At 40.8% G+C, this 54,660-nt stretch overlaps 2 protein-coding genes and 1 long non-coding RNA gene across 4 annotated transcripts; 2 read left to right on the top strand and 1 right to left on the bottom strand.

The window, feature by feature from the left end:
- Nucleotides 1-13,575: 13,575 nt before the first annotated feature.
- LOC102082978 (endothelin-3) lies at nt 13,576-30,147 on the top strand. Of its 2 annotated transcripts, none has more exons than XM_005452223.4 (4): nt 13,576-13,920; nt 14,567-14,804; nt 26,798-26,956; nt 29,263-30,147. In XM_005452223.4, the coding sequence occupies exons 1-3, from the start codon at nt 13,848-13,850 to the stop codon at nt 26,952-26,954; spliced, it is 468 nt and encodes a 155-aa protein (XP_005452280.1). In that variant the 5' UTR covers nt 13,576-13,847; the 3' UTR covers nt 26,955-26,956; nt 29,263-30,147. The 2 variants fall into 2 exon arrangements, with proteins under 2 accessions (XP_005452280.1, XP_005452279.1); XM_005452222.4 differs by having other exon boundaries at nt 13,580-13,920; nt 26,798-26,950.
- Nucleotides 30,148-38,504: 8,357 nt separating this feature from the next.
- Nucleotides 38,505-39,302, top strand: LOC112846949 (uncharacterized). The gene is made up of 2 exons (XR_003220175.1): nt 38,505-38,537; nt 39,162-39,302. It is a non-coding gene; the product is annotated as an uncharacterized LOC112846949 (long non-coding RNA).
- A 110-nt stretch (nt 39,303-39,412) lies between these two features.
- On the bottom strand, nt 39,413-42,995 carry LOC112846838 (uncharacterized). The gene is made up of 2 exons (XM_025907007.1): nt 41,338-42,995; nt 39,413-39,718 (listed from the first exon to the last, which is right to left on the bottom strand). Exons 1-2 carry the CDS (start codon nt 42,280-42,282, stop codon nt 39,599-39,601), a joined length of 1,065 nt encoding a protein of 354 aa, XP_025762792.1. The 5' UTR covers nt 42,283-42,995; the 3' UTR covers nt 39,413-39,598.
- Between the last annotated feature and the right edge of the window lie 11,665 nt (nt 42,996-54,660).

Here is a 54,660-nt window from a genome sequence, read left to right as displayed (position 1 = left end):
TTATGCTAAATGTCAACAAGATCCACCATTTTCATTCAATTAAGTTTCAGTTCAAATTTATTTGTACAGGGCCAAATCACAACGACAGTCATCTCACTTCACATTCATTGTCTATGTAAAAGGCAATCCAGGGTAGTCTTTAGCATTTAGGTTGTTCACTCCTCATTTGTATTAAGTTGGCTCCAGGCAATACAATTACAAATCACAGTGTGTTGGTATCAGTGAATGTTGAGTGCAATAATGTTGATACAGATGTTCCAGAAAGTGTTTCAGCTGCATGTCCAGCATGTGGTGCAAAGGGTGTTAGGGATAAATGAATTATCACTGTCGTCTTTTGGCTATCTTATTATTCCAGCTAGATACCTGTTTACATACACCCTGTATGTATTGATGGCTTCTCAGCATCTCCCTTGCCTTCTGGAGGAATTTGGCTGTGGCTGCCCTTTTTGCATGTTCGCCGTGGTCTAAGTAGCTTGGACAGAAAAGCATCTGGAATTCTTTAAGTTTCCTTGAAGACATTTCACCTCGAATCCGAGAAGCTTCTTCAGTTCTAAGAGCAATTGGTGGAGAGTCCCAGATTTTAAGCCCTATGGGAGTGTCCCCAAGTGAACCCATTGTGAAACCTAGCCCCACCCTATCATGTGACTTACTGAGGTCAAATGGCCCAGGATGTGAGTGGGTGCTAAGGCGCCTGGTGTTAAGATAGGGGGTCCATGACCCCCTTGGGGACACTCCCATAGGGCTCTTAGAACTGAAGAAGCTTCTCGGATGAGACGTGAAACGTCTTAAAGAAAACTTGAAGAAGTCCAGACACTTCTCTTACCAAGCTCCTTAGACTATGATGACCTGGATGACAGAGAACCTTCACAGACATGTTTGCCATGATTTCTATTGGTCTGTGGAATACTCAGGTACAGCTTTCCTGTATCTTGGCTATTCTACCTTCTGACATTCAGTCTACATCTTTCCTCTTTTTGTCCACACTTATCCAATCCAAATGACATGTCTATGTCCTTGCTGTAAATCTTGGTGAGGTGGATCAGTCAGTTGATGTGCTGCTTGTGCCTGGCATACAGCTTGATGTCCAGCATGTACGGGATGTGGCTGATGGTCAGTCCACTCCTGAATCTATATCTGTATCCACTGTTAGTGATGAACTGGTTCAGGGGGTTGATCCATATGCTGAACAGCAGTACAGACACTCCATCATGTGGGTATATTCTGCACTTGATGATGATTTGTGCAACTGTCTTGGAGTTGGCCTCTCTAGTGTTCCACAGTCCCACTGAGTTCCCAATGAATGTTATCAGTGCACTATTAGCCACGTCCAGTGTCAGGCACTCCAGCATCCATGTGTGGAGCATTGAGTTAAAGACTTTCTTCTAGTCAGTCCATGTGGTGCTCAGGTTGGTCTGCTAGTCTTAAAGTTCTGGTGTGCAGGTCTATCCACCAGTAGTTGGTACTTTGACTCTCTGGTGTTATTTCCAGTGCCCTTCTGAGCTATGCTTATGCACTCACCCATGTACGTACACACTTATGTTATGATGCCTGAGAGGAGCTTCCATGTTGTGCAGAGGAAGTTAATCTGCTCGTAGTTTGATGGTGTCTTGTGTTGATCCTGTGTGATCAGGATTGTTCTGGCCCATGTTACCCAGTCTGGATGAGTACTTGCTGTTATCAGCCCATTTATTCGTGCTGCCAGGTAAGTGCTGTTAGCGTGTTCAGCCAGAAGGTGTGGATCGTGTCAGATCCTAGTGCTGTCCAGCTCTTCACTGTATGTGTGCCTTTGTGATGTTAACTGGTTCTTGGCATTGCCATCTTGGCCATTGCTTGTCCAGTTATGGCCATTTTGTACTTACTCATCCAGGACCTCTCACTCACAACACTCTACTGCACCTCAGTTGGGTGGAACGTTCTCTATATGCATTCTTTATTTTTATACCCAAGTATTCCTGGGATTACTGCGGCAGTACCACTACAAGCTGGGTGGTTTGAGTGATACTGGGAATGGGGGTGGTATATCCAGAGAAGATCAATATCCAAACACTGCTGGGTCATAAAAATTGAAACTAGAAATTGCTGTAAATACTTAATACACTGGCTGCATACTAGACTAGCCCATGTGGACAACTGGATTTCCTGTAAGATAATTTTACAACAGTTGTGTGTGTACTTGACCATGGTAATTGTTTATGTACATGCTTCTCTGTCCAAATTTGAATAAACTTCGAAGGTTGAATAAATGTTATGAGCTACAGAATCAAAATTAATTGAAGCTATATTGCTGTATTTTATTAAATAATTAAAAAATCATGTGTATATATCTGCAGTCAAACTTTGACATGTTTTTAAATTTCTGAATGTGTTATAAGTTGTGGTCAGTTGACTGAAGTGGTTAAAATGAATAAATACATTTGGGTAGGCTGTGCTGAACAAAAGAACTCTTGGAACTGACCAGCACTTATGTTGTGCTTTTGTAGTCTAACTGATGACTCAAACTGCTGTCTTTGAGGGGTCAGTATGCATGAGGTCTCAGTGCCCTAAGGCTACGTCCACACGTATACGGGTATTTTTGAAAACGGAGATTTTCCGTTTCCGTTTAAAAAAAAAAAATCCCGTCCACACGTAAAGCCAAAAACTGAGTTTTCGAAAATATCCACCCTGGCAGGAGTTTTTTAAAAATCTCATTTTTCAGTGACTGAAAAAGTCGTTTACATGTGGACGAAAGGTGCAAACGCACAGAAAAATCTGCGTTTTCAAAAATACCCGGGTACGTGTGGACGTAGCCTAAGACTTAAGGACATAACCTAAGACTAAGATGGTATAGTGGCAATAACTCCTCATATTTTTCTCTCATTAAAAGGAAGAAGATCAAAAGGTCAAGAATGATTCCTTTAAAAACCCTTGGCCACCCGAGGAACACCTTCAGCATGTTTCCCAGACGCACTCAGGAATGTCTGAATACCCTCAGTTGAGCTCTCAGCAAGCTTTGAATACATCGACTAATCTCAATATACCTGCATGCAGCATTCAGACTACCCTTTTCACTTCTCCAAAACCCCCTCTGGAAATTAACCACTCGTATCACTTGCAACACAACTGGGAAAGCGGTGTCAGTCATAACCAACCAACACAGATCTTACCTGAATTAAATTCATGTCGACATATCGGTGCAGAAGCTCAGTTATCACAAACACAACATATTTTTTCAAGAACTGATCCCGCTATTCAACAAACTTTCTCAGTCCCAGACCAAAAGCAAACCAGCGTCAGTCTGACCATTCAACAAGGAAATAGCACTGCAGGTAACAGCAGCACAGCAATAAGCAGCTGTAAGAAGTTCAACTTAAAAGGTCACCAAAACTCTAATAAGTGAATGTCTGGAAAGACATCAACCATCAAGTTGGGTACATTAGGCCTGTGCAGACCTGCCAGGAGTACACAGAAGACACGAGCAGCAGTGACGATGAAGGAAAGCTTATCATTGAACTTTAACAGACAGTACAGCATACATACAGTCTATTATTTGAATTTTATTTGCTGTAGATATTTGTTCAGAGGTTAAGTTGCTCAGGAGGCAGAAGTAATGTCAGTGGCTGGGTTAACTCAGTGGTAGAGCTTTATTTAATTAAAAGTCACGATATTTCAATATGGGCCATACATTAAGGTAAAGTAATGCTACATTCATGTAATTTTGTACCACTCTCTTAATTTGACTGTCAGGAAGTTCAATCACAGTATCAGGCACATGGCGCAATAGAGCAGATTTGTGTTTAGCTTTGTTGTCACTTTATGAATACAGAGTAACAACTGAGATAGTCATCATGGATTAATGTGAAAACACTGACAGTCTAGAATAACTGGAGTTCTTCCTCCTCTTTCCCACTCTGCCAACAGCAGAAGACATGTAGGGACACGCTTGCAAGCCTACAATGCCATTAACAGGCCTTCAGGCTTGTTTGGAAATCTTACAATTGATATAAAAGTAGGGGAGTGTTCAAACAACAAACAAGACGAAGCTTCAAACTCTCTTCTTCACAGTAAGGCTTTCTTTTTGCACAGAGGGTGAACTCTGAGCTTCTGGCTTTTCCAGTACCAGCACTGGTTCATTACCAGCTCATAGTTCAGCTCAATCAAACTTGAGGTGCAGGTCATACTATAAGAGGTTATTCATTAGACTTGCGTGCATGTAATTGGTCCTTAATGTGTTTTGTTGCCTCAGCTTCAAACCATCCATATATGAATCCCCAAAGTGTCCATTGCACTCATGTTCACTTATATGACAATTTTTTCCTCACCTCAGACAGGTGAGCTATTAGAAACACTTTTTACAGTTAAATCAGCTCTTTTGTAGCATCTGCCCTCAATTTGAGCTCCTGAGCTCTGTCATAGCTGCTGGAACACTTTTTCAAGCTCAATGAAAGTCTGACATGTTTAAAGTCCAAAAATATTTCCTTAGTATCCTTAGTAGTTGGAACTGCCAATACACAACCTTGCACTTTCTTAACCACTTATCTGGTTCCTGATGGTGGGAAACTGGAGTCTGTGTGAGTTGTGATAGGCCAAGAGGTAGGGTAAACCCTGGAAAGGTCATCAGGCTATCACAGAACTAACACATAGACACCAGCATTCACATCCACACCTACAGCTAATTCAGAATTACCAGTTAACCCAAGATGCACATCTTTGGCCTGTCAGAGGAAGCCAGAGTGCCAGTCAAAGCATGCAAACTCCACATAGAAAGGCACCAGCTGGCCAGTGGATTTAATCCAGGACCTTCTTGTTGTGAGGCAACATTGTTAACCACTGCACCACTGTGCGACAATTATGACAATTGTTACATCATTGTTGTGCACGTGATCATTTCAACATCTATACAGACAGACAAATTAGTACCAATAACAAGACATTTTCTGATACAAGAAGTTGCTGTAGGTGGATACATTAATAACTAAAAACGCTTTTGCAAACAACATTAATCATTTATTATGTTGCAAGACTTCAAACCCAGGCTTAAGTACACCAAAACACCAAAGTTAATCCATCGGCTATTTAAAAGGCCTGTTCATTAAAATGACCATAACCATTTTGTCTGCCTCTCGGGGGTACACTGTACCAGTACAGTTGAACCTAGCGCTGTCATTGCTAATGCCACTCGATAGTTGAAAGTTATCAACTATCACTCAGTTTGTTTAACCCTACCACTGAGTTTTCTTCTGCCTCTGAGAAATGTTGTGCGACTTCCATTCTGCTCTCTCACACATGCACATATACACAAACATACTTTGCCATAATTAGTGTCTACCTTCCCACACTGACTCTCTCTGATAAATTGCACTTTGTAACTTTCCCAGACAACACCTGCTTGTGTGAATCATGTACACATGCTGCCAAGTATCCATTAAGTTGATCTCTGCTGTCAATCAGCTCACCCAGGTAAAACAGACATTGGCTGCAGGGCCATGACCCTTTTCCTAGTCTGGGTTTTGTAATGAGTCAGCATCTACAATAAGGCACCTGGGACAGGAAGTGTGCATGTGTGTAACATTTTTGTAGATAAATCTGCGCTCGACTGTACACTGACTTGCTTGTCACTCATCAGCCCGTTAATAATAAAGAACCCCTTTTGCACCTGACGGAGGGAACATTGTGTTCAGTCGTGTTTCCTATTTTATTTTGACACAAAGGAAAGCTATCCTTGTTCGTGTTTCAAGCGGATTTCTCAATGTGTTTTCATTTTCTAATTTTATATTCTTGTTTCATCTCCAGTTATTTGCATATTGTTTGATGATTTCAATTATTCGAACAAAAGTAAATGAAACTTTACCCCAAATACTTTTCCTGTTTTCACTGTGTGCTCTCTAGCCTGAGCTGGATCAGGCCAGTCATTTTTTTCTTTGTAATTATATCGGGCATATAACTGACACACACAGACACAAGTGTTAGCACATTGTTTTCAAATTAAATCTTCATGTATTAGCTTGTTAATTCATGTTAACAGTTGCTGGTTTATACATCCAGCATATCAGCAGTCTTCTTTCTTGGAAACTTCTAGTTCCAGAGGTAATAATGTAATGTCAGTCACTTTTATTTTTTCCCAATAAATCATGATTGTTCTATAATTCAAGTGTTGCAGACAGCTGTAAACACTTTGGTTCTTGGCAACTATCGCAGTCAGAAAAATGTGAAACAGCATGGTAGCAAATTAAACAAAAACTGTGATTCAAAACTGATCCACCATCCAAAGATGAACTGTTTAAAGATGCTGTGTTGTGCTTTTTGCATCTTCCCCGTCCCTCAGTTATGCAGCTATTTTGTTCATGTAAATGGTCCCCCTTATGAAAGATTGGTCAGGCTTTTTTTTTAATGCACAATCGGCACCAGCCATTTAAACACTAATGCTGATCCAGTAACGGCACAGATAGCACGTAGGACACTTTACCGATGGAGCTGCACAAGTAAACCTGTGTAAGAAGCAGGGTCACGAGCATAAAACATATTCTAACAAAACATCAACAGAAGCTGAAGCTTGCTTAAAGCAGTATGATCTCAGGGTGCATAAGGTGAGAAAGTTAACCTCATTAATTATATCTTAATTTTTAGTTATTGTTTAGTTACAGTCAACAAAGACACAGGGAATATTACACTGAACCACAATCAGTCATTTTCAGCTCCTCACTAATGTGAGTTGTCACACACCATCACAAACTCACCATAAATAATTTGTTAGAGCTGCTGCTTGTCAGTTGAGTCCTGAAATCTACCATGGACGTTCCTGCTTATCTACGACATCATTCAACACCCTAACCAGAAGGGCATACACTGTTCTATGGTCTGTAATGCATTCTCAGAGCTCTACTTTGAATTTCTTAAGTGCATTTAGGACTTCTGCAGTGGAAGATTGAAAAACAATTTAGCTAACAGGCTGTTAAGATGGCTGTTGACAGTTAAACTGTACAAACAAACAATAAATAAATATGATACATTTCAATAAATAATTTTAAAAAATCGTTTAGCTTGTTCATAGGAGTGTACCACTTAAAGTTGCTCATACGTCTTTAACTAAAAAAACAGACTGGCTACACATCTTGAAGGTGTGCTAATCATGCATTAACATTGCTGCTTTTGAAATGTGACATTTCATACTGCATAAAACTGCATGCAGTAATAATAATAGCAATTAAAACTACGAGCAGTAATTACAGGGGCCTTGCACCTTTCAACCCGTTGAGATGTGCTGCATTGGAAGTGTGATGGCGTCTAGGCCTGCTGCAGTTGAGGGAATATCCTGTTGGCATTGAGATGTCTTACATCCTGTTTTCTAATAAGACTGTTGGACAAATTAGTTCCTTATTACTTCCTCTAGGCCACGTCAAAGAAGACACAGTACTTATACATCATGTGGAATTGCTAATGAAATGTCATGTACATCGAATAATGTGTATCACCAAGTCACTACATGGGGCTGTGAGTGTGACCTGATAATGACGCATAGATTTTTCCAGACTTGGCCGCTAATCAACCATGTGATGTTTGGCACAGATTGGACAATGTACACTTATGATACACTTAAAGTTTGTGTATTAAAGTTTGGATTGATTTAGGGGTGTCATAACAACTGCAAATTGATGACAGATGTAATGCTTAAAAATGAACTTGTGTCAGTGTAAACAAAACAATACCGTAAATAACTGTGTAATTGTCCTTTTTGTGTGCTTTTATACAGTTAAAATAATATGTTAGTCTCACCACCTGCAGGTACTTGTGTTTTAATTTTAATTTGTTAAAAATGTAAATAAGCATTGTGATAATATCATTTTTACTTGAAGCACTTTCATCCATAAAAGTATTTGGGTCACACTCCAAGGGTGTGGACTAAGAACTCATTGTCTCCACCACACTGATCTGTAATTCATCTTTGAAATTGGCATAGTTGTGCTGACGCTGTGTTTACATTGTTGTGCTGATAAAAAATAAACCCAGATAGGAAACAATAGCTGAAGCTATGTTAGGACAAAGATGTTGTCAACCTAAATTTGATCAATCAACATGAACACTAATGTTAATCACTTTTACACTCTTGGTTATTAACCAGTCCCAGGTTTCATCAGTTTGTTAACACTGATCAGAAATTTATTTCACGTTGACCGTAATGATGATTTTTCAATGTCTTCTCTCTGCGATCTGTCTACAGACAGACCTATCTTCAAATTTAAGCTGCTTTTTGATCTCATCTGAATGTTGAAAGTTTGGTGACCTTGTGTTGTTATGTTGCTGATAAAAATCTGTCCACAGACATAACTGATAAACAGCTGCCAAAGCAAATACTTCCCCACACAGTATTTGTGCTTAGTCTGTTTCAAATTAGCATATTTGTCCATTAGAGTGCCTATACAGATACCAACACAGAGGGCTGTCAAGGTGTAATTAATGCCAGTGTACAAGCTGTGTCATGCCATGATTCTTATTAAGAGGCTAAATATCCAAACCTACATGACCCTGTGTGAAAAAGCGATTGCCCCCTAAAACCTAATAACTGGTTGGCGAGCCTTTGCAGCAACAACTCTACTCAAGTGTTTGCAATAACCTGCAATGAGTCTTTTACAGCACTGTGGAAGAATTTTGGCCCCTCATCTTTGCAAAATTGTTGGAATTCAGCCACATTGGAGGGGTTCGAACATGAACTGCCTTTTCGAGGTCATGCCACCGCATCTCAATCAATGACAATCACACAAAGAAACAGGAAATCAGGAAGGGGCGAACACTTTTTCACATCACTGTAGTATCTGACACACTGAGTGTTGTTCCAGACAAATAACCCCTAAGTTTGCATGGGCACCCAATGTATTATGATCCATAAAATTATTTATTTGTGTGTACCATTTTCCAGCTTTGTGTAAAGGAGAGTTTTTTGTCCATACATTCAGCAGAGAGACAACGGAGGGAGGAGTTTAGGGTGATGAAAGGCCCAAACGAATCAATGTTTTTTTCTTTTTTCTAACTATCTCATCAAAGGTCTTCCAATTGATCCCAGACTTTGATCTTTCTAAACCTAACCAGCTTTGTTATGTGCCTGAACGACACCAAGAGGCAATGCCACTATCTACGATGTTCTGTTTATTTCCATAAGGATTCTACTTGTTGATATTTTAGAAATGGGTTTTTTTTGTTTCTGCTGTAGTTATGTTGATTCCTTGTGTTTATTTTATTCTGCCAACCTTTTTGTTCTTGTAATTCTTACTCGGTGTAAGTTATTTCCATGTTATGTGACTTACTGTTTTGTTTTAGGAGTCCTTTGTCTCTTGTTTCTGTTTTCAGTTTTACTTCCTTCATCTTATTTCCATTGATTAGTCTAACCTGTACCTTGTTTTTCCCAGCTGCGTCTCAACCCCCTTATTGGCCCTCAGTGTATTTAAAGTTTTGTCTCTCCTGTGCTTTTCGCTGGTGTGCCTGTTTACCTGACTTGTGTGTTCCTGTTTTTATTGTTTCATGCTCTTCGCGTACTTCTTAGTTAGAGTTTAGTTTGTTGTGTTTAACTTCAAGCCCATCTGTGAGTCACACATTTGGTTCCTGTGTCTTGCTAGGATTATGAGAGAGTGTCCAATCCACAGGTCCAGTGCAGTCTGTGAAGCCTGAGCCAACGGGTCCTGTGTTACCAAAGCCAGTGTAGCCCTGAACTGTCCCTAAGTTTTGCTCTGGCCTAGGGCCAGCCCCCTCAGCTATTACTTGGCTTGGCCACCCAAACTGTCCTTCTGCTCTGTTTTACCCTTGGGCCAACCTCCTAAACTGTTTTACCTTCATTCCTGGAGTTTTTGCGTTTGTTTTTGCTTTGTGGGTGTAGGGGGATGTGGGGTGTTGGTGGAAGAAGGGGAAGGGAGAGAAGCACAAACATTGTATAATCAAGTGTTTGTGCTTCATTCAGAAAAAAGACATTATTATTATTATGAAACAGGAACTTTTGATTAAAATGTGTTCTCCTTGCAGATTCACAGCAATGTCTAGAGAAATACATGTTTAAGAGTGATATTCTGGATATATAGTATTCAATTAAAATGTGTTTTCTCTTGTTACTTCCAGTAACAAATCACGACAGCAGTCGCCTCAAGGAGCTTTATATTGTAAGGTAGACCCTACAATAATACATACAGAGAAAAATCCAACAATCATATGACCCCCTTTGAGCAAGCACTTTGGCGACAGTGGGAAGGAAAAACTCCCTTTTAACAGGAAGAAACCTCCGGCAGAACCAGGCTCAGGGAGGGGCGGGGCCATCTGCTGCAACCGATTGGGGAGAGTGAAGGAAGACGGGACAAAAGACATGCTGTGGAAGAGAGCCAGAGATTAGTAATAACAAATAATTCAATGCAGAGAGGTCTATTAACACAGAAGAAATACTCAATGCATCATGGGAATCCCCGGCAGCCTACGTCTATTGCAGCATAACTAAGGGAGGATTCAGGGTCACCTGGTCCAGCCCTAACTATATGCTTTAGCAAAAAGGAAAGTTTGAAGCCTAATCTTGAAAGTAGAGATAGTGTCTGTCTCCTGAATCCAAACTGGAAGCTGGTTCCACAGAAGAGGGGCCTGAAAACTGAAGGCTCTGCCTCCCATTCTACTTTTAAATACTCTAGGAACAACAAGTAAGCCTGCAGTGTGAGAGCGAAGTGCTCTAATAGGGTGATATGGTACTACAAGGTCATTAAGATAAGATGGGGCCTGATTATTTAAGACCTTGTATGTGAGGAGCAGGATTTTGAATTCAATTCTGGATTTAACAGGAAGCCAATGAAGGGAAGCCAAAACAGGAGAAATCTGCTCTCTCTTTCTAGTCCCTGTCAGGACTCTTGCTGCAGCATTTTGGATTAACTGAAGGCTTTTCAGGGAGTTTTTAGGACATCCTGATAATAAAGAATTACAGTAGTCCAGCCTGGAAGTAATAAATGCATGAACTTCTTCTTGAGGACTCTGAGGAAGAACCACCTTTCCTCAGACATCCTGGTGAACTTCTATCGCTGCACCATCGAGAGCATCCTGACCAACTGTATAACAGTCTGGTATGGGAACTGCTCCGCCTCGGACCGGAAGGCGTTGCAGAGGGTCGTGAAAACTGCCCAGCGCATCGCCGGAGCACCACTTCCTGCCATAAAAGACATCTACAGGAAGCGGTGTCTGAAAAGGGCTGGGAAAATCATCAGAGACCCCAGTCACCCATCACATGGACTCTTCACCCTCCTGCCCTCTGGGAGGCGCTACAGGAGCCTCCGGACTAAGACCACCAGGTACCGGAACAGCTTCTTCCCCACAGCTGTCAGACTCCTGAACTCTGCCTCCTGACATCTGACAGCCTCAGTAGAAATTATCCACACCCTCACTTATCTTAACTGCACTACTGTATAGCTCTGTGTAAATAATCATTCTGTACATACAATAATTTTTAACCTTACAACTGTTTACAACTTGCATAGTTCCCATTTCTGTATAACTGTATATCTCATATTTCTGTAAAGTTATTTATTTCATATTCTGTATAGTTTTTCATATTTATATCCTGTACATAGCTTGTACTCACTACAGCCTGTACATACCTATAGAATATTCACAACATACTTCATACCGTGTACATTATAACATACCACAATAGTCCCATTTCTGTAATATACTTGCATATCTATATTATTGCTAATATATATTGTAATATATCTATATCACTAAAGCACTTCTGGATGGATGCAAACTGCATTTCGTTGCCCTGTACCTGTGCATGTGCAATGACAATAAAGTTGAATTCTATTCTATTCTAACTAGTTTTTCAGCATCACTCTGAGACAGGATATTTCTAATTTTAGAGATGTTGCACAAATGGAAGAAAGCAGTCTTACATATTTGTTTAATATGTGCATTGAAGGACATGTCCTGGTCAAAAAGGACTCCAAGGTTCCTCACAGCATTACTGGAGGCCAAGGTAATGCCATCCAGAGTAAGAATCTTTTTAGGTATGGATGTTGTTTTCAGTGTTTTCAGTGGGAAAACGCTGAAAACACTACATCTAGAAGAACAGACTCAACCTTTGGAGATTTACTTACCTGGATGATTGAGAATGCATCAAGACATTATCAACAAAAATCAAAGATTAAAACTTGATGGTAACGTGTCTCATGAAAGCACCAGAAACATTAAAGTCATGTAAGACCCACGTTGATCTTCTGAATTGTGGTGAGATGTCACATCAATAACAGACTTCACTGCAATTCTATCATTCCTCACAGTGACTAAGTCCTGACTACTGCTTCACACCCTTAACAAATGGGAATAACTGTCAAATTATTCATTAACCATATTATTCATCATCCTGTGCTTATAGGCAGGATCTGACTGAGTAGGAAGACTCACTCAGAGTATTTAATGGCACACACTGAAAATTAAGTTTTGCTGACATCACTTACAAAACATCCACAGAGGAAGTGATTCAAGATGATGTGGTAACCAGAGACCATAAAAGGTCAATCACATTCAGCACCTGAGATTACCAGTGTGAGCAGAGGATACCGTTGACTGACGTGTAGTAGGGTAGTACAAGTCCAAGGAAGGATAATGATTTCACTTAGTGGGTGAGACGTGAGAGTGAGGTTGTAATGAAAAAAAGCCAGTAATCATGCTTGTAACAATTCAAACCTACAGCCTAACCATATCTTCTTTTCGTTGCTCCCTTTAGGGGTTGAAACAGCAGATCATTTGCCTCCATTTCACCCTAGCATCCCTTTCTATCATACCAACCCTCTGCGTGTTCTGTAGTGTATCATAGTTCGTTTTTTTTACCATCTTAGTTTGTTTATATTTTCTTAGTTGCTTCACTTGTCGAATATGAGCTCCACAAAGGTATGATATACTGATGCACTGCAGCTGCCGGAAACATATGGCCTGGAGAACCCTGTGAGGGAGTGCACCCTTGAAGAGATCCTGACCTCTGCCCTCATGCATCACGGAAAACCTTTACCCAGCACTTGGTGTTCTGCAGGCACAGCCCTGTCAAACCAGAACTGCAGGTAGAATAATAATTACTTTCAACATAAAAGCATAAAAACAACACAAACAAGAATACAAAATGCACATATGATTTCTTAACTATAATTAAGAAATTTACATAAATATATAAGGCCTGCATCAGATTAGCGACCTGTCCAGAGTGTTTCCCACCTCTTGCACTAAGGTAGCTAGGATAGGCCCTATCCCTAGCGTCCTCCTCGGTAACACCAACCCTCTGCATATCCTCCTTCACTGCATCCATGAACCTCCTCTGAGGTTTTCTTGTCCTCCTACAGCTCCAACGTCAACATCCTTTGTCCACTATTCTCCACCTTGCCTCTCTAACTTTGCCATTCAAACTGCTCAACCTAAGTTGTCACTCTGCTTGATATCTGTGTGCTAGGCCACTATTTGGAGTCACTAAACTGGGTCTCTGTGCCATGTTTGTGCTGTTCGTGCACAAACATGACAGGCTGGGTGTAACTCGTCTTTGATTTCAGCAGCGTTCAACAGGGCCTTTTATTTTGAAAAGTGTCTCAGGAAGCTGGCGGGATATCCATGCTCACTTGTCACAGTGGTGTCAGCTCATAACGAACCCCAGTGGCTGTAGAAGGCAAACGGAGTGTGGAAGCGCAGCGGTGCAGAGTTGTATCAGATACATGATGCTCTATGAGGACTTCTTTGACTGGCTTCACTGAGATAAGATAGAAGCGGCTACTCGAGAATTTCGGACGTTTTCATTCACCTGTTCTCACATTTCGACTTTTTCGTTTGTTTGTTTTTTTTTTTAAAGTTGATTATTCTTTTCTAATGTTTCACGTGAGATGGCTAACGCATCATCGTCGCTTGATGTGGGAGTTTTGTTTCTAATCGTGGTGACAGCATCTTTGACCAACGGTGAGTAGTGGTCGGTCGTTCTTGTTGTGTTTGTGTTGTAGTGAAGTAATGGTCACACACACCAGCTGGTGTGCGTTATTGTGCGGCAGTGACAACAGGTCACAACAGATCAAAACATGCAATTAGACTGAAATCATCGGTATAAGATATGTCATTGCAACTGACGCCATGATATCTATACCATTTTAACCTTTTTAAAACAAACAAAAAAACCTACTAAAAGTGAGCACATGTTATGTTTTAGATCTTTTGAAAACTCATAGGTGTTTTGTGACTCCAACATGTTCGGTATTTTTATTGTTTTGAATCACTAAAACAAGAAATTCACTATTTAAAGTTCCATCAAAGACTCACAAATCAGACTGGAACTTTAAATATATATACATATATATATATATATTTTTTCTCTCTGAGACAAACTCTACTCTCAACAGAATTGACCAATTACTGTTATGAAACTAAAATATGTAACTATTTATGCTTGATATTTTGTTTTGCTAAACACTCTAGAATCTGGATCTTTTGTAACCTTTTCTAACAGGAGTGTAATATACATGCATCTATAAAGAGCTTTTTTCATGGTTTACCAAACGCTATTTCAGGTTAAGACTATGAAAGGAAGCTCTCATATGCTGTAATCTTGCAGGTTCTTCATTTAACAAAGATGTGAGCCAGAGGAAGGAGGTGAAAGCGTTTGAGCAGAGCGCACATCTTCCTGGCGGGGTGGAGGATCTCGCCACTGTTGCTTCCCACGTTGAGCCGTGTTCTGACTGCGAGCCACCATTAGCCAGGAGGCGTTCCAAGAGGTGCACATGCTACACTTACAAAGACAAGGAGTGTGTGTATTACTGCCACTTGGATATCATCTGGATCAACACACCAGAGTAAGTGTCCTTCTCCAGGCATTCTCAGTTTGCACCAGTTTTTAAGCAAGTGATGTATGTCGCTAATGTCTTATTAGGTTACTATAGGTTACTAATGTGTTGGGCATCATGTTTCTTAGTGTGCACTGTACACAAATAATACAGAGACAACAAATCAGATGTTGAAATGTAGAAATTTGATTTGTTTGATCATTTTTGCATCACTTCTTACTTTAGCTACATTTTCAAAGTCTTTGTGATCTGGGGAGGCCAGGTGCTGTAGTTTTAAAAGTCGAACATTTCTTCTTGATATAGAGTTTCAACGGCTCAACAGTTCAAGGCCTCCTTTGTCTCATGTTTTGCTTCTTAATTGGCTGAATGTTTTCGCAGGCCAGGTTAGCTCAGTTTATTTTTATATTAGCAATGCTGTTGGAAAACTTACAGAGGGTTGTGTGCAAAGGTGTAACATCTGGTGAGATAGGTAGCAGGCACCCCGTGAAATTGACTTTCAAAGAGGGCCCGTCCCCGTCTACATTACACTGGATGCTTACATTCACACAATTTGGACACATAGGATTTGATCTTGTGAACCAAAGCCAAACATTGTTTGAATGCAGTATACATTTTCCTTATGAATTAAATTTCAACTGCAAATATTTACTCAGCCATTTTACATTTTACTGATTAAATTAAGCACATTTTCTGAAAAACTTTGCAAGCACAGAGGCATGCTGGGAAACGCTTGTACTTCATGACCTTGCTCCCTGTAATTTGTGCAGAATGCCCACAAACCTGTTGATGTCAACTACGTAGGAATTAGTTTTTTGGAAAGTTTCTTATAGAACAGTTTTAAATTATGTCTATCAAGCGGAGTAAAAAAGTGGAAGGAAGAGAGCAGGATGAAGATAGTCTAAGTACTTCAGATTTGAGCAGCTTTGGCAATGACTTTAGTGAATGCAAGGAACGTCCAATAGATAAAGTTCTGTTGGGTGAATAGTTTGTGTATTTGTGAAAAATTGAAACATTGTTGCCAATTGGGGTCATGTGATTGTTCGTTTTCTCTCTATATGTAATGTTTAGGGTCTACCTAACAATATAAAGTGCCTTGATGCAACTGTTGATGTGATTTGGCGACATAATATCATGGATGCTGGCTAAGAAATGTGCACTGCTAACAAGATTGATGGTTCTTCTCCACTTTCGATATGATGAAATTGAAAATTTTGATTGGTCAGCTTCCAGGCAAAGTTTGCACTTCACCTCAGTGCATTTAAAAGGGCTGAATACCAGAGACAACAGCATTGTCCTCAGATCTTGGTTATATTATATTTTCACTTTGGATGGAAGAGTTTTAACTTTCATTTGTATAAGTCTGACAATTAACTGACCAATCAGACTGGCTGGTTGCTGTCTCATTCCCATTAGGTTTTCCATTTTGTTCTCTGTGAACATTTTTCTTGAGTCTCAGAATCTTGTAGTAGCCATAGATCGTGAAATTCCTAAATTCTGTTTAGAACAGCCTTTAACAGTATGATGAACCCCTCCCCATATTTTCTTAGAAAACAAGGAATCTCTCTGGGATTTTATTATGCCTTTGCTTTATGAGATGTTCTACCAAGTACTTTTTTTTTCCCCAATGATGACAGTTTTTCCAGTCTTTTATTGCCCCACCTATTTTGAAACATGTTGCTAGCATAAAATTCAAAATGACCATATATTTCTTAAAAAAATATATATATATATATATATTTTTTTTTTCAGTTCTCTGAATGAAATGACTGTCCTTTGTGAATGATTTGCAAATCATTGTATTGTGTTTTCTGGACCTGGGCTCTGCATTTTTTTAAAACCAGGAATGGATTTGGGGGCAACTGAGCTGCAAAATAAACAGGGCTTTTTCTCATATGTCAGTATTTCCTGTGTCTTTGTGAAGTGTAGTGATTCCATATAATCCGTTAAGGTCTAGACCAGGGGTCCCCAATCCCAGTCCATGAGGGCCGGTGTCCCTGCAGGTTTTAGATCTCACCTTGGGTCAACACACCTGAATCACATGATTAGTTCATTACCAGGCCTCTGGAGAACTGCAAGATGGTTATGTATCCATTTAAATCAGCTGTGATGGATCAAGGACACATCTAAAACCTGCAGGGACACCGGCCCTCGTGGACTGGGATTGGGGACCCCTGGTCTAGACCCTGAGCCCTCTGGTATTTTAATTCCACTGAGGATTTGTTGCAGGCAGCAGGGGAGGGCTTTGTCCACCTTTTGGCCATCTTGGATGTTTGGATCGTTTATAGGTAGCCTTGGAAAGTGAGATAGAAAGAACCCTTTGGAAATTTACTGTAAAGTTGGATCTTAAAACAGAAGTCTGTTATAGAAACGAGTTGTCCAACACCAATCAGATAGGTTCGACTAGCCGACACCATTGTTTTCCTTCGTCTATTTTTCACTGATTCAGCATTCTTGTTCCTTTATATTAGCTTAACAGTCTTCAATTTGAAATCTCTAAATATTGCGCTTTTCTTTCCACAGCTGAACTCGCTTTGAACCTTTTGATCTCAGATATGTGAGAGACAAAGCAAAAGCCAATTCACCTGCAACAGAAGACATCAACTAATGCCTATCTGCAGATTAGTATGTAGATTTAGCCGCCCTTTACTGATTTCAAACAACAGGCCTCAGGGCAAGTTTAATAGTACCCAAAAGTCGTGCGTTATTAGAATGTGGGTAGTGGGGTGATGGTTAGAGCCAGGAGGGGAATGGTATCTGGTCATCCATCTACTATCAGTTCTCAGATTTTTGCTTGAAGTGTGGCCATCAGCAGCAGAGTAGAAGCTGTCAGCCTGGTTTCAATGCAGAGCAGCAACTGTGTTCTGCTCCTGTAACCACATGCAGAAGTACATGTGATCAATAGTGAACATCTGCGATGAGATCAAAGAAGTGCCTTTTCTCTGCAGTAACACCTTACAGATGAAGCCTCTGTGTGTTGGCTTTCTTCCTTTGGTACCTGGGCATTGTGCCATGTGGAGTGAATCAAGATGTCTTTCCTCTTCAAATGTATTGCAGATATTAATCAATACTGGCACAGCAGGTTCAGAGCTCCCATTTTTTAAGCAGTGGTACAGCCAGAAATGTTCAGCAAGGGCAACCAGGTGTGGACAAACAGGCCAAATTGTTGAAACTGTGGTTTCAAAAATTTGTTCTGAAGGCATTTGATAAAATATAATATTCCAAGTATCCAAGTTTCTCCATTACAAAACTGTTGCATTTTGTATTATTGGGTGGGTTTGGTTCTACATACATGTACAGCTTCTGTTACTGTTCAGTTTGTTTTCTATTTAAGTATAAGTCAACATAGTCTCAAATCAACATTTACATTGTCTCCTTCCAGTCACAAGCAACCTGTCTTGGGTCAGAGGTAAAGTAGGCTAGACTAGATGCATAGATTAAGGGTAGGGTTACGATAACATTCACTAATGTTATGAAATTTCAACTGTCTGTTCTACCCAAATGAATATGTTTATGACAGAAGAACTGCAAGGCCAAAATGCATGCATGTATGACACTTTGCAAAATATCAACGTTTAACTTGCTCGCTACACATAAAAACGAACTCAGCCGTAAATGGGGATATCATTGAGGAGGTCAGGGGTCATCCTTAGAATCAGGCATTGGGGTTTTCTTTTAACATATCACTTGGCAGTAGTCTGCAAACAGTATTTTATGTTTTGGGTGAAATTTTGCATGTTGAAAAGGTGAACATAGTTGGTTGGACTAAAATTAGTTTCCCAAGGTTTAATGCAGCCATCTTGTTAGCTGTAATAACAGAGTTAGATTTTGGTGCGTTCCTCTGTCTGTCTCAGTCATGTATTGTTTTTGTTACCACTAATGTGAAAATCTGTGTGATGCATGGTAGGACCGACCTCCATCCCAAGTTGAAAGGCAAAGATAAAACAAGTGTGAGGTATGCATGCTGTCAGAAGTGTAATATTATCTGGTGACTTGAAAGATTTAGGTGCAATTGATGTGTTTGTAGGGGGTGAAGTTGTTGGGGCTCGCTTAAATAAATCACAGTTATGGTTTTAACATTGCACTCCAGATTTATGGATGTTCAGAATATAAACTAACATCAGAGTCTTAAGCATGAATGCTTATCCTTTTTCATGTAAATGTCTCAACATTTTTTCCTGTACTGTATCAGAAAACTAGTTTATAAAGATATACACTTTGTAGAGGGTTTAGGGGACAATTACTTTAGGTAAACCTTGGCCACCCTTGGCAGCAAGAACTGAAAGAACTGCAATAACTGACTGTGGGTCTTTTATATTTCTACAGAGGAATTTTAACCCACCCACCCCAGCCCGAATGGCATGCTTTTAGGTCATGTCACAATATGTCAATTCGATTTAAGTCCAGGCTTTAACTAGGCCACTCCAAAACTTTCATTTTGTTTTTATTGAGTCATTCAGAGGTGGACCTGCTGTTGTGTTTAGGGTCATTGTCCTGCTACACAACCCAAGTGTGACTTGTGCTGCAGGGCATAAACTCATGGCTCGACATTCTCTTTCAGGATTTTTTTTTGCAGAATTCACGGTTCTGCCATTTGTGGCAGGTAGCCTATGTCCTATCATCACACTATCGCTACGATGTTTGACTGTTGGTATGAGGTTCTTTTTATGAAATGCGTGATTGGACACAAACCTTCCAAAAAGTTCAACTTTTTTCTTGTCAGTCCACAGACTATTGGGAATTATCAGTATGTTTTTTGGCAAATGTGAGATGAGCCTTTGTTTCTTTTTGGTCAGCAGTGGGTTTTGCCTTGGAACTCTTGGATGCCATTTTTGCCCAGTTTCTTTCTTATTGTTGAATCATTAACTGTGACCTTAACTGATGCAAGTGAGGCCTGCAGTTCTTTAGATTACTTCTCAGTTCTTTTGTGACCTCCTGAATGAGTCATCAGTACACTCTTGGAGTCATTTTGGTCTGCTGGCCACTGGGAAGGTTTACCACTGTTCCAGGTTTTCTCCATTAGTAGATAGCGGCTCTCACTGTGTTTTGCATGAATTCCAAAGCCTTACAAATGACTTGGTCACCCTTTCCAGACTGATAGATGTCAGTGATGCCAGTTTGTTTTTGGTTCTTGAGGTTGTTTCATGGTACGATGTGTTGCTTTTTCAGATCTTTAAGCCTACTTCACTTTGTCAGACAGGTTTTATTTAAGTTATTTCTTGATTCAACAGTTCTGCCAGTAATCCACCCTAGGTGTGGCTAGTGAAACTGAACTTTCCAAAAAATGTAATTAATTAAAGTTAACCCGTGATTTAACAAGAGCACTCAGAGAGCACAACTCTGCAGGGTAAGGGAGATACTAAAACTTTGATGGTTTATGATGTTTTTATTACAACATCCTGATGTCAGCCTGTTTTTATCTCAAAATATGATGACTTCAGCCTGTTATGGCGTCACCGTGACGTCATAGCACATCATATTGAGAAAATAAAAAGTTTGTTGTACAGGTATCTCCAGGCACTTTCATTTGATATGTGACCTCGGGCGCTAACAATAAAGATCAAGGTCAAATCCTTAGCCAACCTTGGTACGCATAGCCTCAAAGGTCTAGTATATTGTTGTAAATTTTGAAGACGGTCCATAAAAAATTGTGGGTAATATAAAGTTTTGACAGATTTTCACATATGGTGTATCCTTGACCCGATTTTCACCAAAATTAAATCCACTCGAACTGTTATTGTTATCTACCATCACACAAAATTTGAACATAACATCATAAAACTGTGGATGCGACACTGCTAACATGCTAGAAAGACAAACAAATGGAATCAATGTACAGTACTGACATACTTCCTCCCTTATCACAAAGGGCCAGGCAGGTTTGGATAGTGTTTTTTTTTTCCCTTAAGGCAGCTGTGGCTCAGGAGGTAGAGTGGGTCATCTACCAATTGGAAGGTCAGTAGATTAATTACCCGGCTATTTCTTTCATCTCACGATTTCCAGAACTTGGAACAATTTAAACAAACAAAAAAACAAACAAGAAATGTTGTGATTGCACGGGGTTAGGGTCATCACTGAAGATGACTTTGACCTCAGAGGGTTAATGATAGAAATCAGACATGTGGAACAGCTATTTTCCTAAATGTATGAGGTCTCTTCATGTGGGGATACTTTCAGGCTGACTTCATCACCCTACACAATCATACATACGAGCTTGTTTATGTATGTGGCTGACTTTATGAAAACTCAGTCACCCCCAAAAGCTGTTTTTTGCAATACCACCAAATCTGTAACAACTGAGGTGAAAAGTGCAAAGCTCCAATAACCACAGAAGCGGACAGGGTGACCATTGTTCAGATGATAGTGCAAATATTTCATCAATTGCAGGGTTTGGCTGCTCTGTCCATGAGCTGATGTGTCCTTGGGCAAGACACTACACTCCAAGTTGTTCCCACTGCCTGGCAAGAATCAGTTAGTGCTGCTCCACCACCATTGATATGTAAGAGTGTGTGAGTGTGAATGAGAAACACATTGTAAAACACGTTGTACAGATGTTAAGGATAAAAAAAAAGTCATTAAATGTAGGGCAAGAGAAAATGTCTAAAGGTCATATGTGAAAATGGCTTTACCCAGGGGTGTCCAACTCCAGGCCTCGAGGGCCGGTGTCCTGCAGGTTTTAGATATCACCCTGGGTCAAGACACCTGAATCGAATGATTAGTTCATTAACAGGCCTCTGGAGAACTTCAAGACATGTTGAGGAGCTAATTTAGCCATTTAAATCTGCTGTGTTGGATCAAGGACACATCTAAAACCTGCAGGACACCGGCCCTTGAGGCCTGGCTTTACCTTACCACAACCTTATACTCAAGATGGGTCACCAGTAATTTGGTGGATGTAAAAAGGTTAAATACTCAGAACTAGAATAAAAATCAGGCAGACTGCATTTCTCTCTCCAGGTAGAGTTTACATGATTTTACCCTCAGGGCTAATTTTTGGACCTCTAGATAACTATGGAAATGCATGTTGCATGTGCAGGTCAAGATGACCTATGAAACTGATTATCACAATGGGGAAGAATGGTCATTTAAGTAACTTTCAATGTGGTATGACTGCTGGTGCCAGACAGGCAGCTCAGAGAATTTCAGAAATTTCACTGACAGGTAGTGCATTCCTGCTCAAGTTGAACACTCAAAGCACTTTCAATTAGAAATATCATTCACCTAGTTACACACACATTCATATGACTCTTGCACTCTGATGGTTACATTGGGGGAAACTCTGGGTTCAGCATTCTCCGCCTCGACAGGTCAACTGGAGGAGCAGAGGATCTGTTCATCGACCTTCTGCAACACCCGAGCCACAGCCATCGCAATAGATTATACTGTATATGTTTAATAAAAGAAAGCTTACAATGACAAAGATCTATACCCAGACATAAAAGCCACATCATTATGTCTTCTATACTGACTATGATTTAAAACCCTGATGCAGATGCATGTAAAGATACTAACTGACTCCGTTCTGTATGGACAGACCGTCTCTCCTTTCGGAAGTCAGGAGATGAAACATTTTGTAAGAGAAAGGATCACCCACATGCTGTTTCTGTTTGTAAGAGTAGAGAAGAGGAGGTTCGTGGTCAGCGTGACGCCCCTCCAGCAGCACCACAGCTTATATTGTTCAAGAGACCCGCTTCTGAAGTTCAAAGGAAACAACATGTTCACTGTGAAGTAATCTGTTTTTCATTTTGACTAGCTCGCACTTTATAGCAGTTTACAGCCATTTAGGGAGACTCCAACAAGACTGGACAGCAAGGTCAACATGATGAGCTCACATGTACAGCGTGGTTCTAACTGGTCTGGTTTTTGTCATTTTTTGTTGTAGTACTGATACACAAACTTAATTATTGAGATCTGGGTTTGACATATCAGGGGAAGAAAGAGGGAATTTGGTGACTAGTTTGGCCATCCACCAGATGGAGGAGATCAGTTTAGGGTTGGCTTCAGATGTAACCCTTGATATGGATTTTTCACCTATTTGGCGTTCTTAAAGAAAGCTCTTGCAACACCGGAAGCGATGGGCGAAAAGCCTTCCGGTCTTTAAGTCTGACGTCATTAGCCGTGCCTGGGCCCAAACTCCGCTGCAGGTCCCTGAGTCACACAATTACTGCGGCATCACTGAGAGTTAAAAACTGTCTAAATCCTTTCATCTGTAATAAAATGATCAGTGTGGCTGCTCTACCAGGTGTAACAATTAAGTTTAAGATCCAGGCATCCATGAAAACCGAATTTATGAAATTTAACAGCGTTAGAAGTTAGCAGGAAGTTAGCTCGCTAGTTTCCATCTAAATATAATATACCATTTTCTGGCTGAGGGATTTCCAAAACAAATTCAAACGTACAGCTCTACTATCACTTCCAACATAAATGAAGACTGAAAACTAAACAGCACTGACGTTTGTAGGGTTACTGAAGTTTGGCTAACATAGCTGTGTTGCTATGTGATTGCTAGCTGTGATCGCTAGCTGTGAGCGATCACAGCTAGCAATCACATAGCAACACAGCTATGTTATCATAATATAAACATTGAAGCTGGAGGATGAACGCTAACTTTTTTCCACTCAATAAAAGTAAACGTGAGGGTTCCCGATGGTTAGGGACAAATGCATGGCAGGATGCTGTAAACGGACCAAACTTCAGTCAGGAGAACAACTGAGATAATCCATCCACAATACGAGGTTAGTCATTAATATACTGCTGCATGGGCTGGGCTGTAGTTACATCGGAAGGTTTTAAAAACTGAGCTTTAAAATGATTAGTGGTAATAAAGCCTGAGAGAGGCCGACAGTGATCACTGACTGTTTTTAGGAGCTTGTTGAGATTAAATAGAACAAGATACAAAGCATTAAAACATGTGTCCTTTGTGACAGAAGAATGCCAGATCGACTCAAGGGGAAAATCTACAAAACAGTGGTCCGCCCAGTAGCCCTTTATGGCTCCGCATGTTGGCCCGCATTGACTACACATGAACAGGCCCTAAACACCATGGAGATGCACATGCTCCGATGGAGCCTGGGAATTACAAGATGGGACCGTGTTACGAACAAAGACATACAGAAGCGACTAGGTGTAGCCCCGATTAAGGAAAAGATGGTTGAGTCCCGCCTGAGGTGGTATGGACACGTGATTCGAAGCGATGAGAACTCTGTAGCAAAAATGGCTATGATGATCAACCCAGAAGGACGCCGGCCTCGAGGCAGACCGAAGAAACGGTGGATGGACAAAATTAAGACCGTCAACGCATCACCTGAGGATGCCTTGGACAGAACCAAATGGAGAAACCTTTTGGAAACGCCAGGATGAAGAAGAGGCCGACAGTGATCACTGACTGTTTTTAGGAGCTTGTTGAGATTAAATAGAACAAGATACAGCCATTAAAACATGTATAAAGCACAAAAGCCTTATTAAACACAGAGTAGTTTGGGCCCGGAAGCAGGATTCATCACGTCATCGCTTAAAGACCGGATAGGAGACCATATTTGAAAGGCAGCTTCTAGTTTGTGAAATGCTTGTTTATCATGTGGCTAAAATGCATTCTAACACTGACTCCACCCCTAGAAACCTGGAAACCCGGTGGGTGTTGCGAAGTTAAAATCTCAGTGGAAAAATTTGTTACGTTAGCTAACTTATTTTAAAAAGAAAAGAAAGTGAACGATTGATCGATAGATGAGAAATTTACAACATGTAAAAAAAACCCATGTTATTAGGGTGCTGCCGAGATACCCTTACTCCTCAATGACTTTGATTCTCTGTAACTTTACTATAAAAAGCACAGGGCACCAATAGTGGACCATCAAACTCTGGTCTTCTATGGCAAATGCCGATCAGGCTCCATGGAGCCGGGCACTGAGCACAAGCCCCACTAGAGGACGCCGGGTCCTCAGGCTGCCCTCATGAAGTCTGTTTGTAATTGTCTCATTGTTCCCGCTCTAGTGCACCTGTTAATTTTATTAATACCAAAGCAGCTGAAAGTGATTAAACTTAAGTTTAACTGACTCTGATTAGAAAGTGTACAAAGTTGAGCTTGTTTTTGATCCTCATTCAGTGAGCCTTCATGACATCTAGATGGAGTCATTGTATGATAACGGTGATCAGTCACAAAAACTTTGGATATGCAATGAGCCTTCCCTCTGAGGTGTTATGTGGACCCAAACCACAGCAGCATAACAATGTAGCTGCCTCACATCTTTTATATCAGCATTTTATATGGGCTTGTTTATTTGACCAGTCCATTTTTGTCTGGCTACTGTTAACAAAGAAAAAAAAAACTGAGATAAATTTGCCTGATATCAGAAAGAATGAATCTCTTTCCATCTGCCTCCATTCTTTGGCACTGATTGGCTAATCATTAGTGCGCTCATTTTTCAAAGGTTGCTATGTATGATCTGTTTTATGAGTTTTTATTAGGGATTAGTAAAAATGTGAATTTTTCATTTTGGACTCGTAGGACATTGTACTATTTGAATTTTGAATGTTTTTTAATGTGAAAGTTTAAAAACATAAAACATAACTTCAAGCTCAAGGAATTATAAACTAAATCTCTCAGGCTGTCATCCTAAATGTATAAAAAAAATGCCCACAAAAGAGAAAACAAACATGGACTTTGGGTTCAAATCATTAAAAAAATGCATTAAAAGTTATAGCTTTTACTTTTGCTGCCATCTATTAGAGTGTAAAACAGATTGTTGATATAAAATATTTTAAAAAAGAGTACCTTCAGCTCACTAAACCACAGCGTTTAAGCGACCCCTCTTTGATCCAGGATCAATGGAATTATCACCTGACCTAAACCCAACTGTTCATGGCTTTCACTTAGCAAAATGAAGGGCAGAAAAACGCCTAAAAAAGCAGCGGTTGAGGGCATTTCCAGTTAAAGCCTGACAAAACATCATGAAAACAGAAACTAAGCATCTGGCAGTGTCCATTTGTTCCAGACTGAAGCCAAAACTTGCATGAAGATTTCTGTTTCCATTTACATTAATTTGTCCATGAAAAGAGAGAAACTGTGCAAAAGTTTCTGCAATTGCTGAACAGTCAATATATCATTTGTGTAGAAACTGAGACATTAGTGCATCTTTATTGTTTCATTTTAAGTCCAGGAAAAACTCGTTATATTTCTCTCCTTTTTGCTTTTCTCCAAAAACAGACAATTAGAGTTTGGAGCTACGTTTGGGACTGAGGCTGGGGTCATAGCCACCGATGATGACTTAGACTTCAAAAACAAAAACCCAAAAAGCTAGCGTGGTGTTGATTTTGTTTTATACACATGCTCAAAAAGTATTTCCAGAAACCAGAAAATGTTACAATTCAAATGAAGTCCTATACATTTTCATGTTACTGTCTGTTTGGCCTAAACTAATCAGGGAAAAATTCCATGAAGTAACGGATATTAACTGAACCCTAAACTTAGATGGCTCACCTGCTTGATGTTAAGAAGTGAATAACAGGGATATTTTTAGGCAGCGGTGTCGTGTTGTGGTCATGATGTGCTGGGTTGAATTGTTCCGAAAGTTGTTTTATATATTCTGCCCCCATTTTTTTTTTTATCGCGGAGTTGGAAGACAAAAAATCAGAACCACCACAGAGTACCTTCACCCTCATAAAACCACAACAGAGTGTAAGCTGCACCCCTTTGATGCAGAGTCAAAGAATAAATATCCCAAGGCCAGGATTATGCTTGCTTGTGGACACGCACACAGGGAGCCGGGGAAGCCACAGAGTAGCTGTTGCTCTTTTGTTCCTTCCTTGAGGGTGCATGTTGGTGCTTTGTAGTGTAGTGTCTCTGCAGTCACAACAGAGGGCAGGTGATGACAAAATTCATATAACCCAGTGGACCCGGGTGTACTTGAGAGCAAATGTGGAAACTGTAACACTGATGTATGCTTCCAGCTGTAAAACTCATAGTTCTGTGGTCAGTAAGTGCATTGTGTCTGCTTTTCTTCTTTTAGGCACACAGTACCATTTGGTATGTCCAGTTACCAGGGTTCCCTGCGTTTGAGACGCTCCACTAGGAGCGAGCGGGTGAGGATAGGGGTGGAGGCTCAGCGCTGCGTGTGCTCAATATACAGTGACGTGGACTGCATCCGCTTCTGCAAGATCAGGTAGAGGTGCAATACGAGAAAAAAACAAATGAATGTTTTGTATGTCAGTATTATTCTCTTTCTTTTAAAAAATTAAAAGGTCTTAAAATGTCTTTTCCCAAAATGTTGCTGTAGTATAAATAACCTACCTAACAGCACAATTTTCATCATCTTCTGCTGTGCCATAAATAACTTCACTACAGCACCCGGATGTTTCTAGCATGTAGGAACAGAGACAGCATAAAGAGGAAGTAACATATGATATGCTTAGAAGACAGCATTGAGTCATCAGCTTTGTTCACATTCAGTGACAGATATTTCCATCCATCCTTTTCTTTTCTTGTCCAACTTAGCATCACAAGGGAGCTGAAGCCTACTGCAGTTGTTATAGGGGTCCAGTCTATCAGAGGATGAATGATTTAGCCTCCTGTAATTAGTGAACACTAGCATAAATATAAATTGTTATGGACTGATGATCGTTGTGATATTTAAAAATGAAATATAGATACCATGAATGAACATGTCAAGTCTCATAAATAGTTGTGAAATAATTGTTTCCCGGGGATGCATCAAATCTATGTCTCCAACCTTACAGCACAAGGAAATTAGGGGATGTGATGGAAGTGGAGAGCTGTAAAACCTAAACACTGGACTGGGAGTACAAAACAGGCAAAACTTCTTACTGGGCATAAATATGAAGTAAATACACAAAAGTGAAAAACTAAACTGCAACCAAACAAAGACTCAAACTGAAACACAGGATCAGAGACCCGGGATCATAACACTGTTCTTTTCCAGTGCAAAGGATTTCAACTTTACTGTTACCTAATTAAACTTATTCAGCTAACAGGTTTATAATTCAATTCAACTCAGTTTTATTTATACAGCGCCAAATCACAACAACAGTCGCCTCAAGGTGTTTTATATTGTAAGGTAGACCCGACAATAATACATACAGAGAAAAACCCATCAATCATATGACCCCCTATGAGCAAGCACTTTGGCCATAGTGGGAAGGAAAAACTCCCTTTTAACAGAAAGGCTACGTTCACACTGCAGGCGAAAGCGCATCAAATCCGATTTTTTTGACCCTATGCGACCCATATCCGATCATGGTATGACAGTGTGAACGGCACAAATCCGATATTTTCAAATCCGATCTGGGTCACTTTCGTATGTGGTACTGAATCCGATACACATCCGATGTTTTAGAAAGCGACTGCTGTGTGAACGGTCATGTCGCATTAAATCCGTCTTTTACGTCACAGACACAAGACAGACGCCAATTATCAGCGCCGGAGAAGCGCCCGATAGGACATCGCGAACGATTTCTTGCCATCCGGTGAAACTGTTAGGAAGACCACGTTGGAGAAACGTGAACATTTTATTTTTACTGTATTTTCTGCAGATTCTGACAGAAATCTGCAACTATCCTTTGAAGCACCGCTCCTCTAAAACAGCAAAAAGGATCATTATTAGGTCATCTACATTATTATGTAAATAACAAAATAATTTAAAGCAAAAATTTGGAAACATAAAGTCCGAAGTCTTTATATTAAGGGCCATCAGTCAAACAATACTGTTTGGTCTGGGTCTAAACAGAGCGCGTTGTGTGTGACGTCTTCTTTTGCGCATGCGGGCCGCTTTGAGCGTTCACACTAGAGCGCGTTTGCTGTCGCATTTTATGTGTAGTGTGAACAAGCAGACAAAAAAATCGGATTTGATCAAAAAATCGGAATTGAGCATTAAGACCTGCAGTGTGAACGTAGCCAAAGAAACCTCCAGCAGAACCAGGCTCAGGGAGGGGCGGGGCCATCTGCTGCGACCGGTTGGGGTGAGAGAAGGAAAACAGGATAAAGACATGCTGTGGAAGAGAGACAGAGATTAATAAGAAGTATGATTCAATGCAGAGAGGTCTATTAACACATAGTGAGTGAGAAAGGTGACTGAAGAAGGAACACTCAATGCATCATGGGAATTCCCCAGCAGCCTATACCTATTGCAGCATAACTGAGGGAGGATTCAGGGTCACCTGATCCAGCCTTAACTATAAAAGGAAAGTCTGAAGCTTAATCTTAAAAATAGAGATAGTGTCTGTCTCCTGAATCCAAACTGGAAGCTGGTTCCACAGAAGAGGGGCCTGAAAACTGAAGGCTCTGCCTCCCATTCTACTTTTAAATACTCTAGGAACAACAAGTAAGCCTGCAGTGTGAGAGCGAAGTGCTCAAATGGGGTGATATATAAACAATAATAGTGATTACAATTATATTAGCAGTATTTCAGAAATGATCCTCTTTGAATTTGACTTTAAGTTGTGTGTTGTTTTTCCACAGTCAGACGAGACCACACACAGCAGTGCCAAAAAAAGACAAGAGGACAGCAACTCAGCGGAGTGGCCCTGCTGTGAAATAAGTGGCGTGCCTATAAACTGAAAAGTGTTTACACATTCTAAGACATAGCGTGTATATCTGCGTTTCTGTAGGTGGATATGTTGTAGTGTCTTGTCATCAGACTGAATGATGTGTAACACCAAAGGTGCTTGCACAAATCTAAAAGCGAGCAATTCCACGTTGGACGCTAACGGAATCTTCACCACTCTTCTCTCCTGCCAACCTCTGCTCGTCTACCAGAACTTGCTGCCTGTGTCTGTTCAGCAGGTGTGCATGATGGTTTCCATTATTCTGACACAACTGAAGCTAGTTTACAGGGCTGATTTGTGCGGATTATAAGACATTTGGTTGCTCACATACAAGGTGGATGCCTCTGCTCCAAGGACATCACTGAAGCTCCATGGCAACATTGGCACAACATCAAAGCCAGGAAGTCAGCATTACTTTTTTTTTTTTTACAAATTGAGTTTGTCACAGTTACTGAAAGAGTCAGGATCTTTTTTTTTTTTCTTTTTATCATTACATTAAGGATGTTCTTTATTGTAAAGCACGTCTGAGATTTTTGGAGGTAACAGAACTGAAAACAAAAGTTAGCAGTCTGTTTTATAAGCTGAATCCATGCCACAGTCTTGTGTATGTGAAATGTGTTCCAGTATATAAAGGCTATAAGTTATTTTTCATACAAACCAAATACGATAGTAAAAGTGTGTGATAAGATGTTGTATATAGATTTCTATATCTGATTATGCTAGCCAGCAAGTCTCTGTATTGAAAAATCTAGAAAAGTACAAAAGTTTGTACCACAAAATAAATTTATGGTGCAACTTCTTTTTCTTCTGTTTTTCTTAACCTCTTTACTGCCAGTATGATGGATGTTATCTTTTAAGAAGTATTGGCAAGGTTAGATTCACATCTACTGTGTTGTATTTACCTCTCTGGCATATCGCATGGAAATCTAACAGACGATCTCTAAAGCCAAAGTACAAGAGAGTTGATTTCAAAGTTAAGATGTTTCACTTTCTAAAACTATGCTTTTTTACCACGTGGCTAAATGTTGACTAACTAACTCTACCACTAAGTGGTTAACTGGCACCCTGGTGGATGTTAAAAGGTAAATGACTGCACCACGGAGTAAACAGCTGACCACCTGTGCAGGAAGGATGTTAAAATAACTAAAACTAAAACGCAGATGAACTCGGACAAAAGGAAGACTTCTTTGCTTTGTTTGAAACATTGTGGTGAACATCGGGCTTTATTTAAAGATATTTAAAATAAACTTGATACCTAATTAACATGTCTGATCAGAGGCTCCCTTACACAGGGATAATAAACTGTTGCAACTAGCTGTTGTATATGTTCTGATAAAGTCAGCACACCATGTTTATTGTATTGCACAGCGAGGTCAGTACTATTATAAATATTATCCTGCATTTGAGTAACTGACATACAGTGCTATGCAGCATAACTTCAGAGAGCTTTAGCATTCATATTAAATTGCTGTATTTATGTCTCTGTAATAAATAAAGGTAAAACAAACTATTAAAACTATGCATGGTTTGTTCATGCCGATGACTCTCAGACAGGGTAACATTAATGTTATATACTATGCATATAAAATAGTCCCAAAGAAGTGCGGTATTTGCCATATATGTATTTAGGCATCAGTCAAGAGTAGTCCAATAACTTTTGTGTTACCCGTCAATAGAACTTAGCACAGTTCATACTGTGTCATAAAGAATTACACTAATTCTGAAGCACATGAAGTTGGGCAAGGGGTACTGCTCCATGCCAGTGTAAGAAGCAGTCAACACTTTGTGAAACTAGTAACACTGCACAGGTTTGTGAAAGATGGATCTGTATTGCAATTTTCCTGCGAAAGAGTAAAGAAGGATTTGCATCCTGTCACACTCCAGCAGACAATGTGTGCTTGTTGTCCTGTTGGATGATGGCTTGGATTGGTAAGTGCTATCAACTGGGTGTGCAGTGACTTTTTTGCACACAAGAGTTTTGTCAAAAACACTTTAGACTTGATTTTTAACCATAACCACAAAGATCTCCTAATCTTTGTTGGTTTTTTTGCCCAGCCTTAATTATGGTTTATGTGGCATAAACCGTGGAATGACAGTGATTACTGACCACGCACATTCTGGTTTTTGAAATAAAAGTTAAAAAAACACCTTTCTTTCTCTTGTGCCTATGAAAACTATAAATTAGAGTCAATGACACTGATGACAATGAAACAGCAAATTCTTTAATTCACTCCCACCAAATTTTATATCTCTGTCAATATGCCACACTTAGCAACATTTAGTAACAAAGTAAGGCAGTTTGTGTTTTAACTGGAGATGCAATTAAAATCCAGGGATTGCATTACAGGGTTTCTGCACTTGTATACGGTGGTAATTCAAGGTACTTGCCTGCCATCTGAACGACATGGGATTTAGTATCTTACCCAAGGGCACTAACCTTATAGCACCCCCCCCCCCCCATTAATTGTATCTGGAGAGTTTTCCTCATTATGGCAGAGGAATGTACCTTAAACACATATCGTATCGTCTGTAACTTGTGACTGCAGGACTGTTGCCAACACAACATATTCAAGAATGTTCCACATAAATTAAAGTACCCACTTTGCCCACACATGCTTGTAATGACAGAACCATTCGAGTACAAGTGATAAATAGAACAATTATGTGACTAAATTAAAAAAAAAAGCTTATGTGGTTTGTGGTTGTTCCTGATATTGGCAGAGGACAGTCTCAAGCCAAATAACAAGTTAAGACACCTGGGAAAATGCTAGTCAGTCATGGAGTAAATCCATTCATGTTGGTTATTCTTCAGCTTTTTTCATTATCTTTTGATCTTTTAATAATACATGGTATGAGCATTGCTTTGAAGATTTAATGAACATAGCTCTGAGGAATGTATTCTATTGGTACGGACAGATGTTGTGTTCTCAAATAAAACTATGACAATAAGTTCATGAGAAGTTTTTAGTACAAACTAAACTGTGTTTGCACAATACTGATGGTACACACTTAACAGAAACCCTCCCACATTTGGAAATGTTTACTTTTTTGATTAGATGGTGTATTCATGTTTTCCTTTTAACCCAGAAATACATTACTGTGGCGCACCCATCCCTACTCCTCGGGTGGGAGTGGCTGGTGTCCGGCAGGGGCCAGCATCCGTTCCTGCTCCCGGGAGGAGGGCCGTTGAGCAATAGCCGGGCCCACCACCTGCCCAGCCGGAGGTGGAGGAAGAGGCGTGTGAGAGACTGGCGCAGCCGAAGATGGAGGTCGCGAGCGCTGTGTCGTCGCCACTCGCCACTCGGGTGGCCTTCGCTGCAGGGAAGGCGGACGCACCTGAGCAGCATCCGCAATCACACCTCACCGGCGTAAAAGTCTGTGACTGTTTAATGTGGTTGTTGTTGGTGTTTGTGTTTGGCTGGTGGCTGAAAAGCTGCAGCTGTGCAGGAACAACAACCGTGTATAGAAGCGAGTCAATAAAAGTATGCTGAAAAGCATTGAATTGTGGACCGGTCTGCCATGGAGTTACTACAATTACATTACAGTACATGACTTAATTACTCGCTCAAGAAAGTTATTCCGTAAAATGGCCTGAAACACATTGTCTCATGGCTATTAGTTAACAATATAAATCTTAAACTACAGCTCTGCACAACATCTAAGCCCTAATGTAATGAGAACACACATACAATCTTTCTTTTAGTGTTTATATATGAACACAAAGCCAACGACACAAAGCAAAGATGAAAACCAGCAGAAAGAATCTTTGAAGTGATGACTGCAGTGATTCTACTTCAGAAACATGAACACGTAGAAATGGAGGTTACAAGCCTGACTGCTCATCACTTCTTTTGTTACCTGTTGAAGTTCACTTTCTGGCTGCTGGATAAGGGTAATCATTTGATGGTCTGAAGACTGAAGACACTCTGAGGGACTGTTTCAGCTCCACTGTGTTGGAAGAGCTCTGTGTTCCTCACGGGGATGACACCGATAGCTTAGGTCAGCACTGACCTCGCATCTGATAAAGACCATGGTGAGGCTGGTCCTCAAACATCTCTGCCCCACAGTGAGGTCTTCATTGGATCCGCTGCAGTTCGCCTACCAGTCTGGGTTTGTGAGCTAGGTGCCTCCTGCACCTAGCTCTCACCCACCTGGGGAAGCCTGGACATACTCTGAGAGTCATGTTCTCTCACTTTGCCAGTGCTTTTAACACCATCCAGCCTGGACTTCTGAGGGACAAGCTGGAGTTGTCAGGAGTGGACCAGCACCTGTCCCAGTGGATACTGGACTACCTCACTGGGCCCCCATGGTATGTGAAGACACAGGGCTGTGTCTCTGACAGGCTTCTGACAGAAAAAGGACTGGAGATGACAGGTTTCAGCTGAGACACATGGAAGACATTATGAATTTTTAAAGTTTTTGGATAATTTGAGATTAATGGAGTCAATAACAAAAGGGCCAATAAAGGAGAAAATCTTTGGGTAATAACATGAGTAGAAAGCTAAACTTGCTGATCAGGACTGTAGACAGGATCCGGGACTTGGTTGCAGTCCACCATTTATTCTCTTCCTTTGTGCAGAGCAGGGCAGCCTGGATGGCCCTCCAGACACGGTGGCACCTGCGGAGATGATGTTTAACAGATGGAACAGAGAGCTCACCTTCGAGGGATAGGAAGAGATGAGGTTGATAGCCAAGAGATGATCCAAATGGAGATAGCCAGGTAGCAGAAGAGGTCATAATGTTGTGAGCACATTCAATTCAGGACACCAGGGAGCTCCTAGTGCAGTGATTCTTAACCTTGTTGGAGGTACCGAACCCCACCAGTTTCATATGTGCTTTCACTGAACCCCTCTTTAGTGAAAAATAAAATATGATTTTTTTCAACTTCAAGACATAGATATGTTTTTTACTGGTGCACAAAATGAGCCATGCGTGTCACGGCGGAGGCTCTGCCGAACCCCTGAGACCAACTCACCGAACCCCTAGGGTTCAATCGAACACTGTCCTAGTGTTTGATTAGTAGATACGATTCAATTCAATTCAATTCAATTTTATTTATATAGCGCCAAATCACAACAAAAGTCGCCTCAAGGCGCTTTATATTGTACAGTAGATAGCACAATAATAAATACAGAGAAAAACCCAACAATCATATGACCCCCTATGAGCAAGCACTTTGGCGACAGTGGGAAGGAAAAACTCCCTTTTAACAGGAAGAAACCTCCGGCAGAACCAGGCTCAGGGAGGGGCGGCCATCTGCTGCGACCGGTTGGGGTGAAAGAAGGAAAACAGGATGAAAGACATGCTGTGGAAGAGAGACAGAGATTAATAACAGATATGATTCGATGCAGAGAGGTCTATTAGCACATAGTGAGTGAGAATGAACTGCCCTTCACTGCACTACGATGCAGTGAAGGGCAGTCTTCAGTTCTTAGTCGGCCTGCTCTGCCTGGCCATTGGTCTGGGGATGAAACCTGGAAGATAAACTAGCCTTAGCACCCAGGGCCGAGCAGGACACAGCCTACACATGTGAGGTGAACTGGGGTCCCCAGTCCAAAACATGTCTAACGGTGTGGCATGATGCTGGAATACATGATTGTAAGGAGTTTGGCAGTCTCTAGACCTGAAGGGAGTTTAGGGGAGCAACAAAATGTGCAGCCTAGGTGAACCAATAAGTGCAGTGACAAAATCAAGTACAGTGTGGGAGGAGACTTGTTTTGTGGACATATAGAGCATGCTAACACATTTTCACAGACATCCTTGATTAGTATAGGCCACCACAACAGGTGCTGAATGAATGTTATGGTTTGGTTGATTCCAGAGTGACAGGAGAATTTGGCGATGTGTGCATAATGAATTACCTTGGAACGAATCGAGGACGGAGCATAGATAGCCAACTAGGTGGACCATTTCTAGGATTGGGTTCGACTTGTTGAGCTTGTTGGACAGTTGACTGAATGTCACGAGTGACTAAGCTGGACTGTTGACTCATTTGAGAGATTATCAGAGGTGGTGAATTGCTGGGAGAGAGCATCCAGTTTGACATCCCAGGACCCAGGCCTGTAAGTTATTGTGAAATTAAATTGGGTGAAGAATTTAATTTCCTGGCTTGACGAGTGTTGAGCCAGTTGTCCAACTGGAGGTAAGCCAGGATCTTATGGTCAGTCCATACAATAAAGGGATGCTCAGCTCCTTACAACCAATGCCTCCATTCCTCTATGGCCAGTAACTCATGATCCTCCACATCATAGTTATGTTCAGCTGGGGAGAAACGACAAGAATAGAAAGCACAGGAATGCACAGTACTGTCCTGTTGTTGAGAGAGAACAGCCCCCAGGCCTGAGTCAGAGACATCTCCATAATAAATTGATGGTAGAGATCAGGTTGAGATAGAGGTCAAGTTTTCTGAAGATGGGGACTCTGCAAAAGCTGAAAAGCAGACATCAGCAAAGGCAGTGGATATTTATTTTCCGCAGTGATTGTGCTGAGACCCAGAAATCAACAGATGGATGCAGAGTTTTATCCTTCTTCACAACAAACCCCCCCCACAAAAACCCAGCACTAAGTGGCGAGAAAGAGAGTTGAATTATGCCAGCAGGTAATGAATCCTTAATGTATTTCTCCATGCATTCACGTTCAGGTTTGGGTAAACTATGCAGGTGTCTAGAGGGCATGGGAGCACCCAGGAGCAGATCTATCATACAGTCTAAGTGAAGGAAGAGAGAGACCCAGGTCTTCAGCCAAATCATGACATACAGGAGGAACAGATATAAGGTCCGGTGGGTCTGGAGAGAGTGAAGGGGGCTCAGAGCTGTGAAGTGGAGAGGTGGATTGTAAACAAAACTGGTGGCAATGAATCCAACCAGAAACTGTCAGTTTGACTGTCAATGTTTGAGTTGTGGTGAGAGGAGTGAGAGGACCCTCATAGAGATTCAGACTGATTTGTTCCGAGCATAGGTTGTTCTTCGTTGTCGTCAACAACACTCTCTCTCCCACCTGCTGTCTCCAGTGCGCATCTGCAGGAGGGAGAAAGAAAGCACAGAGGGCATTCTGGGAAACATAGTTCCTATGTCTCTGATGTTCAAGGGAATGATCGTCAATCTTAATCGTCAATCTCAATCTTAAAGAGAGACTAGAGAATATAAAGAAGCAGGTAATTCCCTGGCAGCTAAATCTTTCTGGATTTCAGCATTTAAACTATGTAGGAAAACCCTTGCAGAGCGCTTTCCTCACAACCCCTTTCTTTGGCTAGGATCCAAACATCAATGGAGAAATCGCCCACACTCCGCCTCCCTTGTTTTAACAAGAAAAGGCAATGTGCAGCGCCATCAGGATTTGAGTTGTTGACAAAAATACTTTTGAATTTTGCAAGAAAATCTTCAGAAGAGAGGTCAGCATTTAATACAGCATGAGTCCACTATAGGGTTCAATCATGCATTAATTGAAGGTTATCTTTGAACTGTTTAATTCATGTGTCCTTTGCTGAACACCAAAGCACCTTACGTAAGAAAGCCAGCACTCTTCTCCAAATCACCTGTGAAAACCTCAGGGCAATGGCTTCTCTTTGCAAGCATCTGCACCGACAGCATGTCACGAATACTGGGCTGAGAGGATTCAATGGCTGGATTCAAGGAGATCAAGTTTAGTGAGTTTATTTACAGTGATAATACCAAAGTGACATATACAACAGGTGATGGGGAAACGGGGGCTCCAGGGATCAAAGGATGAGACAGAGCAACAACCAAAAAATCCAGAAAAATGCATTTCATAAAAATGATAAATTAATTCTCATTTTCATGGATGAAATAAGTATTTGATCCCTTTGCAAAACATGCTTTAGTACTCGGTGGCAAATCCTCCAATTTTATCCCACTCCTCCTTGCAGATCCTCTCCAAGTCATCAATGTGGAGACTGACTAGGACACTCTGAGATCTTAATGTGCTTCTTCTTGAGCCAATCCTTTGTTCCCTTGGCCATGTGTTTTGGATCATTGTCATGCTGGAATACCCACCCATGATCAATTTTCAATGCCCTGGCTGAGGAAAGAGGGTCGTTACCCAAGATTTGACAGTACATGCCCCCATCCATCCTCCCTTTGATTCAGTACAGTTGTCCTGTCCCCTTGGCAGAAAACATCCCCAAAGCATAATGTTTCCACCTCCATGTTTGAGGGTGGGGATGGTGTTCTTAGAGTCACAGGCACCATTCTTCCTCCTCCAAACATGGTGAGTTGAGTTGATGCCAAATAGCTCGATTTTGGTCTCATCTGACCACAATACTTTCACCCAGTCCTCCTCTGACTCATTGAGATGTTCAGTGGCAAACTTCAAACAGGCCTGTACATGTGCTTTCTTGAGCAGGGGGACCTTGTAGGCACTGCACGATTTCAGTCCTTCACGGCGTTACCATTTTCTTGGTCCCAGCTGACTTGAGATCATTGATCGTCAGTTCCTCATGAGTAGTTCTGGGATGGTTCCACACCATTCTCATTGTCATTGAAAGGTGAGATCTTGCGTGGAACCACAGACCGCAGGAGATTGGGAGTTATTTTATGGTTCTTCCATTTGCAAATCATCACACCAACTGTTGTCACCTTCTCACCCAGCTGCTTGGTGATGGTCTTGTAGCCCATTCCAGCCATGTGTAGGTCCACAATCTTGTCCCTGACATCACTGGAAAGCTCTTTGGTCTTGGCCATGGTGAAGAGTTTGGAATCTGTATGGACAGAACTTTGTGCCATCAGAAACTGAATTTGAATAAGTTAAATTTGAATTCGAATTGCTCAGATTGAATCTGAATTGTAACTTGAATAAATGCTTTTTAAAACTGAATTTGAATTAGCCTAATTTGAAATTCAATATATTGGTTTGAAAATGATCGTCACTGAATTAAAATTGAATTTTATATTTTGAAAATGAATTCATTTGCTTTGAAACTATATTTTATCCCTTAAAAATGTAGCTCTGGAATAATTTCAGTTCCAATTCTCACCATTCAGTTTTAGTTCTACAATTCAGTTTTTTGAGACTTAAATCCGGTTCTGGTTCCAGAGTAACTGAGCGCAGATTATAGAACTCCGTTTTACCAGCAGACCGAAAGTGTTACAGACAGAAATCTACAGCATCTTGAGCTGGAGCTGGATTAAGACCTCAGAAGTCATGTCGAATGACCAGCGGATAAACTCTCAGGTTGGTAATAAATGTATTACATGTATAAGAACAAGCGTCATGTTAACAAATGATAGCCATACAGTAACTTTTATGCTTATTGTAGCTGTGAGCTAAAAACGCTAATTTAGCCTAGTTTGCCCTGGATTCAGCTTTGACAAACAAATACGATCAACTGTTTCTAGTAGAATTCCAAAGTTGTCATCTTGTACCCTCTCAGAGCCCCATATGCTTGCAGAGACCCCTACAGTAGGGAAACATGCAAATGAATGTCCAAGCTATTGTATTTTAGCTTTATTTATGTCTCACACAGCATCCCAGCTCTTTAGCTAACTTAATAACTTTAGCTAAAGTGAATAGTTAGTCTAATTCATTAGTGCAGCATTACTGGATCACCTCTGTTTGAAGTGATATAATATGAAATACAACTATCACTGAAACAGCAAACTTTGTAAAAAAAAAAACAAAAAAAACAAAATAAAAAAACAACACTTCTCATTCTCTAAACGTTTGGCCACAGCTGTAGATTACACTATCAGTGCTTTTTCACTCTTGTCAGTAATTAAATTTCTAAATTCTCTTTGTGCAGTTGCAGGTAAACAAGATCCAATATTTTATCTAAATGACTGCTTTGTCTTTGAAAAGGTGAAGAGCCTGAGGCCGGTGACACTCCAGTTCTACTCCAAGTACATCGTTACGGTGGCTCACAGGACAAGGCTACATTCCTGTCCTGCCAGAAGAGAAGAGAAACTTCAGTCTTCATGCAGTTCAACCACACCTGTCATATTCCGTATGACAGGGGTCTCAAACTCCAGTCCTCGAGGGCCGGTGTCATGCAACTTTTCCATGTGTCCCTGGTGCAACACACCTGAATACAATTAGTAGGTCATTAGCAAGAGTATAGAACTTGACTGCATGCTGAGGTGGCAACCCCTAACCCTACTCAAGTAAATCTAGGTAAATGTTTGTATTTGGAATAATATACTTCTAAAAATACTTTTATTGCAGCATGTTCATTCACTCATGAGCTGCTGTAACATGAATCAAATGGCTGAATTGCCACCTCAGCATGCAGTCACGTTCTATGGTCTTGTCGCTTCTTCTTCTTCTTCTTTGTGTTTAACGGCGGTTGGCAACCAATGTAAAGGAGCATTACCGCCTCCTACTGTTCCGGAGTATGGGTCAGACAGTGAGCTTACAATCTGTATCCAAACAAACAAACAAACAAACAAACAAACAAACAAACAAACAAACAAACAACAACAACCTTACACTCTTTCATAAACACCTATAGCCTTCAAAAACCCCACCAGGGGGATGTTCTTCGTACCTCGCGTACTACATCCAAGATCAAATGACACATCCAAGATCAAATCATCGCGCTAACCGTGAGCTCGCTAATTCGGTTCTCCGAACGCACCTGTTGTTGACGATTAGTACAGCTGGATGAAGTAATCTGAGATCACTGGGTGACTTAAAAGGGGCTACGCATCGATAGTAGAAACATTGATCGGCAACCCTGTGATTGGTCGGCGAAGATGTGGAAGGAGCGCACTCAGTGTATTACGGCAGCAGAGCAAGAACTCTTGATTTTGGGATATCAGAAGTTTCAGAGTTCAATGAAAACGCAGGGGAACACTGCAAAGGCTGCAAAAGCAAGGAGAGAGGGCTGGCAGAAAGTTGCTGACAAATTACACTCGTAAGTGATCCATGATATTACATTATATCATGTGATATTATATTATACCACATTATATTATATTACACCATATCCTCTTCCACATTAGAGCCACAACAGGACCCACTAGAACATGGGAACAAGTAAAAGTGAAATATAGGAATATTCTACAGTATGGTAATATTTATCACTTATATTGCTTTTAGTCTATGACCCTGGAATAATCTGTTTGTTTGTTCATAACAGCAACCCAGAAAAGGGCAGAGCACATAAAGACAGGTGGTGGTCCTGCACCCCCTCGTCACACCCCTTTACGTACTGTGCCATTTATTGACATTGTGGGTTTTTTGTGTGTAGTTTGACATAACACTCCATCACTTTTACCTGTTCCCATGCAAGGGGTGACTGAAGCATGCACAGTAAGTTGGGAGATATATATATATATCGATCGAGAGAGAGAGAGAGAGAGACAGAAGAGTAAATAATACCCTCACGGGAGAATCAATATCTCTCTATGAGCAAACTGTCGCGCTGAGCTAAAGGATCCCGTCTATCCCGCAATCTACGCTGAATTCTGTAAACCCTCCTTATCAATCTTGCACCTTCTGCAATGGGTTGCTCGCGTACAAACGGACAGGACATGGCTGCAACAGACTTCCCAACTCCACCTTCGCTTTTGTAGCGTGGTCTCTGATCTTGATTGCACGTAGTAATTTACTATTACTACTCTAAAATATGAATTACATCTGGAATGATCAAATACATGTAATAGAATGATTAATAATACATTTTCCTTTTTTTCTGAAATGACCTGTATGTATCTGTATGAAAGCAATAAAGCATCAAATACTGCATTATCTTTAGTTACATTGATAATATTTATTTATGGTAAAACAGTGGCGAAATATCGCTGTTGCTTTCATATAACTGCAGCGGACATACCTGAGTGGCCGCGATCTAATCCTGTTTACATAAAGTAAACCTGCTCCCGAGCAGGCTTACTCTTACGGATCTGTTGCTATGACAGCAAGTCCCAGATGAGCTTCGGAGAACCGAACGATCCAAGATCACGCCAAATCGTCAACATTCAAATCCGGCTAACTTACTTAGCGAGGTACGAAGAACAGGCCCCAGTTCTCTCACCTGTGCCCTACTACCCTCCAACACACTCTTCAGATTAAATTCCCCGATTCCCCGCTCCCTCAATCTATTCTGCAGAACTTTCCTCTCCACATCATAACCCTTGCACCGCAGTATTACATGCTCTACCGTCTCCTCCTCCTCCTGGCACAGTCCACAAAGCCCCGTCTCATGTTCTCCTATCATCTGTAGTGTTTTATTTAATGCACAATGTCCCAGTCTAAGCCTGGTAATGACCACCTCTGCTCTCCTATTACCCCCATACAACCTACACCCTGCCACCTCCTCCTTAAAATGATACAATTGCCTGCCCTTACTCCCAGAATCCCACCGCTCCTGCCACTCCTGACCTACCTGCCTCCAAACAAAACCTTTTGCTTCAGATCCGCTGCTTTTAATTTCCATCTCAGTCCTATGTTTAGTCAATGCTCCTTTTGCCAACCTATCCACCTTTTGATTTCCACTGATTCCTACATGAGCTGGCACCCAAAGAAAGTGAATATTGCCACCACAACACCTTATTCTGCTTATAGTCTCCAGAATAGTAAACAGCATACCCTGCCTTGTCTTCGAACAAAACGATTGTAGACTTGAAAGAACAGCTGCTGAGTCAGAACATACTACCACCTGCCTGAGTTTTGAACACTCTATCCATTTCAATGCTACCAAAATTGCTACCATTTCAACCGTGTACACTGCCAGTCCATCCGAAGTGCGTCTGTTTATTTCAATATTTTTGGATGGAACTACTATTCCAAACCTTGTAATTCCAGTATCTGGACTTTTAGCACCATCCGTGAACACATGAATATACCCAGGGTATTCATTCGAGCTGAAACAAGATCGACTTTTCCTTTCAATTTCCTCTTCAGATCCAGCAAGTACCAGTCCACAGGAGGGGTCTCCAATAACCATGGAGGAACCACAGGGAACACAACTGCAGGACATATTTTAAGTTCATACACATGACACTCCTTAGCCCACTGATTCCCCACCTTTTCAAAATGATCCTTCTGACTTCTTCCATACTCCCAGCACTCCAAAAGTGCCTCCTTTGTAGGATGTGCGTCACCATGACCACCAAGATGAACCCAGTAATTCACAGATACTTGCTTCCTCTTAAGATCTAGGGGCATTTCTCCCATCTCCACCTGTAGGGCACTGACTGGAGACGTTTTAAAAGCTCCACAGCACACTCTAAGGGCTTCCGATTGCAAAACATCCAAACGTCTCAACACAGAACGAGCTGCTGAACCATATGCCACACACCCATAATCAAAGACCGACCTAATTAATGCCTGGTAAAGTCTTTTCAAAGCAGAACAGCTTGCTCCCCAACCCCTCCCAGCTACACACCTCATAACATTAACAACTTTTTTACATTTGGTTTCAATCCGGTCAATATGCTCCCTCCATGTCAGTCTAGAATCAAACACAACACCTAAGTACTTAAAAGAGCTCACTTTCCCAATTTCCTCGTCATACAGTTTCAATGTCAAAGTCTCACTCACTGTTCTTTTGGTAAAGAACATCATTTTTGTTTTTTCCACCGAAAACCTGAATCCCCAGTCAAATCCCCACTCAACCACCATATTTACAGCCTCCTGAACCTTGCCCACTAGGTGCTCAATATTTCTTCCTTTTTTCCATAACACACCATCATCAGCATTCTATGGTCTTGCTAATGACCTACTAATTTTATTCAGGTGTGTTGCAACAGGGACACATGGAAAAGTTGCAGGACACTGAGGACTGGAGTTCGAGACCCCATGCCGTATGGTACAGGTGTCAAACTCCAAGCCTCGAGGGCCGGTGTCCTGCAGGTTTCAGATGTGTCCTTGATCCAACACAGCTGATTTAAATGGTTAGATTATCTCCTCAACATGTCTTGAAGTTCTCCAGAAACCTAGTAAAAAAAAACGTCCCAAAAAACTGAATTTTGGAACTGAAATTGAATGGTGAGAAGTGAAACTGAAATTATTCGAGAGTTACATTTTTAAAGGATAAAATACAGTTTCAAAGCAAATGAATTCATTTTCAAAATATAAAATTCAATTTCAATTTAGTGACGATCATTTTCAAACCAATATATTGAATATATTGAACAGAAATCTTGCTGATTGATAGGAGATCAAATACTTATTTCATTCATGAAAATAGGAATTAATTAGTAACTTTTTTGAAATGTTTTTTTTCTGGATTTTTTGGTTATTGTTCTGTCTCTCATAGCTGAGGGTTTGAAGGCAGGTCCTGCTGTTCTTAAGTGCCTCAGAAACATGCTTTACCATTGGTTTTAATGGATAAGCTTGGTGTTTTGTGCACTCTGAACATGCTGTAATGTGCCTTTTACTCTTAGTGCTTTCAATTCACATGATTTGAGGACTCTTCTATATGCTTCGTCTTGCTAGACCTTATGTAGTGCTTAATACTGTAGACCACAATATTTTACTACAGAGATGAGAACATGTTATACTAAAGGTACTGCGATGTAGTGTTTTGAATCATATCAAATAGACTCCAATTTGTTTATGTAAATAGTGAGTCTTTTGCACACACCATACCACACCGCACCGCACCATATCTTATAGATCTCATATCACCACATCATCTCAAGTGCACTTCACTCTCACACTGCTAGGTTACTTGTGGCTCGTAGGGTATTTAACAGTAAAATGGAATAGTAAAATCCTCTCTGCTTTTAAGATTAAGCTTAAAACTTTCCTTTTTGATAAAATGTGTATGTAGCTGAGATAAAATGTACTGAGTGAGTCACAGTGAACTTTCTCAAAACTGCATTGTATGCATTTTATTTTTTATTAATTAAATAGAATTTCTGTAATACTAAGGTTCCACATGTCACTGTTGTAGTGGGGCTTTAATTAGTGGGACACCGCTAGTAAGCATGTTGCATGTGTCAGGGTTCCCAAACAGAGTTGCAGGGACTCCACACTGGCAAGGCATATTTTCTGTAGCTCCTCTCCCTGTACTAAATTATAAGTTTAAATTTGGTGTATTTTGCTTTACTAAGTATGAACTCTTAGGACTAATGGTCCTAAAAGTGTTTTGGATTACTCTGAACGAGAAAAATAGTAATTGAAACTACCTTTTATCCATTACACCACCCATTTATGTGTTTTTCACTTGTGCTAAACAGGAATGAAGAGAGGCCTGCTGCTGTTTGTGTCCACTGATTTTGCTGCTGCATTTTGTCTTATCGGTATGTGTAAATGTTACAGTCAGGTATAGATTTTGTTTTATGTCAATAATGGGTTTGTCATCCAAGGCTGTAAGTTAAATAGTGTTTTTTACCCCGCTATTACATCTGATTTTGAAGTGGCTGTTGAGGGAAACCACACCATTATTTTTATATTTTTATGTTTTTTATTTATTGTGGGCCAGAGTTGCATGGACTCCACACTGAGATGAAGAGAAGCCTTCCCATGATGCACTGAGCATGTCTTCTTCAATCACGTTTCGTCACACCTGTCATAGTGTGCTGTGTGGTAGGCAAGGCAGGAATCAAATGCAGGACCTAGAGCCAGAAATTATTAACTGAAAGAGGCAGGTTTATTGCTGTTACTAAATACTCAAAACAAAATACAAAAATGCTAAAGAAACAAAGGAAAAACTAGAAAATTTGAATTCTACGAGGAGAAACGAGCTGGAATACGCAACAGAGAACAGAGAGAGATGCAGAGAGATGCAGACAATATACCGGGGAGGAGGGTGGACACACCTGGGAAACACAGTTGAACAGAATCAGGCTGACAAAACAGGGGAAGCAAAACTAGACACAGCTCACATGAGACAAGGTACTATTGAAATAAAACAGGAAATAGCAAACACAGAGATCAGGACTGAGATATGTGAACTTAACATGGAATAAACACGCAGAGAAATGACTGGGAAGAAATAAAGGAACTACAAAAAATGATGACTAAACATAATCAAACAAGAAACCATGAACCAGAAATACAGACAATAAAACGTAAAGGCACCAGGAACTAAAAACAAACAGGAGACTATGGAGTTCAAACACAAAAACTCATCTTAACCAAGAATGTGCCCAAAAATCCATACAACAGGATTAATTGAAAACCCCCAAAACTTAAAACTCTGGATAAATGAACCAGGGACCATGACAACACCACGTTGCATTTAATCATTAGTTCTTATTATTATCTCCCTCCCCTCACCCCCAACTGGGCATGACAGATGGCTGAGACTGGTTGTTCTGGAGGTTTCTTCCTGTTAAAATTGAGCTTTTCCTTCCGACTGTCACCAAGTGTTTGAAAGTGTTTGCTTGTCTGATCGTTCTTTTTTTCAACCTGTTACTATAAGATCTATACCTTATAATATGACGTGTCTTGAGATGAATGTTGTTGTGGTTTGGAGCCATACTGAAATGAAATTAAAACTGAATTATTGAGGCGAACAAGAACAGCGGAAACTTTCGAGATCGTTTTATAACCATGCCTTGTTTCTCAACATAATTCAGTCTCGGCAGTCTACACTGAAATCCCTGAACTTCATGGCTTAGGCTTGTCTTGACACTGTGAGTTATGGGGCTTTTTATACAAAATGGCTCTGTGTCTAGTCCATTCATTTTGCCACAGGTGCATTCCAGGTGGCTTAAGTTCTGTTGCATATGTATCTTAAGGAGTATTTAAGGAAACTATATGGAACATCAAAGGGCTGAAAGTAAATGAAACTGTATTTTCAAAAATGAGCAAAAAGGATCTAAAAACATGTTCGTACATGGCTGTAAGGCATTAGTGAATACTCAACTTAACAGAACAGTAATGTTTTACATGTTTCCAATTAAACTTACTTCCTAGAGACATCTAGGAAAATGGTAGATGGTATGTAATATCTTTTCACACAGACCACCTTACAGTTTTATGTCCATAACATAATGGGTTTGATTTATGTCTCTAGTACAATATCTGTGTGCTAAAGGCTCCAGCTGAAACAACTATACATATTTTTCCTCTTTTGTGACACATACCATACATTTACGTTACGCCACATGCACATTCATGCAGCACTTTTTTTCTGTGCATTTAAACATGTGTGATACTTTCTGTCTTAAAACACAATCTCAGGTTCAGCATCTTGCCTGAGGACACTTGGAGACACAGACCAGAGGAGCTAGGAGCTAGGAGTGAACCATAGGCTGCTAACAACAATCCTTTTCACACATAGGATAGGTAATTTTGATGACCTTTTAAAATGATAACATTGATTACATTTAAGTCCCATTTTTGTCATACATGCAAGGCTTGTTACAGCTGTGGTTTCATTAAATTATTAAGGAACTTTTAAATACTGCGTTCACTTGAGTTCTTTCAGGACACAGATTCAGTTCGAATCGGGCACAGAGAGCATGTAGCAAGATTGCTAATCACTCCCAAGCACTCAAATGCTTCCTTAAATATAGCCGCCTCGATAAAACTCACTGTCAGTTAATAAGGTATGTGACAGGACAGTGTATCACTGCTTCCAAGAACTTTCCAAATCAAACTATAATATCACAAACCTCATTGTGCTCTGTAATAATGCTTTTTATGAATGTATGTGTGCATGAGGGTGTGAGTGCAAGAGAGAGGGGGAGCTGAGAGGCTACGAGAGGACACGTAGGCTTAGATCTTTGAGTATAGTGTGAGTTCAGGCTTTTGATGATTTATTTTTGACCCTGCATGGATTAGGGAAAACCTGAAATAAATTCAAACTGGTGCACCCAATTGTTGTTTTTTAAAGTCATTAAAGATGCTGTGCAGTCATTCCACCCTAGAAAAAGAACAGCTCAAAAAGCCCGATATGACCATGCCATTTATAAACTTCTAACCAGAACTATATCTCTACTGTATATTATGAAATTAATTAGTCAGAAGAAACGTTATTTTCAGATTTCAGGTGTTCATTTGGTAACTCACAAAGAGACACAACAACTGTGCAGTGGTAAGATGCATAAGACCACTACGACTAAATCTATTTAGTCGTAATGTGTTTTCATGTGTCATGTTGAAAACATGTTAGTAGGTCTAACACAGTAGGAATTCTGTTGGAATTTTTTTTTATTTTTAAGAAAGTCAACCAGTATGGTAATTTAGTCATAAGATGATATTTAAGTACAGGGTGGGCCATTTATATGGATACACCGTAATAACATGGGAATGGTTGGTGATATTAAAGTCCTGTTTGTGGCAAATTAGTATGTGTGAGGGGGCAAACTCCTCAAGACGGGTGGTGACCATGGTGGCCATTTAGAAGTCGGCCATCTTGGATACAACTTTTGTTTTTTCAATAGGAAGAGGGCCATGTGACACATCAAACTTATTGGTAATGTCACAAGAAAAACAATGGTGTGCTTGGTTTCAACGTAACTTTATTCTTTCATGAGTTATTTACAAGTTTCTCTTTGTTCACAGCCATTGACATGTCGAAGAGGTTAACACGTGAGGAGCGGATCGAAATTGTGTTGATATCTGGTGAACGCAGTAACAGCACATTTCAATGCAAGACACCCTACGAGACCACCCATCTCCCATGCTACAGTTAGCAAACTGCTTGCTAAGTTTCGTGAAACTGGTTCAGTGTTGGATTTGCCAAAATGTGGACGCAAGAAAACTGTCACTAATGAAGGAACATCAGTGGCTGTCCTAGCTTCATTCAGCAAGAGCCCACAGCGTAGCACTCGCCGCATGTCACTGGAGAGTGGCATTAGTCGAACATCCCTTCGGCGGATATTAGCTACTCACAAATGGCACCCTTACAAACTCCAGCTACTGCAGCATCTCAACGAGGATGACCCAGATCGGCGCACAGAATTTGCAGAAAGGGCAAAACAAAAATTGGAACAGGACCCTCAGTTCACGCAGAAGATTTTGTTCAGTGATGAGGCAAACTTTTATGTGAATGGTGAAGTTAACAAACAAAACCACCGCTATTGGTCTGACACTAACCCACATTGGATGGATCCCTCCAAGACTGTTGGAACAACAAAAGTGATGGTTTGGTGTGGTATATGGGGTACAACGATAGTGGGTCCATTCTTCATCAATGGAAACCTCAAGGCCACTGGATATTTGAAATTGCTACATGATGATGTGTTTCCCTCTTTATGCACTGAAGCTGGCACGTTCCCTGAGTTTTTCCAGCAAGATGGTGCACCACCACATTATGGGTGCCAGGTCCGAGCATTCCTAGACGAACAGTTTCCTGGAAAGTGGATTGGTCGTCGTGGGCCAGTTGAATGGCCCCCAAGGTCTCCAGATCTGACCCCCTTAGACTTTTATCTTTGGGGTCATCTGAAGGCAATTGTCTATGGTGTGAAGATACGAGATGTGCAGCACCTGAAACTACGGATACTGGATGCCTGTGCTGGCATTTCTCCTGCGGTGTTGCTATCAGTGTGTGAAGAGTGGGAGAAGAGGGTTGCATTGACAATCCAACACAATGGGCAGCACATTGAACACATTTTATAAGTGGTCAGAAACTTGTAAATAACTCATGAAAGAATAAAGTTACGTTGAAACCAAGCACACCATTGTTTTTCTTGTGACATTACCAATAAGTTTGATGTGTCACATGGCCCTCTTCTTATTGAAAAAACAAAAGTTGTATCCAAGATGGCCGACTTCTAAATGGCCACCATGGTCACCACCCATCTTGAGGAGTTTGCCCCCTCACATATACTAATGTGCCACAAACAGGACTTTAACATTACCAACCATTCCCATTTTATTACGGTGTGGCCATATAAATGGCCCACCCTGTACTTTGAAGACTGCAGTGTCCACAGAATGTACAAGGGATGAACATAAAGAAGTGAACTAATGTTGTACTCATCTTGTACTCTTCTAATGTGCAAGTTTTAACAGGTAGCACATTTGGCACTGTGTGCTGTGTTACATAGCAACAGAAGGCTCTGCAGGCCTCACTCATTAAGATAGTGAGGCTTTCTGCTTGACTGGATCAGCTGAAGCTATGTTCAGAGTTTTGGTTTAAAATGGGATGGAATAGCCACATTTTTCACTAATTCTTTTACAGTTTCCTGTATGTGCTATATAGATTCTCTGCTGAAGGAATGTGTTATATATGCACCCTGTGGAGCTGAACACAACCAAATGAAACCCAGCTGTAAAAGTACTGTACCGCAGCACAAACTGTATGTTGCAGTGGAATCTGCATTTGCTTCGTAAAAATGCAGAAAATCTATATTTTTTTTATGCTTGATAATCTATTGCCAAACTCTTTCATTCATCTTCTGGCGCTTATCTGGGTTTGGGATGTCTAAGCAGAGAAGCCCAGATTCCCTCATCATGACCATCTCTGACCATGGCCGTCTCTTCCAGCTCATCTGAAGGGAAACAGTCATTCCCAAACCAGCTGAAAGATATAACCAGAGAGTTCTGCGTCTTGCTTGGGGCCTCCTGGTGTGATATGCCCAAAACACCTCAACTGAGAGTCCCTCTTGAATGACCAAACTCACACAGCTTAATGCTCCTGAAAGATTCTGAATACTGATGGTCACTAACCCTGGACTTACCATCAATACATACATACACAGTTTTACCTTCAAGGCACTTTATGACACTGTATTGTCTCAAATAACCATAATACATACAATTGTCTCTCCCTGTAAGGAATGACATGTACTGTAGCGACATGCAGCATGGAAGAAACGGTGACCACATTTTGCACTATGCTACACAGCCTCAACAACTTCATGTGCCCCAAAGGTTACATTGATCCCTAGAGTAAACCTTCTGGTGTCAGGAATTATAAGAACTGTATATTTTGATATCACACATGTTTTCAGTTGAATTTTAAGGTGTCCATCTTCCGCTGTGCCATATGTTATAGATGTTATAAACATCTATACCAAATCTCAGTGTTTTGTATATGGTCAGGAATGCTCTTGTGCTGAAAAAGCCCTTTGTGTGCTTCCACATTCCAGCTTGAGAAAGTCAAATACAGCAAGGGAGAATTGCTTATTTTTGCTCATTCTTGTGATTTTAGCACAAAGTCCATTCTCTTATCAAGTATCAGAAGTTCAACAATAATTTTCTATCTGAATTTTCATGAATGTGTTGTAAGCTTTACCCTTCTTTCTGAAGAATCAGTGCAGAGTTAAAGAAGGAAGACTTGAGCTGGTTGTCTGATGTTGTGAGAGACCATAGCTTCAATTTAGATTCCAGAGGCTCACTTTTGTCCTTACTGACCTGAACCTTACATTCACATCAAAGAGACGCTTGTTTGAAAATTCCCACAAAGAGGGGTTGTAGAGTTTATGTTTACACTGAGAAAATTACAAGATAATGCTTAATGGTAATGCTAGAGTATATCGCAAGTCCTATCGAGAGCAAGTCAAGTATTCCTACTTGTCTAAAGAGGACTTTGGAGAGTAGATGCTGAGGGAAAGATAAAAACTCAGACAAGAAAAAAAGCTTTTATTTCCATAATACAATTTTCATTTCCTCTTGTTGTGCTTGGCTGATTGTGGCTTTGTGTTTAACACGGTTAAAAATGTGCTGTTTATGTAGTGGGAGGCTGATCAAATTGTTGAGCTCAAATGTTCAAAGCAGGTACAGTACATCCAAGTTACATCTCAACTGTGTTTGATGAAATTTCAGCTGACCTCTTTAAAAGTAACAGTGCTTGACCTTTTGCCTCGAACCAAGAAATTTGTTTTTCCATCCTCATCCACAGTAGTTTGTTATAATTCCTTCCCAATGGAAGTAGCAGAAGTCTCCAAGACCCCAAAATGCCGTCCTAGAGTCTGTAGGTAACTGTTGCAACTGTTGGTGTCAATGTGGATGTAATGTATTTACAGAGCTACATTGAAGTTGTGCCAGGAAAAAGTACTTGCTGTCCAAAAAGAACAGAGTAAAAGTGCAGTACACTAATGTCACGTCTGCAGTGGCAGACGAGTGGAGGTTGAAAGTAGGACAGAGGACAGATGCAGGCAGCTTCTGATGTGAGCGAGCTTTATTAATAAGGTAGGTGAAACAAAGAGGAACATAACGGGCATGAAACAAAACCTAAGAATAACCTGAACTGGGAAAAACTAACAGAAACAAACCAGAAACAGAGATGCAGGGAAACTCAGGGAAATACACAGAATGACAGATGGAGATTAAACAGACAAACCAGCAACAGGCAGGAGAACACACCGGGCTTAAATACTCACAGGAGTAATCATGGGATGGGAGACAGGAGGGGAACACACCTGGGAAAAATCAAGGCTGACGAGACACCGACTTAAGGCTGAGAACACTCACATGGGACAGAGACCTTCAGAATAAAACAGGAAACTCACAGACACAGAACCAGACAAGACACTGAACTTAACAAACAGATTCACGAGCAGACAGTGTGACACCATGGACAGACAGAGGGAACACAGAAGTGGGAGCAGGCAGGCACAGAACAGAAAACTAACAAATGGCAACCCTTAACAAAAGACATAACCAGAATAAACAAGAACACAGAATAATATAAGGAAACACAAAACACTGAGTCGTCAGACTCAGGACCATGACAACTAATGAACACAGAGGCAGAAGCAGAGTATTGGAACTGTGTGCTCTGAAGAGATGAATCAAAAAAAGAGTTGGCCAGTAATACTAGACATGCTTAGAGCAAACCAACAGTTCATTTCTAACATTCATAGTTACAAATGTTTGTTGAAGCATGGTGGTGGAAATGTTATGGTTGGGATTCCTTCTCAGCCTCCAGGATTCAAGTCAATGACACAACTCTGCATCAGATCTTTAAAATAGTGTTCAGCCATCTGTTTAACACTGCAGGAAGAATAGATTTTTAGTTCCAGGCATGCCCACAATGTTCAGTGATTAGCAGCAGTTAACATCAGTTCACCATCCGTAAAGATGATGTTCACCTTTGTCACTGAGTTTTAGTTGTGTTTACACACTGTAAGGTTCAACTGTATGTTAGCCAAAGACAGCTTAGTACAGCTAAACTTTCGGCATAGTGACAGATGTTTACACATCAGCTACACATGATATAATCAGGGGTGCACATAAGTGGTCCGCAGGTGCGCATTCGCTGTCAAAATAAAAGGCGCACCAGATAAGAAGTTGCAACGCGCGTTTGCGTACATAAGATTTTCTGGAGGAGGACAGACATTTGTTTAGAACTCTTAAAGATGTCAAAGAAGCAAGCTCCTTTAAGCAATTACTTTGCTGTTCCTCCACCTCCAAAGAAATGTCAGGAGTCCGAACCGCAAAAGAAGCGCGTATTCTCGGAAAAGTGGTTGCAGGAGGTGAGCTGGCTTCAAATAAATGATGAACGCACAGAGATGTGGTGCAGAATATGCCGAGAAAATCCCACTCTAGCGAACAAAAACAGTGCCTTTTATATGTACGCAAACGCGCGTTGCAACTTCTTATCTGGTGCGCGTCTTTTATTTTGACAGCGCATGTGCACCTGCGGACCACTTATGTGCACCCCTGTGTATAATAGACCTCCCCATGATATACATAACCTTTATGGCACAATGATTGATGTAACCCTTTTAAAATTTGTATGACTGCAGTATATTTTTGAAATATAAATCAGAAATGCTGAATGCTGTGAATGTGCGAGTAGATGGTTGTCTCTCTGTGCTAGCCTGCAAAAGAGCATCTGTCCAAGTCTGTACAAGTCATCTTAAAATTCTTTATTATTATTAATTGGTTACAAGTGAAGCTAAGCTAAAATAGGACTATTTGCTCAGCCAGACAGGAGTCTGGCTGATCCTTTTCAGATTTGTGTAGATTGTTTGCGTAGCTTTCTACCATATCTACAATACTTTTTGACTCTCTTTGTCACTCAAAAGTGTCAATACTGACCCAACTTAAGGGACAAAGGTCTCTGATGCTGTACGCGGGTTAACTGCATCGGAGTCCAATAACGATTCCTTTGCTGTTATCCATATTTAGCAGCAGGACGTTCTGTGCCATCTGGCATTTAGTGCAGAAAGTGAGCTGTGGCACCGTGGCTGATAATAGGCAAGGACTACAAAAATGTTAACAAGGACGCCGGGACTCATGTTTCTTTAAACATCAAGGAAAGCCACTGACTGATGCTCCTCTGTTTCTTCCTGCTGCCGTGCAATATTAAAAGTAAATGACAGTAAACTGTTAGAGCTGACATTCTCATTAATATTTTTTTTAGTTTTTAGTCAGTCACCATCCAACAGACTGTATAAACCTTTTTGAGTTGGTAAATGGTAAATGCCTGCTTTTAGTATAGACAAAACACACTACTCTTTTGCTGAGGTTCAACAAATGTAATTAATTAAATATCTATTTGGAAACGACACTTTGTTCAGTGGTGACACCTTTTTATAAATATATTTGATATAGTGACCTATTGTGCTACATTATCATTCCAGTGAACACCAGTGAATGAAGTATCATCTATGTTATATCTATCTCGGGCAGTGTGATAATATGTTGGGGAGCTCTGCAAGTGGTGCAGTCAATGCATGTGGATATTTAAAAAAAAACACCAGGATGGCTCCCAATTATAGAGATAGATAAGAAAAGATAAACCTTTATTAGTCCCACGCGTGGGAAATTTTTTGGTCATTTGGTAATATTGCACATCAGGGAGACAGTTACAACTGGGATGTGTGTGTGTGTGTGTGTGTGTGTGTGTGTGTGTGTGTGTGTGTGTGTGTGTCTGTCTGTCTGTCTGTCTGTCTGTCTGTCTGTCTGCACATGTGTGTCATCTGCAGAGACCATGTTGTGGAGTCTGACAGCAGTGGGGAGGAAAGACCTGTGAAATCTCTCCGTCCCACACCGTGGGTGCCGCAGCCACTGAAGGAGCTGCTCAGTGCTGTCAGAGTCTCCTGCATGGGGTGGGAGATGTTGTCCAGCAGTGATGACAGCTTAGCCACCATTCTCCTGTCACTCACCACCTCCACTGGGTCCAGAGGGCATCCTAAAACAGAGCTGGCCCTCCGGATCAGCCTGTTCAGTCTCTTCCTGTCCCCACCAGAGATGCTTGCCCCCCCCAGCACACCACACCGTAAAAGATGGCTGACAAAGTCATAGAAGGTCTTCAGGAGTGGGCCCTCTACTCCAAAAGACCTGAGTCTCCGCAGCAGGTACAGCCTGCTCTGCCCTTTCCTGTAGAGGGCGTCTGAGTTATGAGTCCAGTCCAGTTTGTTGTTCAGATGAACACCAAGGTACCTGTAGCTGTCCACAGCCTCAATGTCCATACCTTGGATGTTCAGTGGTTGCAGTGGAGAATGTTTGTGCCTGTGGAAGTCTACCACCAGCTGCTTGGTTTTACTAGTGTTGATCTGGAGGT

This window comes from Oreochromis niloticus, linkage group LG5 (assembly GCF_001858045.2).
Source record: "Oreochromis niloticus isolate F11D_XX linkage group LG5, O_niloticus_UMD_NMBU, whole genome shotgun sequence".
In the NCBI taxonomy this organism is placed as follows: Eukaryota; Metazoa; Chordata; class Actinopteri; order Cichliformes; family Cichlidae; genus Oreochromis; species Oreochromis niloticus.
The sequence above is the reverse complement of the archived record's forward strand: the minus strand, read 5'-3'. Positions and strand labels throughout refer to the sequence as shown.

Bases quoted from the DNA above. Each gene is read 5' to 3' on its own strand.
- LOC102082978 (XM_005452222.4), top strand. From the start codon at position 13,848: ATGGCTAACGCATCATCGTCGCTTGATGTGGGAGTTTTGTTTCTAATC. The intron at 14,805-26,797 runs GTAAGTGTCCTT...TTCTTCTTTTAG, and splicing joins ATCTGGATCAACACACCAGA to GCACACAGTACCATTTGGTA. The intron at 26,951-29,262 runs GTAGAGGTGCAA...GTTTTTCCACAG, and splicing joins ATCCGCTTCTGCAAGATCAG to TCAGACGAGACCACACACAG.
- LOC112846838 (XM_025907007.1), bottom strand. From the start codon at position 42,282: ATGTCCTGCAGTTGTGTTCCCTGTGGTTCCTCCATGGTTATTGGAGAC. The intron at 39,719-41,337 runs GTGAGAGAACTG...GTTTGGATACAG, and splicing joins TGGAGGGTAGTAGGGCACAG to ATTGTAAGCTCACTGTCTGA.